At 42.9% G+C, this 55,698-nt stretch overlaps 6 protein-coding genes across 8 annotated transcripts; 3 read left to right on the plus strand and 3 right to left on the minus strand.

Moving 5' to 3' along the window:
• Nucleotides 1-207: 207 nt before the first annotated feature.
• tbx16 (T-box transcription factor 16) lies at nt 208-2,688 on the plus strand. Its single transcript, XM_055050771.1, has 9 exons — nt 208-223; nt 352-508; nt 587-689; nt 986-1,150; nt 1,238-1,384; nt 1,471-1,541; nt 1,622-1,710; nt 1,970-2,183; nt 2,265-2,688. Exons 1-9 carry the CDS (start codon nt 208-210, stop codon nt 2,686-2,688), a joined length of 1,386 nt encoding a protein of 461 aa, XP_054906746.1.
• A 3,218-nt stretch (nt 2,689-5,906) lies between these two features.
• klhl22 (kelch-like family member 22) lies at nt 5,907-10,856 on the minus strand. Of its 2 annotated transcripts, none has more exons than XM_055050872.1 (8): nt 10,590-10,856; nt 10,136-10,433; nt 9,538-9,703; nt 9,145-9,456; nt 8,615-9,024; nt 8,110-8,302; nt 7,228-7,461; nt 5,907-7,057 (listed from the first exon to the last, which is right to left on the minus strand). In XM_055050872.1, the coding sequence occupies exons 2-8, from the start codon at nt 10,375-10,377 to the stop codon at nt 6,716-6,718; spliced, it is 1,899 nt and encodes a 632-aa protein (XP_054906847.1). In that variant the 5' UTR covers nt 10,378-10,433; nt 10,590-10,856; the 3' UTR covers nt 5,907-6,715. The 2 variants fall into 2 exon arrangements, with proteins under 2 accessions (XP_054906847.1, XP_054906848.1); XM_055050873.1 differs by having other exon boundaries at nt 10,136-10,436.
• A 4,079-nt stretch (nt 10,857-14,935) lies between these two features.
• On the plus strand, nt 14,936-28,486 carry npy8br (neuropeptide Y receptor Y8b). 2 transcript variants are annotated; one of them, XM_055050939.1, is made up of 3 exons: nt 14,936-14,965; nt 23,421-23,591; nt 25,951-28,486. In XM_055050939.1, the coding sequence occupies exon 3, from the start codon at nt 26,096-26,098 to the stop codon at nt 27,194-27,196; it is 1,101 nt and encodes a 366-aa protein (XP_054906914.1). In that variant the 5' UTR covers nt 14,936-14,965; nt 23,421-23,591; nt 25,951-26,095; the 3' UTR covers nt 27,197-28,486. The 2 variants fall into 2 exon arrangements, with proteins under 2 accessions (XP_054906914.1, XP_054906913.1); XM_055050938.1 differs by lacking the exon at nt 14,936-14,965 and adding an exon at nt 23,037-23,224.
• A 4,650-nt stretch (nt 28,487-33,136) lies between these two features.
• LOC129373088 (progonadoliberin-1-like) lies at nt 33,137-34,472 on the minus strand. Its single transcript, XM_055050823.1, has 4 exons — nt 33,758-34,472; nt 33,548-33,686; nt 33,366-33,464; nt 33,137-33,279 (listed from the first exon to the last, which is right to left on the minus strand). The coding sequence occupies exons 2-4, from the start codon at nt 33,683-33,685 to the stop codon at nt 33,232-33,234; spliced, it is 285 nt and encodes a 94-aa protein (XP_054906798.1). The 5' UTR covers nt 33,686; nt 33,758-34,472; the 3' UTR covers nt 33,137-33,231.
• Nucleotides 34,473-34,582: 110 nt separating this feature from the next.
• On the minus strand, nt 34,583-40,327 carry kctd9a (potassium channel tetramerization domain containing 9a). The gene is made up of 12 exons (XM_055050822.1): nt 40,136-40,327; nt 39,806-39,927; nt 39,681-39,724; nt 39,509-39,605; nt 38,743-38,801; nt 38,538-38,666; nt 38,379-38,446; nt 38,203-38,298; nt 37,971-38,120; nt 37,783-37,888; nt 37,564-37,697; nt 34,583-36,009 (listed from the first exon to the last, which is right to left on the minus strand). Exons 1-12 carry the CDS (start codon nt 40,181-40,183, stop codon nt 35,893-35,895), a joined length of 1,170 nt encoding a protein of 389 aa, XP_054906797.1. The 5' UTR covers nt 40,184-40,327; the 3' UTR covers nt 34,583-35,892.
• Nucleotides 40,328-41,229: 902 nt separating this feature from the next.
• On the plus strand, nt 41,230-45,411 carry ankrd39 (ankyrin repeat domain 39). The gene is made up of 4 exons (XM_055050932.1): nt 41,230-41,602; nt 41,743-41,846; nt 42,704-42,907; nt 43,003-45,411. The coding sequence occupies exons 1-4, from the start codon at nt 41,518-41,520 to the stop codon at nt 43,150-43,152; spliced, it is 543 nt and encodes a 180-aa protein (XP_054906907.1). The 5' UTR covers nt 41,230-41,517; the 3' UTR covers nt 43,153-45,411.
• Nucleotides 45,412-55,698: the final 10,287 nt, after the last annotated feature.

Raw genomic sequence — 55,698 nt, forward strand, 5'->3', positions numbered from 1 at the left:
CTCTCTCTGGCAGCATCCATCTGATGCGACAGGACGGAGCTGTTTGGACTGATCTTAAGCTGCTGGATTTGTCTTCAACTCATGAGACCGGGGGGGGGTGGACGGCAGGGGGCTACGTTTTTGGATTTATCCAACTTTTGGATTCCTCAATATCCTTTCATGCATAGAAATCCCAAACTTCTCCTGTCTGGCCACTGAAACTGGAAAATGCAGTCCATCCGGGGTGAGTTCCCGACTCCTTTTTATTGAAATGTAAAGCAGAGTTGAACCTGTTCTCCTCAGTTCATCGCTGACCAAAAACTCAATCACTTTTGGTGTCAAATGTCATTAGTAAATCTTACTTTGCCGCAGAGCTGAAGTCTAACTTCAGCGGTCCACCTCCTGCCTCCATGGCCGCCGGCCCTGACGCCTACCTCCAGGGCAGCATCAGGATGACTCTGGAAGACCTTGAACTGTGGAAGACATTCCATGAAATTGGAACGGAGATGATAATCACCAAACCGGGCAGGTGAGACGGGAATTTCCACACAAAAATATTCAGAAAGATGTTACTTTTCCACATTTGTGTATTCTCTTGTGTTTTCAGGAGGATGTTCCCACACTGTAAAGTGAATTTATCTGGTCTTATTCAGTGTGCCAAGTACATCTTACTGGTTGACATGGTTCCAGAGGATGGCTTCAGGTATAAGGTAAAGCCTATAAATTATAACTGCGTTGTCTTGACTTGTAAAGCTCCCTCTGTGGTTAGCAGATACCCCCTGTTTATCACCCCCCGCCCCTGACGTTGCACATCAAAGACCCCTATCTCTTCCTGTTTTTCTATCTCCTGCTGGGAGCTCACTGTACTACCCCCTGCCTCCGTGGGTGGTATCCTGCAGCCATCACTCTCGGAGCAATCGTGGGAAGTTAGGGAAGATGAAGTTGCTTATGAAAATCACCTTTTCTTCGAGGCTGATTGACTTACGACCCGTCTCCTCCCCTGCAGTGGAATAAAGAGAAATGGGAGGTGGCCGGAAAAGCGGAGCCTCAGCCTCCCTGCAGGACTTACCTCCACCCAGACTCTCCGGCCTTAGGGAGCCACTGGATGAAGCAAAGCATCACGTTCCTCAAGCTCAAGCTCACCAACAACACACTCGACCAGCATGGGCATGTGAGCGTTAAATAATCAAGGGATTTTCCATTTGATGTTGAGTTTAAAAAGATCTTTGGGGGTAATCTTACCCTGACTTGTCTACAGATCATCTTGCACTCAATGCATCGTTACCACCCTCGTTTCCACGTTGTCCAAGCAGACGACCTGTTCAGCGTCCGCTGGAGTGTGTTCCAGACTTTCACCTTCCCAGAAACGTCCTTCACTGCAGTCACTGCCTACCAGAACACCAAGGTGAGTCCGATTGACTCCACAAAACCTTGATTGTCTTCCAGTGAGGCCAGCAGATGTTGGTTTTAATTTGATTCTGTTCGGGACAGATCACAAAGCTGAAGATCAATCACAACCCATTTGCAAAGGGTTTCAGAGATGAGGGCACTAATAAAAAAAGGTGGGTCTCAATTCTGCTGAACACAGCGTGAGAAATCGTGTTTGTGAAATTTATCTAAAAAAATGTATGCTTCTGTTTAGGCATGCAAACAAAAATCCGGCATGCCTAGAAAAAAGGGCCAAGTTACCAGGCGTGTTGAACGAGGACTCCAAGGACAGCAGTTCACCAGGTACAGCTTTAGGCTACATAAATTTACTTCTTGTAATTTTTTAAGGTTTTATTGGCTCCAGTGGCCTTTATTTGACAGTGAATTGACAAGAAAGTGGGCAATAAGAGAAGGGGGAAGACATGCGGCAAAGGTCGCGAGGCCAGGAATTGAGCCTGCGACAGGACTAAGGCCTCCATATGTGGGTTGTGCTTAACCCCTGCACCACCACAGCACTCCTTGCATTTTTTTTGAAGTCATCCATTGCTTTGTGCCTTTTCAGGGTTCTGCCAGTCATCGTATGATGGTTATGATGGAGAAGAGGGGCGCCTGGCCAAAAGGAAAGACGAGGATGCTGTAAAGGAAGAGCGGTACTCCCCCTGGGGCGCTGAGAGGCAGCAGGGTGTGAGGACCGACTCTCCCGCTGGGGCCGACACAAGAGATATCTACAACACGGAGCAGCTCGTTCCCGCTCCTGCGTCCTACCAGCCGTACAGGTGAAAACCGCCGACTGAACGCGTCAAATAGTAAAACTCTGTTCCGTTGAACCGGACATTCACTCCCATCACGCTCTCCAGGGCCCATGAGTACGGAAAGTCTCCGTCCCCCTCCTCCAGCGTCGGCAGCAGCGTCACCGGATCTGGACGGAGCAGCTTCGAGTCCAGAGTTACCGACATTGCCACCGTCCCCGATCACGACTCCTCGAAGCCTGGCCCTTCGCACTGCGGACCCCAGCCCCTGCCGGGCCCCCAGGACTACAGCGGAGTGCTGAACATGACCATGGCCCAGGCCGGCAAGCCGGGGGTCATCGGCCACCACATTTACAGCCCCTACAGCACGGAACAGCCGCTGGGCCAGTGGAGCGGGCCGGGACCTGCGCAGTATCCCCCTCCTCACCCACTGACCGCCGACTACACCACGCAAGCGGTGCACCATGGCTATCATCATGGCAACGTGGGCGAATGGAGCCAATATCCGCTGTTCTCCTACTCCTGCTGGTGAGCAGGCTCTTCGGCGTCAAATGATTGAGAGCTTATTCAACCTGACGGCTGATGTGAGGCACACAGACCTGACAATGCATGCCCCAAACAACGTTGAAGGCCTGACACTCGCGGCAAGAGGAAGGTTCTGAAAGGAGCAGACCTGTGGCCCATCGGGCCTCAACTTTCAGGAGACACTGAATCTCTTGGAGCCCTGCAGGATGACTGTTCCCGTTTATTTATTTCGTATTTTGTCTCATCTACAACGTAAATATTATTTTTGTACAGAAAAAGAAGAATTAAACCTAAGCATGCAAATTATGTGTGTGTCTATGTCTTGTAATGTGAAATCAAAATAAAAAATCTTATGCAATCTTACTTGTCTGTTGCCTTGCGTTCTGACTTTCATTCATTCCCAGCACAGACGGCACTGACCGGCGCTGCCTTGCAGGGATGGAACATTTACATTTCACATCAACTCAAGATTGAGCTTATTCTGACGTACTAAATTGTTCAACTTCACATCAAAGGTTTAGATACATTTGCAGTGATTTGACTTTTAAGGCAGACATGGCTGGAAGAGACAGTGGGAGCTCAGATTCTCTCATTTGTTCACCGACTTTCAGTGAATTATAGATCAAAGTTTTAGATATTCTGTCTGTGGATGTTCGGCTTTGATCCAGTAAAGTTCTGCACTGCAGAAAGTTTGCTGAAAAACACCCGCCGCCTCGCGCAAGTCAGAGTCGCTGGTGCCGCTTGTTTGTGTTTGCACTGGGGGGGGGTTGCTCTGTCTTTTCGGACGGGCCGGCATGCATTAAAGTGACTCCGGCTCACCTGCTGAGGTTTACCCAATGCCGCGTAAAGCACCGCACGACCCCCGTTCTCCATGTCAATGAGCCTTAAAAAGCATGAAAATGGCTCCTTTCCACTGTTAGGAAACACAAGCGAGGCCTCTCACCTTCAGCCTTAGTGGATATGAGTTGCTAATGACTGCTGTAAAATACAGCAGGGGGCGCTGGGGGTGGGGAGCAATTTAGTGTAATGTGGGTTTTACACATCTCTGTAGGTCCGAGCTTCCTCATCTACTCCCTTCAGGCAGGCGAAACCACCAAGACTTTTAACAATAAAGTTTGAATTTCAAATTTAGACTGAATTCCCAGGCGTCTGTGAAGACCCTTCTACGTTGAAAATGTGACATATTAGTAATAATCCCAGTATGTTCGTGCTATTATTTAATAACATACTTCCTTGATGCAAATGATCTCTATTTAAAGGGGCGGTATTATCTTTTTTTTTTCTTCTTAGCTCTGCATAATCAAAAACATTCCTGGAAAGTTGCCTTGATGCTTTCATGCATGTGAGAAATCCTTTCATCTCCGTGCTCCAGTTGACATTTAACGTTAAAACGTGTTGATGTGAAGCTTTAAGGAGCAGGAACTCCTTAAAGTGACAGAAGCCCAATTTCAAGACTTTTCGAATTGAAAAGTAACATTTCTTCTTAAGTCATGTTTGATACATATACAGCATTTTCATAACCGAAGGGAATAATTACTTGATTGTGATATAAGATGATACTACGTGATTAAAATACACATAATACTGCCCCTTTAAAAAGAAAAAGAAAAATGACCGAATATATGTCCAACTATTTCACATTCCAGAGTGAAGTCAGACAACAGGAAACAGTGGAGCTCAGTGTAAATGCTATTTGAAGCAGAACAACCACTAAACAGACATATAAACCGAGGTTTTTGCCTGTTTTATTTTGATACAGACTCTCAACTAGGACGGGTCTTTAACTTCGGTCATTCTAACAAATCTGATCTCAACTAAGCACCAAGGTTCTGGGATTAGAGTCGTCGCCCAACTGAACTGGGAACCATTGGCTCAGTCTGAAATGTGTGGCACAGTCCCTGCTGCAGAAATGCATTCCCTGAGCATGATGCTGCCACCACTGCACGGCTTGTATATATATATCCAACGTAAGTTTTAAGTGTATGACAAATAATCGGCACAAGGAGCTTGGAATCCGTGCAGAAAAATGCGGAAAAGTTACAGGGATGTTTGTAAGTTTGTTTTTAATACTGTAATTTTACTGAATTAAGGGACATGGGTTGACAATCTAGTAAAATTAATTTATAAAGCTGCAGACAGCCCTGAGTAGGATTGCAAATTATGAATGTAAAAGCAAAATGCAAAACCTTTCAGCATCAAATTATAGAAAAAGGACCTCGAATCAGCAGTTTAAAGCAAATCACTGCAACTGATGCCAGTGAAGTTTTTCAGTTTCAAAGAAAGGCGTTTTATGGCTTCTGTTCACGCTGGGAAGCTACCATGTCAATCGGCGGATTCCCTGGAGGAAAATGAACGTTGCTTTGTTCCCCCATCGATTTCCATCGGCCTTCTCCACTCTGCCGCAGCAAGGGGGGGGGGGAGGAAGAGTAAATTCCCCTGACTCGCAAACACCCTTCTCAACTCCAGTGGGTTCAATCTGCATAGCTCTACATCAATGCCTAATGTGGCCCTTTTAATTGCTCTGCAAAGAGCACCGGATCGACCCGCACTAAGATGTTTGTAAAGACCGCTGACGTGGCTAAGTGCTCAACATGTGTCTTAAGTATCCCCCAGGTGGTGCTACAACTTTGGACGACAACAAAAACAAAGCGGAAAAGCACATAAACACAGCGGACCGTTGATCCTGGATGTCCAGTGCTGCTGTCAGCAGATCCTAGCAGATAACTTGCTGGAGGCTGGCACAAAAGTGTGAAAGCAGAAGGAGGGACAGAGGTAAGAGGCAAGGGGTAGGGAGGAGTGTGTGTGTGTGTGTGTGTGTGTGTGTGTGTGTGTGTGTGTGTGTGTGTGTGTGTGTGTGTGTGTGTGTGGATGTGGGGGGGGCAACAGATGTAGATGAAACAGCCCCGAAAAGGAAAGCGGCAGTCAGTCGGCCTTCATAAAGCCAAATGGAAAGGAACTGGTGGAGACTGGGTGGTACCAAAAAGCTCGAGTTAACAGGAGGGGAAGTTCAGATGAGGACAGCCAGCTGTGGAGATCTGGCAGCAGAGAAAAACGAGGCGCAGACATCGTAACAGACATGCAACGCAAGCAAAAACCTGAGAAATGATCCATTTGCATGATTTATCGTCCTCTTTTGTTCCCCCCTTTTTTTTTTTACCATCAAAATCGTCTTCAGTCTGGTGCTTTGGTCTCAACTAGCCACTTCTTTGGAAGAACAATTTTGTGTACAGAGATTTCAAAATTCATTAATTTGATACTTTTGTTGTTGTGTTTTATTATTTATTTTCTAAATTTCCCCCAGGTCCAGAGTTAAATGTTCATTAGAACTGAAAGTTTATTCATCCTTGAGAATGTGTTTTTGCATTTTACCATTACTGTATTACTTAAAAATGGTCTCAAAACAACAATGTTATCGTTTATCGCAATAACTTGTGGGTCAAAACTTTGTATTATGACAGGCTTCGTCAAATTTATTGAACAAGTTAGGCTTGTTCACAGAAATATTTTGAAAAGTGATCAATTGCTTATGCTCAATCGGTGCTAACGTAAAAAGAAAGAAAATGCGTTCCAGTGAGACTTCATTATCTTTTGAAAACAGCCATTATGCAGATTAACCTTTTATTAAAACCTCTTTTCTGTGTTAAACATGTTTTTTTATAGGTCTGGTGTAACATTCCAGTCATAATTGTCATGTTTTTATAAGCTGCAATTAGAGAACCATCATAATTAACAGAAATTAAATGCTGAAAACACCAGTCTGTTTTTAATTAATCCTTAAGATACACAGAAAATTAAAAGAATACGGAGAAAATAAAGACAGGAGCCACGACCAGTTGGGATGAGTGTTTCAGGTGGTTATGATATCTAGGTGGAATGCGGTACCATGAGTTTCAAAAAGTAACAAAAAAGTGTGCAAAGGTGCTTATGAAGCTCAACCAGAGGCACGAAAAGTCATCAGTGCGCCGTCCGCTCAGTGCAGACATCCTGTTTCCTGTTCTGAGTCAGAAAAACGCGGGACGGCGGGTGAGTTTGGTTCAGTCCTCGCTGGATTCCTCCGAGTTGTCTATGTCCGCGTCATCCGACGAAGCCTTGGTGTACTGGTCCCAGCAGCGGGCCTGAGCGATCACAGCAGGGGGCATGAGCGCAACGCACGCGGCGAGGCCGGAGACGCGCTTGCTAAATTCAGTCTCGCTCTCCCACTCCCCTGTGTCAGTGCTGTAGACGTGAACGTACTTCATCCTGTTGCCTTTGTTGTGGGAGCGCCCGCCCAGGACGTAGATGCGGCCGTCCAGTACAGCGATCCCGGGTTCTCCGTGTCCGGATGGGAGAGGGGTCAATAACGACCAAGAGTTTGGTGTTGGGTCAAAGCAAGCCAACTAGAAAAAATTGTTAAAAAAAAAAGGAAGCAACTGATGAGTTTTCACTCATAGAAGAGCTTAAACTGTAATAATCAGTGATTTGAATCCGACGTTTCATCAGTTTAATGGTCAAATAGAAAAAGAAAAAAAAACACCAAGGAAACCATCTCTGATGACTCATGACGTACCTGCAGGACGTCACGCCGATATCCGCGCTGATCATTGCTTCCTCCGATGACGTACACGCGGCCGTTCGCGGCAGCCATGCCGTGCCATGCCCGCTCCACCGGCCCCTCAGCGCACGCCGTCCAGTCGTCGGTGGAAGGGTCGTAGCAGTAAGTCTCTGTGAGGTACGCCATTCCTCTACGGCCACACGCCACATAAATCCTGCCGTCCAGCACCGCTCCAGCATGAGCGTACACCTGGAGGGAGGGACAGATTTAAGGGGGAAAAAAGTCAGGAAAGGGGGAAGAGAGCATTTATAGCATGTAGCACCACCATGTGGGGAATAACAGTAGTGCATGCTTTCATCCAGGTACACTGGCATGAAAGAAAATTCTCTTATTGGGAGATTTGAACAATGTCTAATGCTCCAAAAATATTTCTTCTTGGGACCTTATGAAAGATGGATTATTAGGGCCAGACTAAGAAAAAAAAAGATGAGAAAAGCAACTCTTTTCCAACTTTCTTCTGGTATTTTAGTGTCTTTATTCTGCTAATATTATGACTTGTCATACTTTTTACTTTACTCTTGTAAATAAAAAAATGACTACACATAAACTTAGTCTGGCCCTAATTTTGTGTTGTACTTATGTGACAAAGTAGATATGCGCTACTTTGAAGTGAAAAAAACAAAACAAAACAAAAACACTGATGCTCACCAATGCACCCATGTTCATACACTGACCAGTAGGCAACTCGGGGTTAAGTGCCTTTCCCAGGGGCAGATTAAAAGTTATATATGACCTGTAGTTTGCATTGCTCTGTCACATAATCGCCTAATAAACACACTAATATCTCTGACCATAAATGAAAACAATGTCGTAAGGCGCTGTTCTGTAAACTCATACTTCTTTCTTCATTGGGCAGACGAACTCCCACTTGTTGGTGACCGGGTCATAGCGCTCCACCCAGTCCAGCTCGCTCTTGTAGTCCCGCCCGCCGATTGCGTAAATATGGCCGCCCACCACACAAACGCAGTGGTCGGCATGCTGCATCTGCAGAGGCTGGATGGAGCACCAGCTGTTGTAACGAGGGTCGTATCTGAAAGAAGAAATGTTTCACAGGAGGGAATAAAGCAGGTTTGACCTGCAGAAAAATAAAAGCCAATCTGGGATCAAATCACCTAAGCCAGGCTTTCTGCACATTTCACCAACTCAAATCTAAGACCTTTTAATACTTCATCTAAAATGTAATAATTTTAGATTAAAAAAGATTGCCAAGACCATGCATCGCCACAGAAATGTACCAACTTGGTCCTGCTCACTAGCAATAAGTTTGCATTTACCCATAGCAGATGCAAAGAAGCTAGCTAGCGAGCTATCAAGGGTATAATAGCAGCTAGTCCTCTCTCACCTCCAGCAACGACTGTCTGCACGAAAGCCACTGTTGTTCCTATCTCCTCCGATAAGATAAACAAAGTTGTTGAGCACAGCGATGCCTTGGTTGGACATTCGGGGAGCGTGAGCCGCTTTGAGAGTTCTCCACTCACTCCAGCTCGGGTGGAACACCTGAAACACGTGATCCATGTCCGCAGAGACGCTGGAGCTGAACATCCCGCCAAAGCCGAGGATGCAGTGGAAGGTGGAGCGCGGCTGAGTGAGGGGGCTCTGCAGGGTGGGCTGCAACAACTCTTGCTCGTGGTATCTTAACGCCGCCGCAACGGTGTCCTTTAGCGGACACGGGTTCAGTCTGCCGTGGAGTCTCTGCAACACTTGTTTCTCAATTAGGCTGAAACGGACAGCGTCAAGCATCCTGAGGTTGCCCTTTGAGTAAAAAAAAACACAAACAAAAGGGGGCAAAAGAAGTTAACTTTGACGCAGACGAACATGTGAAGGTGACAAAAAGTGTGCGTGGAATCGAAGCGCACACACTTTTCGACTGACCTGCAAGTACACCTGGTCAGTCTCCACTTCCTCAGGGCTGTAGTGATAGTGAAGCGCTGCCTCGTACACCTCGTTCTCGCTGGCCACCTGAAGCGCATCACTGCTCAGCACCCTGAAGACGTCCTCCTCGGGGAGCTGCCGGTACACATCCGTCCGAGACAAAGTCTGAATGTTCCTGAGGATGTAGGAGTGGACCTTTGCTTTGAGATGCTCCAGTCCGTAGACGTCGGCCAAGTGGAGAACCTCCAAAATGTTGCTGTCGTCCAGCCAGGAGAACAGGAAGTCACAGCAGAAGCTGATGACATTTTCAAGCTGTAAAAACAAACAACAGACAAATATTTTAGTGAAACAGAACAAAAGGAAACGATTACTGACCAACTCGACTCGACATACCTGAAAAAGCGACGCGGCCATCAGGATTTCCTGAACATTCTCAAGCTCTAACTCGATCTCAGAAGTGTAGATGTAGTCAATGATTTTTTTCATGGCCGTGTAGGATATCCCATGAATAGGAATCTCGTTCTGCTGCATTTCCCGGAGGCCCCCAGCAAACATGCACCTAGTGGAGAACGATTACACATAGTTCGATCCAGGAAGCACTTAGGTACAGTGGTATAGCGCTTCACTGATTTGTAAAATTTCTGGGTTTGTTTTTAGCTTCAGACGAGTTGATTATTAGTCACAGTGCCTGATAAGATGCAAAGGGCATCTTATCTTAAGGCAGATTTTCGTCTGGGACCCCCACTGGTCCCAGAAGTCATTGTGTCTAGACTGCAGACTTTTGCAACATCTGATAGGTTTGCAACATGCATTAAAAAAATTTAATAAAAACAACTATGTATACTCAACTGTGTAAAAGTTTGTCTTTTACAAGACAGCTTTACTAAAAGTACCTGAAAGAGTTTTTTTTATTTTTAGGAAAGTACCTAAGATGTAACAAAACTCAAAATGAAAACAAAAGTAAGGCTGCAGCTAAATCTGTGGGCTGTACCTGAAATAATCACAAGAGGCAGCCAGCAGAACCCGGTGGGCTTGGACGGGTCGACCCTCCACCAGAAGAACAACATCGAACAGGGTCTCGCTCTGCCTGAGGGTGTCCAGACCGCCCATCAAACTGTGGAAGTGGGTCCAACACCTGAACGTCTGCCGGTCCGAAAAGCGAGCCTGTTTCCCCGAACCGAGCAGGTCCCGTCCGTTCGCAGCCATGATGAGCCGGTGACTTTCGGGCTTCATCCCTTTCACCTGCCTGGCATCGCCATCATCCGGCGTTTCCGTCCGCGAGACGCTGCCTGCTGACAAACAGGAAGAAGAGGCGCAGCTCGCGACAAGACCATTTATGTATTTGTTTTTTTAAAACGTCATTTCACAGTTACAGCAAGTCGCACACGGTCGTCCCCCGTTTCAGACGCAGGGTTGTAAAAAACGAAAGTATAATACACACATACCTTCTTCCGGTGAATTGTTAGCTGTTTCCCCGCAGCTAGGCTAGTAGTGAAGTCTTATACAAGCTAAAAACAGGTTAGCCTGCGATAACGCACTGTTTTAAATAGAAGCCTTCAGAACCTTGTTAATACGCAGAAATGTTGCCGAGTCCTTAAACATAAAGCCGCTGGGAAATGACTCCTCGGACAAAAAATACCTGCTTACAACGCAAGACTCGGAGTTCCTCAATTTCGATTTAACAGGTCAAAACAAGTGTGTTTACTTTTAGTGTTAGGGCGAAAGCTCAAACGCTATTGGTCCGTAGTCTTTCTTCATCCCGCCCAGTTTCTATGGACGAGCCAATCACGTCGCAATGACTTTTGACTTCTTATCCCATAAGGAGCCAGCAAAGCAATGTTGACTACCAAATGTTGCTGCACTACTTTTAACCACCTAAGCAGTTTTTTTTTAACAGAAATGTTCTAAATTGAAGACATAGGGGCAAAATGATTTCACAGAAAGTAAAACGGAAGAGATGTTTATCAAGACGTTGCGCTACATTTTTCTATCACAATGATCTAAAGAGTTGCTTTTGGAAAGAAGAGTCTGGCCTTTGTTGAAAAATGAACAAGAAGCTGTCTTTGTTACTAAGATTTTGTAGATCTATTGTTTGTCTTCAACATTTACGCGACGAAACGCAGGCGCGTAATTGATCGATTCTAGCTGCTGAACACAAGAGGGAGCCGTGTCGCTGCAGCATCCACCCATCACACCCACTAACAGCAACAGCTGAGCATAACATTTCGTTGACCCCTCATAAATAAATAAATATATTTATATTTATATATAAATGTGCTGCAGGAACATTCAGTAAAAATAAATAAATAAATAAATAAATAATAATATTATTAATAATAATAATAATAATAATAATAATAATAATAATAATAATAATAATAATAATAATAATAATAAAAAGCAGATTATACACAATAAGTCACAGCTGCAAGATGAGTTGTACATATTCACAGTTCAGGTCAGAGAATCTGTTGGCAAGTTAACTTTCTACCATCCATACCCAAGTGACCATTGTGCAAAGAAAGCTAAATGAAATTTGGTATGAGATTGAAACTGGACTTTTCTTTAGACCAATATGCAGAACACTGCGGTGAGTTTAAAAACAAAAATGAAAACAAAAAGTAAGTGGTGGTAGCAGCATCATGCTATGAGAATGGCAGCTATTTCAGGGTCTACTGTAATTCTGGTGGAGACATTTTCTACAAAGTGTCCTCAGTTGTAATTGCAGTGAAGCATGATTTTACAAGTTACTGGCTCAGTGGGAAGAAAATAGATGCACACCGCACTTTTAATATTCATAAAACATGGGTATGGTGTGGTTCAGTGGGCGGACACAATATCCAGAGGCTGTAGTCCTCGATGCAGCTGGCCTGGGTTCGATTCCCGGCCTCGGGTCATTTCCTCCCTTCTCTCTCCTGCCACTAACGAACAAAATATTTATCCTTTTCCTTCTAATTTATAATTACACACTACTTGTGTTGGTCTATCACATAAAAACTCACAAAACTACATTGAAGTTAGTGGTTCTAAAGTGACAATGTGTGAAAGTTCAAAAAGTATGAATGCTTCTGCAAACTCACTATAATTTTTTCCTCCCATCTGTTGTTTTCCACATCAATAACAGCAGATTGGTAGATTTTCTAAGGCAGCTTTGGTCATTATGGCTTTTTTAACACGCACACACACACACACACACACACACACACACACACACACACACACACACACACACACACACACACACACACACACACACACACACACACACACACACATATAAATAACACTGGCTTCCGCCTTACTTAGGCTTTACAGCTCCATTCATCTTATGTTGTGACTTCGATTTGCGTACATCATTTCCTGACATGCAGAGATTTTTTCCTTCCTCTCTCTGGTTGCATAAACACAGTTGGAATGATCCATCACTTGATCCATTTTTCCGTCCGACGTAAACTGCAGCGTGGCGCGGCAGGAAAATCCAAAAGGGAGGCAAGGGGCGGATTTCTGTCTTGGACGCATAGATGTTTTGACAGGAGTCACCAAACATATTAGATGGCAAACCAAAACGTTTTTTCTTCTTCCTGCATTGCACCACCAACCAACCCAAAAATTGCCTGCTGCACTGCTGGTATAGGATGGAAAGCAGCAAATGTGACATTATGCAAAGGCATCGTGACATGCTACGAACATCCCAGTTCATTTTCACGCATTTGTGGCTGATCAGGGTTACCTGATCACAGGACGTCGTGTGAGGAGACCACAACAGTGGAGTTTCTGTTGGATCCTGATTTCACGAAAAAGCCCCACTGGTTGGGCAAATTACTGAGAGTGCAGCATTCCAGTGCATTAGCAGCGCATCACCTTTCATCAGCAGAGGGCCATGCAGAGAGGGCACCACAGTCCCCGGGACAGCAATGGCAAATGAAAACAAAGTAGGTAGCATTTACGGAATGAGCTGTCAGCTTCCACCAAGCAAGAGGCTGGAAAATGGAGGCTGGGAATAGAGGCTTACAGAGAAACAGAGCATTGTCTCCGCCACGATCTTCAACAAATACAAAACCTAATCAACTCTTTCAACTTATTTTTTTTTTTTAAAAAACCCCCAACAAAACAACAAACTTCAAAGCTATTATTCTGGGGGGATTATTCCAAGGTGCCATTTTTGAGCATCTTTTGAGCATCAGGTACAGTATATGCCGAGAGCACAATGAGCTCTAACAAGCCATGCAGCGGGCTTTTATGAGAAAGTGAATGTGCCAGCCATGTGCAACAAAATAGCCTCTGTTCGTTGCATCTGATAAGAAAAGAAGCTGGCAGCCCAAAGGACAATACAGCTGATTAGTTTGGGACAGCGCAGCTCCACTGGTGACGGTTAGTTGGCCTGCATCTCTCTATTTTCTAGCACTGAAACTTTTCATGCTGAAATGTACAAAGCAAAGCAAAATCAGCTATAATGTCTGGCATTGCTTGTTAGAAATTTTAACGGATGTGATATATGTAGTTCTTTCACAAGGGTTGAATGATCACAGAGACATAAAATGAATAAAAAGTCAGAGAAAAACTTTGAATCGGTATGCACAAGCGTATTCTCAACTAGAAACAAAAGGTCACCTTAGTAGTGATAATTCCTGTTTTTTGTTTTTTACAGGCACAGCTTGAACATCATATATCTATAACTATTTCAAATAAACAATCATATAGCTATTTTGGACCACACACAGCAGACGGTAAGAATTAGAAAGCAAAGATTTCATAAGAGCACTATTTTGTACAGAGGATACAAAATAGTGCTCTTATATATTATATAGAAATATATATTAGATTTCTATGTATTTAAACCTAAATATATAGATTTAATATATATGTCCAATATTAAATCTTCCCATATGTCCCATATTAAATCTTCCCATATGTCTTATACATGCTGCTAATTCCTCTCTCCTAAAGTCTCGGCTCGTTCCTCAAGCCGGAGCCTCTCATGAATGCGAAGGCTATTTAACAAGACGATGACGTCGGATAAACAGTTTTCCTGGAACAGTTATTTCTCTGCCATTACCACATGACGCAGTTTGTACACAAGTGTGATTGACAACACTAAGACCCTCCTCCCGGCTCTGATTGGTTGTTTTGGATCTGGAGTGATGCATTTATTTAGACTGCTCATTAAGGAGGAGGGGAGCTCTATTTTCTTTTTCACACATTCTCTGTCTTCATGTTATACTGTCACATAGAGACTGTTTTAAAATCATACTGGAAGTGCAGGAATTATAATTTTGATGGTGTGTGGGTTAGAGAAAACTCACCATGAATTCGCTTGGTTCATACTTGTGAACTCAGCTATTGTTTTAAAAACTCGTGGAAGCAGTTTGGTGTATGATCGCTCCACATCGAGCAGAAAACGGTCCAATCAATTATTAAAAGCCCAAAATTAATAAGCATGCATGGCCATAAAGAGTATGTATTAATTTTACACAGTCACTCCGCAGAGCAGCATGCTTTGTTTGAATAACCAAGAGAAAAGGTAAATGAACTGACAATGTGAATGTAAAGGTTACATGAACATGTCGACTCCTGAATGTATGGCTCATAAAAGAGCAGGAGTGAACCGTGGTCACTTCATCACACGTACTAGCGCTCTCTATGATTCACAAGCTGAAGGGATCATTTTAAGAGACTGAGGTGCAGCTGCAGCGCACAATATTTTCCCCGTGCAGCCTGGTGATTGTGAGGGAAGGCAATCAATACCCCTCCTCCAACACCAAAGTCTTATAAACACAATAACTTCCAGCACCGCCGACCGCTTTCAGGCAACAGCCGTCAGGTGAGTCAGAGCTTGAAACCGAAATGGGATCTTTGTATTTATTCAAATTGATTCCGTGAGAATGTCTTCTTGTACGGCCAGAAGTTGTGGAGAAATAAATAGCAAAATATGTTGTCTATATTCAGCAAGAAAAAGATGTTGCTTCGAATTATACAGGAACTGGCTGATGTCTATTGCTCGACCATAATGTCAGCTCCTAAGTCAGCCGAAAAAGCGGGGTCTTTATCTTCCTTTGGTTCTGTCCCTCGAGGTCAGAGTCTTCGTACAAAATAAGGCTGAGAAATTTCCCTCCCAACAGGGGGAGGCAGAAAAAGCAAACCAAATACTGCTAAAATATTTAATACCACCTACCGTGTTTGCTGCTCTACAGCGTCAGCGATTGTTGACCTGTTCATTTAAAGATTGCACCAATCTCAGTTAGAATAGTTTTTTTTTTTTTCATGTGTGTGAAGAAACAGAATGAGGAATGATCACTTTTTCACACATAGCCCACCACACACACACGCACGCACCAGGAAACTGGCCATCTCCCAGGGGAGCATATTATACAAGACAGCAAGCGAGGACATGATAGCGCCAGATTGCTGGGTTGGACTTGACAGCAGCTCTCCAAAGAGAGGACAGGTCTGTGTCACAAACCTTTTCCCTTCGCCGCAACTGCAAGACGAGGGACGTTGTGTTTGACACAGACAGAACATTGAGCATTGATTGGTGTGTATTTACTGAGAGAATTTGAAAATATCCCAACAGTGATTTAGACTCATTTTCATTGGAATTACCTGAAAGAGTAAAGGGATCTTATCTGCCATATGTGTCTGGGCGTGTGCTCCTCCGCCACTGTTCACCTCCAGATGCAGGCCCAAGAGCTGTTTTTGGGGGTGTGACATCCAACATCCCGGCTCGCGGTGACGACGTAGTTGTAAATTCTGAATCATACGAGGGGAAACCGCCGAGCCAGGAGTGAGGCGGGACAGAAGGGCCAAGTCTGCGGCGAACGCGGATGTGTTAAGAGCCCAGATGAATGCACATGTGGTCCAAGGAAACAGGAAGGGCATGGTGGGCATTTATATGTATTAAAAAAGAAGGGTCAGAGACACTAATCCAATTCTCTTTTATTAGAGCTCAGTCGTACCTTGTTTACCTATTTACTTTTTTCAATGCACATTGAGCATTAAAATACTCAATGTGCATTTTCCTCAGGTGTCTGAGATGTCTCTGTTCTGTTGTCAGAGGGATTTCCACTCTGTGGCCAACGGAAAGCAAGAAGAAACTGCTTTCAGTGATGAGTCTAAAAATCAGTCAGAAGAAATTCAGTCAGTTGGGCGTATTAAGCCTAATTGAATTTTTGTCTGGACTTTGACTGATCCCATTGAAACACGTGGATATGATCTAAAACTATTCGCTTGGTTTTCTTGGTATCATTTTTAGATTCACCCATCTTCCCATTAAACCTGGCCAGCTTCTGTGTCCGTTATGAAGAAATGCATCTTCACAGCATAATGCTGCCACCACCATGACTCATTGTGGTAAAAACAGAGGTTACGCTCAGGCCAAAAAGTTCAATTTTGACTGCATTTTACCAAAAATATATACCAGAATTGTGGCCTGACAGTTGTAAGGAAATACTCCTACCTGAAGTGTTGCAGTCTGCAGCTCATTACTTACCACGGGTCTCTTGGTTGCTTCTCTGGTTGACACTCTCCTTGCTCGTCCTGTCTGCTTAGGTCAGGGGTCAGCAACCTTTATGACCCTATGAGCCATTTTTGCCTTCGTCTCGCTGAGCAGTTACTTAGAGCTACAAAAGCTACAAAAGTTACATGACCCTTCAAAACAAAACAAAAAAAGGCATGAGTACATTTTCTTTTTCAGCTGAAACCTCAAAGTTTTATATAATAAATTTTCTTTACTATATTTTAGATAGTCAAAAAAAATAAATTAAATATATATATATATATATATATATATATATATATATATATATATATATATATATATATATATATATATATATATATATATATATATATATATATAATGTAAACATTCCAGAATTTCAAATCATAGAGTTAGAAACACTAATAGTGATTTATGTATTATTGGCATAATTTTAAACATTGCTTTATCATTTTTGGCCAAAGTTGCTAAGAAACACAGTCGAGGGTCTAAGCAGCCGCTTGTTGCTCTGGAGCTGTTTAGAGTTCGATGGATGGACAGGACAGTCCTCTGTGAGCTTTCAGAGCTTCAGACATTGTTCTGTGACCTAACCCTTCTTTAAACTTCACCACGAAGGAATCCATAAAGTTAATAAAGTTGAAGCAGCTCACTCCTGCCTCCAATTTTAAAGGCTATTAATAATTAGTGGTAAGCTCACCAGAGAGCTGCTTTTGAACTCCAATATGGGAACAGTCAATTTCCCAGCATGCAAAATCCACTGGAATGCACGCGAAGATGAATTTTTGACTTTCAAAGTCGCAGAAACCTCAAGAGTCCTGACCTTTAAATCCGACATGGTTGTCCCGTGAACACAAAGTGGTGAAACTTCGGTGAATAACTCAGAGCCACAGTACTTGAAGATAAGACTGCAGTCAGCTTGTCAGCGACTTTTTCCATCCATCTTTTCCTTTTAGAAAAGAAAAAGAGCAATGTACAGAATGAGTGATGTCCAAAACCAACCCACTCCAAAGCTCAGTCTTTCAACAAAAAAATAAAAAGAACACCCACCGATCTCCCAAGACTATTAGCAATGGGCTAGAAGAAAAAAAAGGGTTCTCAGCAACCAATGCCCACAATCTGATTTTAGACTCCTTTCCTCCTTTCTCAAGGAAAGTTAGAAACTCAGTCAAGTGGTGTCGGCACACAGCTGAGAGTTTCCTGGAGCGTTTTCACTTCGCTGTGATCGATTTCTTGTCGCCAAAAGGCTCACAAGGGTGAGATCCTGGTACGAAGTGATAGGCAGTTAAATCAGAGACAGAGTTCATACGGGAAAAAAAGCCAGATAAAAAGACACATAAATTTCTTTTTCTCACTGTCTCAGGTTGAATCAGATGAAACTTGTGTTACAGGTCGATTGGAAGCACCAAATACATTTTTATTTGCTGAATGCCACAATAATGAGAATATGTTAGATTTATTTATTTATGTCTTCTAAATGCAGAATAATTACTACATCTTTCAATAGCCGAGGAAAGCCCAGATGATGATGTCATGGTTTTGGAAACCTCTGATTGGTCACCCGACACATTTGAGTTAATTGGAGGCTGACAGTGAGAGTTTAATTGTTTTTAAGTAAGTGTGTAAACCTCTGGTTTCAAATGATTTTGCTAAATAACAAAAACACAGAGGCCTTCATAAAAACTGAGAATATGTGACAAAGACGTGAACTATTTTAGTTCAGGGTATTGGACTAAAGCTGGATGAATACTTATGGATGCTACACCTTTCATTAACATGAAAAAAAAATATTCAAATATGCATCATTTTCATTTTTGTTCACAGTAATCTCCTATTGTAAGTTAAAAATCCTATTTATATCTAAGGTGTTATCAATAAGATTTGGTCAACAAAAGTCTATTGTGGACAGTCTGTTCCTGTTGCTCTTTTGTAAATCAGTTATAAGAGATACTGCACTCCAGCAAGGCATCTTGTTTTTGACATTCGCTGACCCAGCTGTCAAAGAGTCACAGTTTGAGCAGCTCAGATCCTTCGTCTGAATATTATTTTTTTCCCCCCCACATCAACTTCTAGAACCGATTGTTGCCCTGCAGCTTAACAGATTCAACCCCTGACAAATTCTGCTGCAGTGCGATAACAAATGTCGTTCAGGTCAGTTAGTGCCCCTGATATTGTTCTGTTTTATTGTTACTAAAACTGCATTTTCTCATGTTCCTGGAATGGTTCCTAGTACTTATCGACTCAATCTGCAGACCTCTGAATAGGTTTATTGCAACAAATGAGACGGCTAGCACACAAGCAGACATTCGATCCATCGTTTCTATGAAGACATTGATTCTCTCTTGAGGGAACAGTACAGTCAACTGTGATTAACAGGGGTTTCCCTTGTGTAGCTAAGCAGGACACGCTGCAACCAAAAGCCACATTTTACGAGAAGAGCATCAGGGTGAGCTCTGTGTCACATTTGATCTGTGCCACCGAAGGTTGTTTGTCATCCCGCTCTACCTGAGGCAGTGTGGCATTTGTTCTTGGCTCGGGTTATTTAAAGCCCCAAGGGACATAAAGAACTGTGTTGCTGTGATGATGTCAAGGATCACTTCAACTTTGGTTCATGCAGGAAGATGTAATACTGCAGGGAAGACTGTGTCACAGTTTAAGGCATGACACCAAAAACAAGAAGATGAGCCATAGATTCTGAGATGTCGCTCGGATTTAAAGGGATTCAACACTGAGATGAGAACAGCGAACCAGCTTTCAGGCTTCTCTTTTTTCTAAACAACGCCTGAAAATCATGTCTTCCTTGTGGAGATTTGTCTACAGAAGATCAGAGCTGCAGTTTTTGAGGATCCGCCTCACAGAGCAGATGAATGAGCCCCACGATTCCCCCGCTCAGCTCATTCAGACTAGCCAGCAACGATTAGCAAACACCTCATTATTTACGCTACTTCTCAGTATAGCACTGGTAAAAACACTGTTAAAGGGTTAATAGAGGAGTGATGTTATGAATCTCAGGCTTTAAAGAGACAAAGGCCCAATCTCAAGGTGTTAAATGACAAGGTCACGTTTCCATTGAGTCATATTTGATATATGTAACATTTTCATAACAACTAAAGATCAGAGAATTACTTGACTGTTCTAAAAAATGGCCCTGCATGCACGAAAAATACATGATACCACACCTTTAAATCTAAAGTAAAATGTCTCTCTACGAAACCCTCATGTTTTTATTTGTTTATGTTTCATTCTGGTTGTGGATGGACCTATTTTTATCTTCAGCCCTTATTCAACCCTCCTTCCAGACCTAATTCCAATGTTTCCAGTGTTTCCTTTGCACTGTCCTGGTAAGCCATTTATTTCTTCTGATGAGCCCATTTTTTTTTTCCTTATATTGAGAAAACTATAATCATCTAATGCCTATGGGCAACATTTCCAACCTGAATGCGCCTCAAAAAGGCCCTCTGTCTGCAGCGTGCCTGTTTTAATATCTCACTAATTGACAATAACATGATAACATTTATTTTCTTTCCATCAGTTGGTCTTTTCTTCCTTCCTTTCTGGGAAATTATTGCGGGGCTCCGTCTGAACAACAGAAATAAATCACACGCATAAAACAGGCTGCGGAATTACAAAAACACAAATATGCGCCTTAGAGGGCTCCCCAGTCACTATAAAACACACATTCGAGGAGCTGGAGCGGAAGGAAAAACTCATTGTTAATGGGGCGAAGCACTTTATTGAGGCACACTGCCACTCCCGCAAAAAAGGTTGTTAGCAATTTTCCCACAAGAACTGCTCGTGCAAGTGCCTTACATAATAGGGGCCTCTCTCTGACTCCAAATATGGTCACTGCAGGTTCCGTACTGAACGTAAACTAAAGAGCTCAGAGTGTTTTTAGCAGTCAAATGCTCCACTTGACAAAATGTGCAAGAAGAAAAAATAAAAATGCTTTGGAAAGAAGTTGTCCAAAAACCTCTCTGGCCACGATTTCTTGCGTTGACCTGAGATGTCGCGTTTCAATTATGTGGAAGTGTTGGACACGCTGTCAAACGCGCAATTTCACCACCGAGGGATGTCAAGCTTTCAAAGGAATTGCTTCGCCCATTCTTTCCGTGGCCAAAACAACGGCCTTTCAAAGAAAAACCACAAAGTGAGTGACAGTAGCACTGATTGCACCAGAGACGACGCACAGCTGCGTCCCAGCATGTCCGACGGCTTTTCATTAAAATCCAGCCCATCCAATAATTTCCACCCGTCCTGTATTTGCATTCCTGCCTTAATCTAAAAACTTGCAAGAAGCGGCGTCTCGATGCCCAGGCCTCTGCTTCGAGCAAACACCCACGGACGGAGCTGTTGTTGTTGGTGGCAAGTCATTTCGCCGCTCTGCCTCTCAGACAAACGGCTATTACTGTTCTTCCCAACAGCCTCCACTTAAAACAGGAGTGTGTGGGGACAGTGTGAAGAAGCAGTTAACAATCTGTCGCGCATTCACAGGAGGTGCAAGAAATGGGCTTTAAAATAGTCCAAGGTGTTAGCGGCAGAGGGATGTGAACGCGGGACGTGCGTCGCGGAGATGTTTCATTTGGTCTTTATTATGGAGAAATGATGGGGAAGGGCTCCAGGGAAGATGCAGACGGTGCTGCATGTTTGTTTTATTTCCTCCAGGGCAGCGTGTTCGATGTAGCCTGCGTGGAAATAATCTTTACAGATATCACAATGTTGTGGACGATGAAACAAGGGACAAAAATCATGACATTTTTAGGCGTTGCAGAGAAACAGTGGAAGAAAGGAAAGCCTCTGAAATTCTTTGACATGCAATTCACGTCACCAATTTCGATAAACTATACTATATTTTGAAACGTACTGTATGCATCTAATTCGATGTAATTCATACGTAATCAGTGGTGCTCACTCTGCCTGTGATAGCTTGATCAGCAACTTCTTACAAAGTGCTTCTGCATGTGACCCAAAACACGAAGGAATATGAATATTTATTACATTTACTGTATTTCAAATGTCTTTTTAGGCGTTCTGGGAGTGAGGAAGTGTGCAGTGTAGTTCTGAGGATCACATATCTAAGTCTGTGATTCCTTTCACTAACAACTGTTCGGTAATTAGGAAAAGAAACCCACATCTGAGTAATGAAGCATGAAAAGATTACTCAAACATACCAGGCTAGTTCTCCTTTGTGCGTACTCATGCTGGGAGCTTAGAGTCAACATTAGACAGCAGGAATCAGAAGTAAGGAATGAGAAGTCGGCAGAACTGTTTTTGGCTCTTAAGACACTGGCATCTGTCCTGCATGTCTTAGACACATCTAAAATACACGTTACTGGATCCTGGTGTCCAAAGTTGTACAGAAAACCGAAGAAAGATCAGGGAGAACATGCAAACGCTACATAATTTAAAGCAACAATCTTCTCACTAAATCCACCAGGGATGAAAACTGATCTTCCATGCAGCCAAAGATAGAAAGAAATTTGTCAAATTGTGTCGACAAAAATTGTGCACACGCTCATTTAACACACTCATATCAAATACTACCCATTAGTACTGGGTTTATGACCAAAAGTGCAATTTTTTAACACTCATCTGTGCTAAACACAGACCAAAAACAAATCTAATGTCATGTGACTTCCAACCCTTTGATTGCATGACCCCGACAACCAAAGGGTCAGGGTCACGCAAGGCTCGTGTGCCAAAGGACCCCTTAATTTGTTTTGCTCGCAGATAAAATAACTCAAAAGTCAACGCAACCCTTCAGATGCATCAAAACTGCCTTTGTGTGTGCTTCAAACCAGCAGATTGTAGAATTTGGAGGGCTTAAAATAACAAACGTGATATTCGATAGCTGCTGCCGTCATGTTTATTGTTATGACTCCATTCTTTGTAGACATAAAAGTGGACTGAGACCACTATCCAGCTAGAGCCTTCATCAAACATCATGCACAGTGGATAGATTGGTAATACTTAGATTGAAATTTACAGCTAGAAAAGCTCCATGTGCTGCAGTGAGGGGTTGCTTAACGATTTTAAAGCGACATATACATATATAATTATTTATATATTGACTAGGACCAACAAGGTGTTTTAAAATGCATGTGGGTGGGCTTTTAAAACGTCTGGAATGGACAGGAGCTACATAAATATGACATTAGCTGTATTACAGCGAGCCTTCCCACTCGGGTTCATCGTGGACCTCGGTCCCTTTCCTAACGTCACCGCTGATGCCTCTCCGAGCTCCAGGTGGGTGAAACCCGCCACGCTCAGCCCGCAAATTTCACACAACTCAATTTCCTCGTCGGGGCCCCAGACCTTGTGTTGTGTTGTGTTAGTGTTGTTTTCCGCGCGCGCGGAGACTGCGACCCGGGCTGCGTTCGCGCGTTGGCGCGCGCGTGCGAGCCTCGCAGAAGTTATTATGTAAGATGTTCCCAGTCAGTCAGTCAGTCAGTCAGTCGGCTCCATCCCCGCCAGTCTGAGGCACGATGAGGGCGCTTTAAGAGGAACCTCAGCTCCTGTCCGGGGTCCTGGCAGGACGGATATACCTCCTGCTCCGCCGACGCAACTCACCTGGAGCACGAGAGGACTGCGGTAAGAATGACATCACGCGAACGCGACGGCAGAGCGTTTCAACGCTGGCTTTAGAAGCGGCTTTTAACCTGTTTTCTGATGCGCCGCCGCACAGCTTCAGGACTCCTTCACAGACTTACCTAGAAGTACATTTAATTACGGGACTTGCTCTTTTCTTTGCTTTCCCCCCCTTCTGGTCGCCCTGTTCTCCACAAAGCTCGCTCAAAGTGCCAGTGGCTCCCACTCAGGCGGCTCCCGAAGTGGGAACAGCGTTTTGCGTCTCCGCCCCGCGACTCAGGAGCGTCTCCCCCCCACCTGCAGCCCGGAGCTTTGAAAGCTCCGCAGACGCCACACTGTTGCAGACGGAGCGCGGGATCCAGGACAGCGGGTAGGTCACACATGCAACACTTTCCTCTCTCTTCATCTTTTCACGTATTTCTGAGGTGTTTTTATTTATCCCATTTCTTGATGTGTTCTTCGAAAGTCTTTTTAAAAACACATCAAACTGAATGTATCTATGAATTAATGCCCCCACTCCCTCCTCCACTCTCCATCAGGTTTCATTTCTTTGTTAAAATTGCCAATCACTTGTGTGGTTAAGGGTGCAATCCCTTCTAAAGCTTGACAGTGATTGCTTTTGGAAATTTCCTTTCTGGCGTCAGACACAACACACAGCACTGCATCACTTTAAATGAACAAATTCTGCTGTGAATAATCAGCATCAAGGCTGCACTGTCCAAGAACCCGGCAAGCAGAAACCTGGCCGGGTTGAGCTCCCTATTTGTAAAATTATTATTTATTTTTAAATTGTTTTTGGGCTTTTTGAGGAAAGGATTTTAAATGGCACTTGAACTTGTTTTGTGCGTCTTTGATGAGGAACACTCAGGCTAATCGCCACAAATGAAACAGCACATCCTGATAGGTCATTACAGCTCATAACAGAGACGGCCACAAGCCATTAATGTCCCACCTGTCAACATTTATCACTGTTAAGGAGTCATCTGTTAAATATGATAAATCCCGCAGATGTAATTCTGTTTGCATAGCCGTGTTGCAAAACTAATATTCTGGGGGAATGGAGCCATGGGCAGATCGTATCAGCTAATCAGTAATGATTTTAGGACTGTGCATCCACTCTTAGAAATGTGCACACAAATAAGGATATCTGTGCACAATAGTCAGATGCTCTTAGTCTCGGCTTAATGAAACTGGACTGTATTTCTGCGATGTGTTCCAGTACATTAATTTATACAGTGGGTGCCTGTAAAGACCATATCTGCTGTCACTGGGAACATTGTTCTTTATGGGGGAGATAGAAAATAGATCCTCGCCGTCAAAAGGAAAGAACACAGCAATAGGAAATGATTGTCAATGAAAGTGGAATGATTATCCCCTTTATTGTGATGGAAATCGAAATCAGCCAGCTATTATAGCAGTGCTGCAAAATCTTCTTTTATTTATTTTTTTCTTCCTTTCTTGATAATCTTCCACAAGTGCATCACTTATTCTCACATCCTGCACTCGAGAGGAAAGAGAAAATCAGTGTTTCCACTCACAGCCTCACATCTGCATACATACATGGTTAATGTCCGTCACCGATTTGCCATTATTCTAATAGTGAACCCACTGTCGATGTGCGCAAAGTGAAATTTGTCCCCGGAATGCATGGGAGCAGCCGAGTCTGAATGAGATAGTCACTCTTTGCTAAGCTTGAGTAAAAATATCTGGATGCCTTGGTATCTAGACAAAATGAATCACACCAGCTTATTGCTCAGAAAAATCCTCCTGCGGCCAAAATATTATATCACATTGATCACCACAGTTATTACAAAGTTATGTATTCATCGATTGTTACTACAACGTGCAGTAAATTTATGTGTATTTTGATTTGCTAGCAAAACTTCAGAAGAAATACTTGTTAAATCAGCAGTAGTTTTCAGATGTTTGTAGCACTGAATGCTGTCTATTTTACCCAAACTGCTCCATGTACAATAAAATAATTGCTGTACTTAGAGATGCACCAATGCATTGCCTAAAAGGACAAATTTTCCTGTGTTTTGCTGAATGGCGACTAGCAAGTCAATTGCTGAAAAATACGATTTTTTTTTTCTAAATCTATTCAATCAAAGCAACAAAATGAAGAACTCACAAGTTCCAGTCCATAAAAACACATGTCAACATGATGTTCTTTAATGCACCATTTTTTGGCACTTTGTAAACTTCAGATAAAGTTGAGGAATGTATGTTTTGATGCGTATTAAGAATGCAATATCTTGAACCTCAACTCAAAAATATTGGCAATATTGTTTCTACATAATAGATCAGGTTTTGATGTATTTGGCCAGTAGTGCTGACTTTTCTTGTTGCTGTGTCCACAACAACTTTAGTGACAAAAAGCTCAAGGATTGTGGTGAGAATTTAGGATGTAGGAGAAAAGACAGAGTAAGAAAGTTGTTAATCACAATTAAGACTTTCAATGCAATTTCAGGTCCTCCAATTACTGTGCAGGTCTAATAAGCTATTGCAGTGGACTCTGGGTATTTACAGAGTTAGGGAGCACACATAATAATTTGCATAGGGGGTGAATTTTATGCAGTTTGGTGAGTTTTGAGGGTATGTTTAGGGCCCCAAAAAGTCTATTGATTTTGTCGATTTGGCTGCTTAGACCAAAAGTAACAAACTCTAATAAAATGACTCCCTTTCAAACACAATTTGTTTCAAACCAACTTTTTTTCTTCTTTTTTTAGCCCACAGAAAGAAGACAAACATGAACCTGGGACTATGGATCACAAAACACTGAAATGTGAAAATAAAATTCATGACGTCATAACAGCAGGTCTGACCAAGTGAATTCATCTAGTCTTCTTTTTTCGACGGGAGCCAAGAAACATCATGGAGCTGCAGCACACCAATCACAACCAGGCCTTGTGGAGAGAGATACCCTGGGAGTCCACGGAGGACTGCTCGCTCTCAGTGAGCGGGACCACTTTCCTCATCATCGCTTACAGCGTAGTGATGGCCGTGGGCCTCATCGGGAACTCTTGCTTGGTTTTTGTCATCATGCGGCACAAGGAGATGCAAAACGTTACCAACATCTTCATTGTCAACCTGTCTTGTTCTGATATTCTTATGTGCATTATATGCCTGCCAGTCACCATCATTTACACACTGATGGACCAGTGGATCCTAGGCGATACACTGTGCAAGCTCACGCCCTTCATCCAGTGCATTTCAGTTACTGTCTCCATCTTCTCCCTCGTCCTCATTGCCTTGGAGCGCTACCAGCTCATCGTCCACCCGACTGGATGGAAACCACTGGTGGGACAGTCCCACGTGGCAGTGGCCGTCACCTGGATCGTGGCCTGCCTAATATCTGTGCCTTTCCTGAAGTACAGTGTACTTACCTTACCGTTCCAGAACCTGAGCCTCCCCATCCCTGTCAGCGATCACCTCATTTGCATGGAACTGTGGCCGTCCATTCCAAAGCGCCGCGCATACACCACATCCCTGCTTGTCTTCCAGTACCTGCTTCCTCTCACCCTCATCTTGGTCTGCTACCTGCACATCTACCTGCGTCTGAGAAGGAGGAAGGACATGGTGGAGCGCGGCAGGAATGCGACTCAGAAGCAGAACAAGGGCTCCACAAGGATCAACGCCATGTTGATCTCCATCGTGGTGGCCTTCGCCCTCTCTTGGCTTCCACTCAACATCTTCAACACGGTGTTTGACTGGAACCATGAGGCCATCCCGTCTTGCGGCCATGACGTCATCTTTTCTTTCTGCCACCTCACAGCGATGGTCTCCACTTGCGTGAACCCGATCATTTATGGGTTCCTCAATAGCAACTTCCAGAAGCAGCTGAAGTCCACTGTATTGCGCTGTCGCTGTTGGGGGCCGGTAGATCGGTACGAAATCGTCCCACTGTCTACTGTTAGCACTGAGGTCACCAAAGGGTCAGTCTTCAGCAATGGGTCAATCACTATCAACTCATAAAACATTCCCCAAGGAAATGGAAAAGATCTAGTGGAAGAAAACTACTTAGCCAACACTGTCCCATCGCTTGGGCTTTTTTGGGGTTTCTCTTTGTTGATTTTGACAAAAGTTCACCATTTGCAAAGTGGAAATCTATGAAGCAACAGTGAAAAGCAAATTGTTGACATGTCATTGGCCTGGCACAGTTGTCTTGATTTAAAGAGGGTTCCCACTGAAGAGGAAGTCCATAACAAACGGTTCAAAGGTTGGACCAGTTGAACTACTGCTGGACAACATATGCTGGAAGAACCTACGAGTCAATAGACGGCCTTTAAACTCTTCAATATGTCTTTTCTGCAACGTTCTAACACCTATTCTGAAGTCTGGAGTCTTCAGAGGACTTTTTCCTGTCTTTATCCTGCTGTAAATCTGCTCAACAGCCAGTGAGTGCGGGAGAAAACAAAGCAAATGTTCCCTTCAATTCAGTTGCTTTATGCTAATAGCGGCGATGAAAAGATGAAGGGGATTGTGAACTGTGACGTGTTAATGATTATCAACTGAGAAACTTATCACGCAGCTAGGGGAGACTATGTTAATGCTTTAGATGTGGCTTTAGGCGATTTACTGGCACCGTCTTAATGCTTTTGTCATTTTCTAAAACCACCACCAGTGCTGTAACAGTGGTTCTCAGATAACCTCGGCCGGAGCAACATACGTCTCGTGCTGTCAGCCGGGCTCTGGACTCCGGTTTGTATATATGTGTGGGATAGTGTATGCCATAAAGCACAGGTGTCAAACGCCAGTCCTCAAGGGCCTGTGTGTCCTGCAGTTTTTAGATGTGCAACAAGTACAAAACACTGGAACGAAATGGCTTAATGACCTCCTCCTCGTGTCGATCGGTTCTCCATGGTCTTGCTAACGACCTAATTATTCTATTCTGGTGGTGCAGCAGAGGCACATCTAAAAGTTGCAGGACACCGGCCCTCGAGGACTGGAGTCTGACACCCCTATCATACTGTGTGCCGTACAGCAATCATATATCAACTGCAATAAAACAAAATAAAAGTGACAGTAAAGGACTTTGTCAGAGCAGGTCTCTTCTGCTGTATATATATCACATGACAGAGTTATAGTTTATGGTGTGGTCTAAAGTAAAGAGCACTTTGTAGCCTAGCAAATATCTCTTGGTGGACCTGTTGTTAGACACTTTGTGCATTTAAATCGTATACGTTCTCTTTGCTGATTAAACCTGTGTTGTAATATTTGGGTTAAAGCTATGTTACGTTAAAACAATAAACTTCATTACATCACGTTTTAATCTGACATTTCCAGTTATTGCACCCATACTTGAGACCTAAAACCTAAATTGTGATTTTAAATGTACAAAAAGTATTCCCAACCCCCCCAAAACTTTGATGTATTTTATTTGGATTTTACATGTTAAGCCAAGACAAAATAATTGTGAAACGAGAAACAGCATACATGAAGTCAAGCTCTGTCAAATTGGATGACTGATACCTGCAAACAGGAATTTTAAGTTTTGCTGCAAATTCTCAGTCAAATGTAGGTTTGCTCTCTGACTGGACTGTTATGCTGTGTGTAAGGTTGTGGGAGGTAAACCTCTGTCCCAGTCTCGAATGTTTTTCAACCTGTTATATTCCCATCAACCCTGACCAATGTCCCTGTCCCTTCCTTTCCCAGCCACCGTTATGTTTTTCTGTGTAAATGATGCACAGTTTCAGTTTTCTCAGACATAGCATTTTGCATGCGAGTCAAAGAGATCCATTTCGATTCATGCGACCAGCACACATTCTGCCACGCTTGCAGTGTTTTCTACAACGCTTGTGTCATCATGCGACTCATTTTCAGCCGTTTTTTTTGTTAGGATTGCAGTTGCGTCATACTCTTTTCATTTTTGGATGATGGAGTAAAGCTCAGTCCAAAGTTTGACATATTGTTTTATGACCCAGCCTGACCATAAACGTCTTTGCAGCCTTATCCCTGACCTGTCTGCTGTGTTCCTCCGTCATCTCATGATGCTGTTTGTTCACGAATGTTCTCCAACTGATGTTCCAGGCCAGATTTATACTAGCAGTTGTGTTTGCTAAAGTGAAAAGGTCTCTTCTGAAAGCAATCGCGTTTTATAGGCTCCTATGAAATAAGAAATTAAAAAGTGCAGTCAACGTCTTATTTTAAGAAACTGATCGAGAATTTAAAAAGAGGAATCTGACCATTTGAATGCAGCATAAATATTATCATTTTATATCTTTTAAATGGTGTTAAGAGTTTTACCAACTAGACACACGACTCAAAGAAACCACTAAACTCTTGTCACCTGAACAAAGACGGTGCAGCTGTTTTTGATCAAATCAAAGTTTGATATCAGGAGCTGGTCTCACATAAACAAAGGAAAACACACACGCATGCGGCGAAAGGTTTGAATCGTCACTGATTAACCGAAAGAGAACATGAACCTGGTGTGTTTATCTGCTATCCTGTTAGCATCTGATTAATATTGGAGCTTTACGACCTATTGCAGACCGCAACAGATGCAAGTCATCTTTTCACAAAATGAATATTTCAAGACGTGTCTGAGGTCGAGCTAAGTGTGCTGTTTGAGTTTGCATTATTCAGGGGGACATCTGTGGCGACGAACCTTTCAGACACGCATGTGGAGTTGGAAACACCGGCCGTCCCTTTCGGCGCTGCAGATGTTTGGGATGTAAAGGAGATTCATTGGAAACAATGGGAAATGTCGGTAGGAGGAAGTCTCGTGTGAACCGTGTTTTTGGTTCACGTGAGGCTGGCGCCGCAGCAGAGAAAAGCAACTGAGACGGAACAAAAGGGGAAATGTTTTCAGCTTACCACACAGGGCTTCGTTTTTATGATTTGTGGAGTGCGCGTAATAAAAGGCACAACCGCAGGTTGTTTTCCAAAGGCAGTTCAGCCCGTAAGAGAGCTCTCATAGGTCCTTGTCGGCACAATTAACTGTACGCTTCTGCTGCCTTGACCTGGACTGACCTTCTGCAGTCAGACTCTGGCCTCCTCTGTTCAGGCCTCTCTCTCACCTGCTCTTGTTTAGTGACGACCAAAGCGCTCATGGCACCGGAGGTGCCGCCATGCTCCCGTGGCACTGGGCAATGAGTGGCGCTTGAGTTTCGACGTCTTGTGCTCTTTTTCTTCTTCTTTCATTTCTTTTAACCACTGTGACACTGTAACCAGGCCCGAAGCATTTTCACTGCGCTGCGAAATGAAACTCAGCTGGAGACGGGCCCCTAACGAGTCCACGGGGCCAGACTCTCCTCGTCGGTGGAGCAGTTCCAGAAAGATTAGCATCTTGGCTCCCTTTTAATTTAGTGAGAGATTCTCATAAGCAATCTCACCAGATCGCAGGGACAACGTGAACTAGTTGGCTGGAGATGTGCGCAAGCTGTTGTTTTAAGCATTTTAATTAGCCTGCTTTTCTAATGAAAAAAAAACAAAACAAGTATTTTTTATGTTCTATCTTATTATTAGCAAAGGGACATTAAATTTGAAAGATTTAATGTCCCAAATCATTTTTGGTTCTGGCAAGCAAAACATTCAGGATTTTAATTTTTGTCTGTTTGTTTATTTATCTCTGCTCACTTATGAGTCAGTTAAACGGGTTGATAAAATCTTTCTCTTGAACAGCAGCCCCGCCTCATGTCAGGTGCTTCCCCTTTCCTGAAGATCAGACACAGACGATTCACTTCGGTTTGCTGCTTTTATTGTTTTATTACTGTAAGCCTCATGTCTGAATGACAACCTACAGAACACCCAGGACTGGGGCAGCACGTACTTTTGTATATTTTGATTTTAAACAAAATCTACAAATCCGCAGAAAAATAAATTCTCATTCTTTGTTTTGTTTTTGCAACGTCAGACGATGCAGTTTCATAAAGTCTTTGGACATATTTTCTATATCCGTCATAAATTTTTTAATCATGCAAACATCACTTGCATGTATGGGTTGTATTAGGAATCTATAGAAACTTAAAAGAATCGACCTAAATTAGTAATTGACCAATGTTTTATTCCGTAATCAAAGTCTAAAGGCCTTTTGTTTTGTCTCTGTTTTGACTTAATACAAAGAAGATGCTTATAGCACTAATCACATTTTAAAACTGGTTGTAATTTGATCAAAACACTTTCTGTGTGAAGCCGTGTAAATTGCTCCACCGGTTTAATTTTTTTTGCTTATTTTATTATTGTAAAAGTCTGCCATGTTGAAAAGAAACAAGAAAACTCTGGTCAGTGTTTTCTCTGATTGGTTCAATGCATCTGACTGATCTGAGTGAGACAAATTAGAAGTAATTATTGGACTTCGCAGCTGTGGGAGCCTGTGCTCAGCAGTGTGTGTGTGTGTGTGTGTGTGTGTGTGTGTGTGTGTGTGTGTGTGTGTGTGTGTGTGTGTGTGTGTGTGTGTCCTCAGCCCTGATCGTTGCACATTACTTTCCTCTGAACGATTTAATATTCCAGATTAACCGCAGGGCGACGATCGCCGTATGCCTCTGATTAAAAACAGAAAAGTGGATTGGCACAGAACCATCGTCCATGATGGTATTGATCTTATGTAAATCATTTACACCCTGCTGCTGTTTCTCACACACTGAACGCTAATAAAGCATAACCACCGCATTGATTTGGTGTCTCCAGACTAAGCTGGAAAGTTGGTTCAGTCTCATCAGCTGAAACTTTTTTCTTTTTTGTGCCATGTGTGTTTGCTAAGTAATGCCTAAGTGACAGATGGATTGAACTAATTTGAAAAAGAAAAAAACACTTTGCGTTGAAGATAAGGCCGTGCTCAGGCCATTTGCTTGCCAGCAGGATATTACAGGCTGTTATTCCACAGTGAAAGCGCGACGATGTATAAACTTCGATCTCTGGCTCGGTTTGTTTAAATTTCATACCCTGTCGGCAAACACACATGTCGCCTGCCTCAGACAATTGCCGTGCTGATTGTCCAGTCTTAATAAAACAGCTTAATATTCTACAGGGGACACTGTGTGGATGAACAAAAGCAGGCAGCATGCTAATAAATGGGCATTCAGTCCATTATTTTTATCTTTAGCAATACACACAATAAATACATGACAAAAAAAAAAAACAAACAAAAAAAAAACACAACAAAAACAAAAACGCCACTGGCGTAATATGATGCAGTCTCAAATCTGGAGCAGAGGTAACAAAGAGGGATTCAACAAAATGCTGCTGCACACTGAATGAAACAATGAAGGATGACACGGTTCAATTAAAAGTTTGGTTTCTTTCTAGTGCCCTCTGGTGGTAGGAAATGCAGCATTACAGCCGGTCATTTCTCTGGATGACCAGCTGTTGTTGATCTGGCACCAATTCCAAGATAAAAGGATCATTTCACAATCTTGGTGACATCCTGTGCATTGTGCACTGCATCATGCACACTTTGGATATCTTTTTATTTATTTACTTATTTTGCAAATATTGCACTAAAAAAAACAACAAGCAAAAAAAAAAAAATGGGGGCAATTGTTCTAAATGATCCAGGAGGGTGATGGACCTGAACGAATCAAAAAGGTCTAATCACAGTATTTTGCAAAACTTTTCGCGTCCCTTGAATTTCCTGACATTTTCTCATGTGGTCAACTTAGAATATGTTCAACGCAAATTATTAATGCATCATTTGCAAACAAAATTCCAAAATCATTTTCTATTTGGACCTCTTTACTCTAATACCCTTAAATAAAAAAAATAATTCCAGATTTCTGAAGTTTTCTAATTGGTAACTGGAGTTTACCAATTTTCGCCCAGTGCAGATGTCCTGTGAAGATTCAAAAAACTGGAAATGTTGCAGATCAACAAGACGTGCAGCGTGCTTTTTGCTAATATCTTTGATTTTCTTCCTATTTTTTTGTTGTTGCACAAACCAAAATCCCCCAAGACAGAAACAGAGTGAAGCAAAAAGACTGAGCAACTTTTATTCATGAGCTGTGAACCTGATGCCATGCTCCGCAGCAATTAATGACGTTTGAATCAAACACATAGAAACACACCAGACATCATTTTTCGAATGGTTGGTGTCCGTGGTCCCTCTCAGACACGCTCCCCTGAAAGAAGAGAAAAACATGAGCAACAGAGCTCCGATTCGACCTAATTGTGGAAAGACACAAGAACACAGGAGTCCACAGCTCACGAGAAGTCCTTTCATTCTGTAGATTTTGGCGGGCAGTGACTCCTCTCCACGGCCCAGAACGCTGCAAGGAGCAGCCATGTGAGCGAAGCCTTCAAAAATCTGTCACAGGGGAGAAAACACAAGGAGAGCGTCGACCAAAATGACTAAAGGTCAAAGTTTAGGATAAGTGCTCAGGTGCTTACGCTGTCCAGCGTGTTTGGGAAGCCATCCAGTTCCCTCTTTCCGCCCGGGCTCAGTCCGAATGACCAGTGCTGACCCCTGCCCAGCGACAGCACCGTCCCCACCAGGAAGAGCCACAGAGTCAGCGTTCCGACAGCCATTCTGAAATATTAACACTTACAATTCACTTTTCCCTATCTGGTCACACCTCTCGCCGGCTGTAAGGACGTTACCTTTTGCTCAGAAATCGAGGAGCTCCTCCAACACGCCTCGTCGAGAGAAAGCTGCACACTGGGCCTTATATAAGGATCTTCTGCTTTGTTGCACTACAGGGAGGCTGCAAAGTGGGATTAAGCAACATCAGGCATCACTGGCAACCCGCAGAGCTGTTCAAATGATTACACAACATCTTTCATTTATTTATTCATGGTTTTTTGGTTTTGTTTTTGCAGTAAAAATAGCGGGTCACGAACAGGATGCTCTTTACTTGGTACAAGGATTCGCAAAAGTATTACGTTTTTCTTCAACCATTTTTCATTTTTGTTGTGCTGTAGCAGCAAAATCGATATTGTTATGGAATAAAATTTTTTAAAATCCCAACTCGATCAAACTGCCTACAGTAAATATCTGAGACATGTGTTGTGCATTCGAGCCCCTCTGGGCCAGCACTCCACGGTTAATTTTGACCTTCTTCCTCAACTTCCCCGTGTTCCCGCTTTTTTATTTTTAAGTGAAGAAGTTGGAAGGAAAAACAAAAATAAAAACGAGTGAAGTTTATAGTTCTAATGTGAAAAACAAAATTCAAAGGGTATGAATACTTCAGTCAAATTCAGAGGCTTATTCAGGGCCGCTGTAGTGCAGACTGCTACAGGAGATCCTTCCTGCTCACAGCTGTCAGAATTTACCCACAATTCTTGGATATTTCATTTCCCTTTGGGATTAGTAAAGTTTTTTTTTTTTTGTTTTTTTTTGAACTAAGGGTTCCTAGATCCTTCTTACAATTACTTTTGAATGCACGTCAATGGCTAAAACCACATGACCCAATAACAGAAAACAAGCACATTTTCCTCTTGATAGCAGTTTATTTATAACAGTCGTTCATGAATCTGGCCTACGATGCATTCGATGAGATGTAATAAAAATAAATAACCACAGTTCTTCCACTGACTTGACCTCTCAAGTACAAATACACAACATGATTGCCTTCATTATTCATTCTGAGAGGCCGGGGTACCTACGGTCTGGCCGTGTGAACGCTTGTAGTATTGCATCAGAGCAGCTCGGAGCTGCAGCCGGAGAAACTTCACCCGTCTTCCAACAAACAAAGGAGGCGAAGGTGGGGGGTGGGGGGCGTCTTCATACGTGCATAACGATGCATAACGGACACCGGACCACCTTGGAAGCGAGGCGGAGAAGTCTCACGAAACAAAGAGCACAACATCCCAGCAGCCCCCCCCGCGAAGCTTTGGAAGCACTGGATTTGTTTTACGTTTACGTCATTATTACATGAAGGTGGAGCACCGAGAAGTTTGGCGAGAAGGTTACACCGTGTAACATGGACATGTGCAAAATAGGTTCAATGCGTGATTAGGCGATTAAATGGGAGGATACGGAGCGCTACAACCCGAACAGACGTGGACGATTCCACAAGCCATGCAACACTCACAAGCATGCAAAACTGTGGGAGGCTTACACACAGAAAAAGTAGAGGAGGTAGATTCACAGAGCACTAAAACAAACACCAACAATGAGAAACGTTACAGCTCTGCACGGCACATTGCATATTCAAGCTGTAGCATAGTTTTGCGGCACACCGACAGCGGTTTCAGCCTCTTGGACTGAAGCCTGCTGCGCTGTATGGCTTTGGCTTGATAATCCAGCAACGTAAAGTTTAATATTTCAAGGAGACATCCTTTTGCGCACGGACACAGTGATTGGTGTAGCAACCCCTTCTGTTGTTGCTACAGCAGCATTCGGTGAAGCCCTGCTTTTTTTTTTTCTGCTCACATGTAATCTGACTCGAACTCCTGGTAGCACGTCAAGTGAAACGAGATAAATAAAACGACACACGCAACAGCAAGCAGGATCACTGGACTGCGTCCGGACACGCGCGAGGAAGACTACTTAAGTTTTGGCGATAAATGCAGCAGGATGTCGAGGAAACGCACGCCGTCAACCCCGGGAGCTTCTCGTAGTGCAATGTATTTAAAGCTAGTCTAATATTGTCGGAACGCCAGGGAGCCGCGCATGCCGTTTACCCGCAGCGGAGGACGGGTAAAGCCCGATTCGACGAGGAGGAATGTGCTGTATGACACACGGGGAATGGAGAGAGACAACGTGGAAAGAGAGAGAGAGAGAGGTTGGCGAATTATCTGACGCTCTGCGACATGTGCAGAGGAGTCAGCATCTCCTCAAAAATGGCCCCCTTCACGTTGGAGCCCCTCAGGTTGGCTTCCTGCAGATCGCAGCCAGACAAGTCGCAGTTCTGCGTCGAGAAAGAGCGAAACACAAAGGAGAGGCGTTAAAATACCGAGCAGATCAGGACACAATCTGACAGATGTTCACTTGACTGAAGAAGCGCATTCAAAACACAATTCAGACATTATTCAACTCTAAATCAAGACTAGAAAAATTGTTATTTACGATTGGGTAAATGTAAAACAAAACAAAAACACATACCCAATTTATAGAATAACAGAGCATCAGTAGATAATTAAAACGTCAAATATTATGCATCAATTGCCATAAACTAATTAAAATAATATTAACCTACACATAGCTACAGATGTAAATCACATCTCTATGGAAAGAGCAATCAATCTCCAATATTACCGTGTGAAGGTCTAGATCGGAGAGATTTTTAATGCTCCTAATAAAGTTATCGGTTGCATTAGTTATTTTTTATAGCTTTTTAATCTTCCTACTTTTCAGAAGTTTCTTCTTGTCTTGCATCAACCCAAAACAGATGAAATACCGTAGAAACCGATGCGCTTGTGTCGGCTGATAAACTCAGGAACTCATCAAGTTGTGATGACGATGCTTTAGAATTTCTTTTTCTAGACTGATCTCAAGCTTTTGACACAGTTGTTCACAGTATTTTTTACCTCATAAACTTGCTTGACTTTTCTGACAGAACTGACAAATTACTTAAGAATTATGTTAACCATTAACAAGAATTTCTTGGGCCACATTTGTTACTATAAGAGGTGACCTATTCGGGGGTCACTTTTATTTCTGGTGCTGTTTGCTGTGATTTGTGGCTCGTGACACTCATTTGTTTTCTTCTTATGAAAAAATGTCTGTGCCAACAGGTAAAACCAAGGATGATCTTAAAAACATTTCCAGGTACATTCTTCTAAGTACATTATCTCTTGACGCACATCTGGTTTGATGAAAGCAAAACTGAGCTGGAGAAAAGCTCAGATTTTTTTCTGATAACTTTAAATCAAAAATAAATATTTAACCTGTGTTTCTATTTCTAAAATCTATTGTGACACACACACACGGTCATAACACCAAACATAGATAAATCAACTGCATCCTTCACAATTTTATACATTTTGTCAGTTTTGCTGTATTTACACTTGGACCGGATGAATGGATTTTGTGAAATGTTGTTTGTGGGGGAAACTTTCATTATCGTTGTTGTGATTTGTATTCAATAGTGTGCAAACCTAAATGCACGTAAACTCACTTTTTCATTAATATTGTTTCACTGTATTGTTTGTAAAGTACTTTCCTGGATTTCAATATTTTAACTTGTATTTTGGATGCATTTTAAATTGGACAAATTGAGTCTTTCGGTCGTTCTGTCTCACAATTATGTTGTTTTTAAGTCTGGATTCTAGTTGTTTTTTCATTATTAATGATAAAGCCTCCTTTTCCCCCCACACTGTGCGTAGCGTGTTAAAGGTGGCCCGTAGATGAGTTATATTTTAATCTGACCCGATTGTTTAAAACAAAAACAAAAGGTCTTCTCAAAGCTTGCCCTCTGACTCAGCTTCTCTGGCTGCTTTTAACAGATAATCCTTCACTCTACCTCCAGATCCGTCCCCGCTAAAGTGGCTCCCCGCAGGTTGCAGTTCTTCAGCTTTGCGTTTTTCAGAGTGGCCACACGCAGGTTGACGCCGGTCATCTGGCTTCCTTCCATGTCAACTCCTTTCAGATTCGCACCTGGCCGTAAAATCGAAAAGAGCCGACATGAGATGACAGACGTGGACAAATTGAGTCTTTTGGTGAACATCTGCGGAGAACTTGCCTTCAAGATTGGCCTTCAATCCGGACGGGTCTTCAAAGTTGCACCCTTTTAGAGAAGCTCCCTCTGCGTTGCAGCAGAGCATCTTGACTCCTTGCAGATTAGCGCCCTTTAAAAAAAACAAAGTAAAAAGCGCATATTTTGTCAATCAACTGTAAAAAGTTACGAGAGAGAAAAAAAAGAACACTTACATCCATGTTGGCTCCAGAGAGGTCGGCCCGCTCCAGATTGGAGCAGCACAGATTAGCGTGCGTCAGATTGCAGCGGCTGAGGTTAGCCATCTTGAAGTTGATGTAGCGCAGATCAAGTCGAGACAGATCGGCACCACTGAAGTTAAGACCCTATAAAACAACGAGAGCGACGTTGGCTAAATATTCTTTTCGGACAGCGAGCGAGAGACGAAACCTCTTCAGTCAGCGACACCTGACAGCGGAGCTCCGACTTGGTGGAGGTCGCCAGGAGAAAACGAACAAACTCCTTTCGGGAAATGGGAGAGTGATCCTCGGGCGGCTGCGAGTTCTGTTTAAATGGTAAAAACTGGTCAAAAATAAAAATCAAAGAGGGGTGATTACGTTACTCAAATGTGCATTTCACAATACCTTGATTACAACTTCCAGCTGTTCAGCCAGTTGCTCAATTCCAAAGAACCGAGCCTCCTCCAAGACTCCTGGAGAACACGCATGACTCGTCATGGCACTGGACTGCGTGTTGTAGGCAACACAATGACTAAGTGGTGGAGGAAAATCGAAAAAGCTCACCTCGTATATTTATTCCTTCATTGACTATGAGTTGGCCGTGTCTCAAATAGTTCAGAATCGGTTCAAAGTATTCAGGGCTGCGGTCGATCAGGTACGCCCCATGGTTGTCCTGTTTGTTACCCCACACATCTGCAGAGAATAGCACCCCTCAGTGACAAAAGACTCACATTACAATTACATTTTCCAGTGGGGATGTGAAGGGTACCTTTTTCACGGAACATGTGAGCGAGCATGCTCTCCGGTTCCTTGCTGACCAAAGTACTCCTGAACACAAGTCAGAGAGAGTTGAAACAAAAGCAAAACTGGCATACTTGCTTCACAAAAATGATTCATATCCAATAATTTTTTGTTATTTTTGAAGCAAAATATTACAATTTCACCAGCCTTTCTACATATTTCCAATGCTGAAACAAACTGCAAACGTGACTTCTGATGGCCTTCTTTTAGGACTGCGACTAATGTTTATTTCAATAAACAACTATTCTTATGATTAATTGATTAGTCACAGTCTATAGGTTTTTCATTTAGCTTTTTTGCATACAATACATTAAATGATTGAATTAGTTTTTTGCCTAGTACAATGCAACACAAAATAGCATTTTAGTTAACTTATTGCCACATATTCACAGACATAAGCTTTTCATATTAAATAGAAAATGTATACATATTTGGTACAGTTTTGGCTTAATTACTGATCTGAATATGTTTGGGGTTTTTTTTCCAGTAAATGGCCTTTCTTGGAGTCTGTTTGTATACTCCAGCCAAGGATTAATTGATTACTAAATGACTAATTGAGTAATTGACTACGCAGTAGTCAATTACTCAATTAGTCATTTAGTATGGATTGAGATCAATCGTCTCAATCCATACTTTCTTCCAACAAATGTACTGTATAGATACTTTTAAGAGGCATTGCATATTGTGACATCCAGTAATGCATTCAACCAATTGATGATTTAAAGCACAGGCACCTTGTGGTGGTAAAGAGGCGACCGCCGATATTCAGGGTCAGCCAGTCGGTGTGTGCTCCGTGCTGGTCAGATGTAACCCTGGCTTCACTCTGTGGGTCTACCAATGACAAAACAGATGTTTCACACACGTCCACGCCGACTGGCAGCACATACAGGAAGAGTGTGTGCTCACCAATAAATGGGTCTCCCTCTGACACATACAGCACGTCATCATCCCTGATGGCAGACACACATATAAACACTTTTAGGACACAATCTGAGGGAAAATCCACCATGCTGCGGAATGAATGGGTTTACCGTATTAGGGCAATGTCGTCTATGAGACCACCCTTCCCATTGTATAAACAGGAAGCTTTGATTCCCAGCTTATTGCTCGCCACTGACAGTAGATCAGACAAGGTCCCGTAAACTGCTACAACCTGGAAAGAAAAATTGATGAAAATAAAAGTGAGCTTTATTGTAAAGCCAGGAAATAGGCCGCATCTAGCGTCCCCGCAGCCAACATCGAGTTTTACTCTGTATAACTGCGTAGTATCAGCGAATAGTGACAGTTTTCCCCATTATGATACACCTTCAGTAGCTCGGTGGGGGGGAAAGCAGTCATTCTGCGGCCCACTTTTCACCCACCTTGCCATTCTTAGACGTCCCGTTAACAAACAGGGTAACTCTTCTCATTCTCTGCGCGCTTTGGTCCTAAGTGACTTCATATAAGTCCGACTAATAAACAGGGCTTTGTTTTTCAGCCAGCTAACTACCAGATATCTAGATAAAGCTGGACAACTAGCTACATCAGACAATAACGCGAGAAAAAAAGATGCCTTCAAGAACTCCGGGAAAAATCTGCTTCGATGTATTCCCATCCCTTATCATTAGTAGTAAAGGCACCTTAGAGACTTGTAAAGAAATTACAAGATGCTCTTAGCTGGACTTTTGAGGAACACTGTCAAAAACGTTTTGTTAGTATAACAGCAGTATAGCAAAACTCTGCTGTTTATTTGAATCTAAATCGTTAAAACACCTCGTTAAAGTACCAGCACGATGGTTAATATATGCTGTTTTTTAAAGAATAGTGTTATGTTAGCATTTACTTTAAACCCTTTTGGTAACTTTTTTCCAAAGAGTTCATTTATTTTTCTCTGGGTATTATTTTTCTAGATCTATAGCTAGACAATACAAAGAGTAGACTGTACCTGAAGTATACTTTTCATATGACACTCTGCTATTGGCCAAGGGCCCTTTACGTAAGAACGTTATGTGCGTCAGACAGGGCGTATCCTTAACAGTCAGCCGGTGAGGAACCCGGGCAGAATTGATGACGAGTTGGCGTTGAAGGAGTTTTCCTCTTAAACAATAGAGCTAAGAGTTCAGATAGATGGATGGACACGAGTTGAAATATGCTTTTTGTTACATTTTGAAACACATTTATTCCAATCAAAATGTTTATACATTTAAGATGTCATTTTTACATTTCAGGATCATGCTCGAAATGTATTCCTGATATTTATGGATATCTTTCCGCATGGAGTCTGCATGCTGGCCCTTCTCGTGATGGACTCTTTCTGGGTATACGTCTCTCCAACACTCCAAAAAAAATGCATGTCAGACCGTCAAAATTGTCCTAACAAACCAACAATTTCCACACACCGTTTTGAATGGTGTGTGTAAAACACGCCTACCCAGTGCACCGGTTGCGTCTCCGGCTTACAAATGGAGCGCACCCTTCAGTTTAGCTTTAGCATCTAGCCATCCTGAACTCAAAACATTTCGTTTCTTTGAAAACAGCTGCAGGTTACGCTGCCAGTACAGTTTTCTGTACATACTATTGTTTTCGGAAATTACGTCTTAATATCACAAAACTTCTCCTGTCGGTGGTAAATGTGTTGTTATGCGCTAAGACATAAAGTTTTGGACTACAAGCATGTCTGTTTTTATAATCTTTGTGCCTTTCTGCGGTTCCAACATTGGGGTTTAAACTCAGCTGTTTGTCAGCTGTCCTTCCAGTTGCAGCCATGTCTGACCAGCACCACTGTTCATGCTGCTCCCATCCCGTCTCCAGTGCTCATCAGACTCTGGATGAAATGGATTTTGAAAGAGGTTTGCATTCATTTGTCAAACCAGTGGCGTCAGATTATTGGACAGTTCTAGCTCTCCCCAACAAAACCAGCTCTCGCGTGTTACTTTCTGGTTAGTGGTCGCCAGCCGGGTACAGTGTTGTGTGCCGCTTCTTTCTGCAGGTATCTGGTCAGCTGCTATGGATGGAGAGCTGCAGAGAGTCAGGCTCCTTGTTCAGAAGGGGACTGACCCGAACGTGAAAGATGCAGCCGGGTACACAGCTCTGGTGAGTCCATTTGGAAGCTGTTCATCTGTTGGGGTAGCAGCATCAAAGCCAGTGACTTGGGGAAGAAGAAAAAAAGATGTGAAAGAAGGTTGTTTATCTATGCGGAACAGAATATGGACTGATCACAGCGGAACAGTTCCTCACGAGGAATAGCATTTCATGTTAGCATCAATCTAACATTTTGTCTGAGCGTTAAACTCAGTGAACCCACCTCGCGACCACCTGGCAGTGAGATGTCTGCGTTCACTGTATTTATCTCTGCCAACCACCAGGGGGCGCTGTTTCACCCATTACACATGAACCCAAACTTGGAAGAAATGACAAGTGGAACTCTGTGCAACATTAACCATGTTGCGCTGACAATAACATGAAAATGGGATCTTTAATTATATTGCCTTATTCCTCAGGAAGATTAAGACACTAAATGTTGAAGTGAAATATTTGGAAACCTGAATTTCCTGGGTCAGGATGTCCAGTTTGAATCAGGTGTGAATAGGTGAAACCTGTGTTGTAACTGGTAACTTTATGTCTTTCTCTCAGGAAATTGACCGAGTGCTTCTAAAAGGAACCATTTTAGGCCCCATCCTTTGTTTAGGAATGTTCTTAGAAAGCTCCGAGTTGCATGACATATTATAAATCTGTTGTGAATTGTAACGTGTTTTAGTAATTCTCTTAAAACTTATTTGTCGTTTTGTGCTTTTCTTTTTTTACATAATGGCCCTAATCCCGTTTTTAAATGGATTTTCTTTAAGCCTTGACTTGTAAATGCCTGTCTAAGCTGCATCTTTTATCTTAACTGTGTGCTGTGCCTGATCAAACATGCACAATTACATCGTAATTTATGCGCTTTACCTCAGCACTACGGGAGCCGTGGCGGACATCTTGCCGTGTGCACGTTTCTCCTTGAGAGCGGCGCGTGTCCGTCCCCTCAGACTCCGGGCGGGGCCACCCCGCTCCATCGAGCAGCGTACTGCGGTCACCCGGACGTGGTTCAGCTCCTTCTGCAAAGCGGTGCAGATCCCACCCTCTGTGATGACGACGGTGCGAATCCTTTGCACAAGGTACGCAATGATCATCAGCGCTGCCATTCCACAGAAACATCTTTGTGATGTTTCATCAATATTTGTGATTATTTCTCTGCTTGATGCTTGAGCAGGCTGCAGAACAGGGCCACGGTAAAGTGTGCCAGCTGCTTCTCGACCGTTGCCCTGCGCTCTGCAGCCAGGGGAACAAGAAGCTCCAGCTGCCCTACCAGCTGACACAGCAGGGAGATCTGCAGGAGATCCTCAAACCACCCCGGTCATAAAGGACGGAGATGCCAACGTTGCACGCACGCACAGACACCCACACGTCACAAGATGAAAACCATACATGGTGAATGTACGGTTTTCATACATTCATTAATTTATTTTCTGGGAACGCTGGCAGAATCGGTGAACGTTGAATAACATTTTTAACCTCTGGCATCGTTCCAGTCTTTGATCTTCATTTCACCGCTTTTGTATCGTCTGTACTTCTCAAACTTCCACAAAACGTGAAAACATTTCAAAACCTCATTTTGAATTCAGGCAATGAGTTAATTTTCCAGATAAGCTTGGTTAAGATTCTGTGACGTTTGCTTGAACTAGAGGGTCAAAAACCCTCTGAAAGTTAAAGTTTAAGAATGTTAAAAGTGGATCAAATCTAATTGATTTAGATAGCAACCGCCTTGGTTCAAAGTGCTGCACACATAAACAACAATAATGACGGCAATTCCAACATGGAAGATAAGAAAAATAGAAACATTAAAGGCCCAAAATGTGAAACTCTATCAGCACTAATAAACCCAATTACAGTACAGACTGCTCCCTATTGGCTTGTCTGTGCAGGATGTGTGTGATTGGCTCTAATATCAGACAGTAGGGGGAGCTGTTGTCTAATGGAAGATCACAGTGTTTGGCCTTGGCATGTAAATTTCATGGGAGCTAACAAGAGCGAGCTTACTCAGTTTTTCCTTCACGCCACTGGAAAACGTAACAGCAAAAATAACATGAGAGGAACAGCTATAACAGTAAGACACACACCAGCACTCAGGCATACTACATACTAGTGATTGGTTCCTAAGTCATCAAACTATTTCATTTTAGTAGAGTTTTCAGAGTTATAAACAACATGAACAATCTATTTTTCCTTGGTCTGAATAAACCTCAGTTAAAAAAAATAGAATAAAATAAAATCCAGCTCAGCTAAAGCAGATGGAAATACTTTTAGCTGTTGTCTGGCATGTCTAACATGTCAAACCATGTTAAATATGTAACACATGGACATACAGGAGGCAGATTAACCCCCCTCCATCGCTCTACCGTCCCTCCTCCCTCTGCGAATGTGCAGAACTTTAAAAGCTCTCCTCCCGTTTCCCTGCAGCCCACGCGGATCGGGAACCCACGGCAGAAAAACTTCTCGATGCAGGCTGGCGCACTTTCATTGGGTCCGCCGGTGGGTGGTGTTTCCAAACTACGCTTCCAACCACATCCATGCCGTGACTGGAGGGGTGCCAGGCCACATCTGGAGCTCATTGCTGCTGACGCCACACAGCACACGGAGATGGGGTGTCAGGAGGGGGTAGGTTGGGGTTGGGGTGAGGGGGAGCTGCATTTCAGCTCGGTGGATCTTTGCCAGGAGAGCTGTTTATGCTCGGTGACAAGTTCCTTCCCCTGCCGCCCCCAACACAGCCGAGGAGCTGGAGCCGGTCGTGTCCCCACTGAATGTCAAGTGACAGTGAAGGCAAGCAGGTTTCTGGGGCCTTTATTCATCTCAGTGGCGCAAAAAAAGCAAGAAAAGGTACTTTCAGAGTTGAGAGGCTGCTTTACATGACACCCTGACTAATAGACCAGCCCCACAGCATCCTCTAAAAGTGTCCCACTGCCACATTCTGTGAAACATGATCAAAGTCGATGTTTTAGATTTGTGAGCAGTGAGGTAATGAAAACCCACTGCAGGAATGTCGAAGGCCTCAGTCGTTACTGATCATTTTTCCTGACCTGGTTTGAATTTGTTTCATGTCGAAACAGAAGATTTTTATTATTTTTTTTCGTCCCTTCTTTTGAAATAGGTCTACCTATATAGGCTGGGAGTTTTCACTTTAAGTGAAGACTTGGACAGGATTCCAGAAGTTTCAGGAATTTGGATCGCTGCTCTATTTAGCAAGCTTTATTTGGAAAGCAATGAAACTTCCTGGGCCTGGAACCCACTTCCACCATAATGAGTCCAACTTAAACCGGTACTGGATGTTATTTTCCCCTGAAATAGAAGGTGGTCTGTGTGCCATGCTTGCATGACGAGATTTTTAGTCTCATTTTATACAGTACGCTTGTCTGCGAGTAGATAATGAGAACGGCCTGTCCTCGGACCTCTGGAGCCTGACAAATATCTCTGTGCAGAAGAGGCGGCTTTGGAATGGAACAAACAAAGAACTACATATGAACCAACATGTAAATATATAATAATGTTTTTTTTTTGTTTTAAAAAAAATAAAAAAATATGGGAATCTGTCTGACTTCTCAAGATGCAAACACATTGTTCTCTATCATTTTTAGCACAATTTAATTAAAAATGAAACATTCTTTGTGAGTTTCTGTAAGATATTTAGTATTTAGGCTTTAAATCTAGGAACTAAAACAGCAGAATGAATGAAGGATTGATGAAAAGAACAAAAGGATGGACTGATTAATGATCTATGGATAGAAAATTTTATGGCGAGAGAGTTGGAAAGGGATGGATGGATGGATGGATGGATGGATGGATGGATGGATGGATGGATGGATGGATGGATGGATGGATGGATGGATGGATGGATGGATGGATGGATGGATGGATGGAAAAACTTGATGGATGGATGAATAGATGGAACTGTTATACAAAAGAATCAACAATAAATGCTCTATGGATGTCCAGTGGTGGAAATGGTTAAACTAAATCCAGCTCCATCCTGTCCCAGAACCAGGTATTTTGTTTGCATTTAAATGTTGGTTTTCACAGATGAAAGCATCACCTGGTTCTTATCTCCCCTGTCTCCACCTAGACAAAAGCTTCCTAGCAGCCCTGGCAGAGCCGGGGCCCATCAGAGCTGAAGTAATCAAGTAAATGGCTGGCAGATGGGCACGCACTGAGATGCAGAGCGCCATACTAGGGGGTTAGGGAACAGCTTCACATTCTGCATCCTGCTCTGGCGAGGCTCTGGGCGACGGGGGCGTGTGTAATCAAATATATGGGAGCTGATCTTCAGAGTTGCCTCATAATCCAATTTGGCCCCGCTCCCACTTCAAAAGAAGCGTGTGTTGTCTGCTGGTTGATGGGATGTTGCAGATCTTACACGCCCGCTTTCCAGGTCAGTGGGTGATGGGATCCATGAGTCCAGAGGCCGCAGATCAGCTCGTCCAGGCAGACAGCGCTGCGGTTATGGGAAATGTCAGTTATCAGGTGATCCAGCCAAACACAAACAGAATTAACTGGGGCGTGTGTGTGTGTTTCTGTCATATATTATTCTCCAAAGCAAAAATGTTTTAAAATGCATTCTCTGGAAGCCAAGTCTCAAACTACACTGAAATCCACACATCTGGTGGATATCAAAACATGGCAGACATCACGCATGATTGAGAAAAAGTTCCTGGGTGTAATTATGTACACTCAACACGCTGCACCTCTTGTGTGAGCGTGGGTACATCTTAGGAGGGGAAAGTTTATTTCCCCAGATGTGTGTTTTTTTTTTCTTCCTCTCTTTCTTTGTGCCCTGGAATGGATGGCTACGTTTCTGTTCTTTTTTTAAATATTGATTATGGAGATGTAATCTTCTCGAAAGCTTTGCCAGAGAAACAACATAAGCTGTTCCATATGACTGAAAGGGCAATTAATGGAGGATTTGGAGTCAGATATCTGGGGCCATTCATGGCAGACTGTTGTTAGAAATCACGCAGTAATTTATCACCCGCTGAATCTCCACAGGAGCTTTCCAAATCGACCGTGCTCCGCTTGTTGTGTTGCTCGAAAGTTTTCCAGTCTGTTATTTATTTTCGTCTGCTGTTTGCTGAAGACAATTTGAAACCTAATGTCTGCGTTTACCTTTCTGTCCTGTAAACAAAAAATATCTTTTCTGCATTCAAATACAATAAAATCAAGTACTTACCCACACTGTGAACAATTTCAGAAAGTCCTGATGATGATAACTTTGCTTTGTGAGCTTCTGATAAGTCAATTGACCACATCTGAGTTAAATGGAGGAAGTATTTTAATGCAGCTTCCTTTGTATGACATGAAGGGAGAATCGAAAGACAACAGGAAAGATAGAGTTCTGTCAAGTATCAAACGCTTCACGCTACACTCAATCACCCGTTCACACACTAACGGTGGAAAGCTACAGTTCAGTTAGCTTGCCACCATCAGATCACCACCAGCAGGCAAGTTGGGTGAAGTGTCTCGCTCAAGGACACAATGATACAGGCGGACGTGGCGGGGATTAAACCGGCAATCCTGAAGCGTAGCAAACTCCTACCAACTCATGTTCATCATTATAAATGAGTATTTGGGAGCATACAACAACCCCCTGAATGTCCAGTCTTCTTACCCTCCAGGAAGAAGATGTGTTCAGTATACCAGAGATGAATGTGCTTGAACAACAAGAGAATGCCGTCATTCAGAGTGAAATGAGTCTTGCACCAACATGGACTGACAAGCCACTCAGTGGAAGAAAGCCCAAGTAAAAATGTATTTGTTTTCTCAGGTATTGTGTGCACTAGGCCTAAGAGGAGTGGATTCCCCTGAGCAAATGCATGATGTAGCTCCATAATGACTACATCATGGATTGCTCTTTGATTGCTGCGGCCTCATTTACCTTTCTTGCTGTCCCGTCCTCAGTAAGTTCCCTCAGCGTTCTGCCTCCTCGCCCCCCAAGTCAGTTGGAGAATTCACCTCAAGATTCTCTGTAGGTCTCCTCACCGCTCCCCTGGCTGCTCCCCTGGCTGCTCCCCTGGCTGCTCCCCTGGCTGCTCCCCTGGCTGCTCCCCTGGTTTGCACTGTGTGGTCTTACCACTGTCAACCCACCGTACTTACCTGCATGTCCATCCTTCAACCATCCTTTGTCTGCTCCACCTTCATGAGGAAGAAGAAAACAAAAGGGGAAACGCCACCAACAAACACCACTCCCCACCATCAGTCAACTTTAGCCTCTGTGGGTAAACTCGCCTCCTCCTTGGAAACCCCAAACCTCATCCCGTCATTATATTTTTACCTTTCATCAACCCCTGCCTCTGCTCCTCAGTGCCTGTGCAGGAGACCTTCACAGAGTTCAAGAAGAGCCATCATGAGCCTATCGGAATAAGGCAGATACCTGAAAGACACTGGGTTATTTGTGTGTGGAAGCATTAACTTTACCTTTAATGCAACACTGAGGTCATCCATCACTGTAAACGTGCTTTTGTACACAGACTGAAATCACCACTTCATGTTGCTCCCTGACATCCTGAAACTTTTCCGGCATGATGCAAGCAGCACTGACCTTTGTATATTCTCATGTTTACATTATGCTGTGGGAGTCTTATCACTTCACACCACCATAAAAGACAACATAAGAGCAAAGAAAGGGAATTTTGGTGACTAATTTATTGTGTTTGTGCAGTGGTGCTCAAAAGTAAAACTCACTGAGCGTTTGAAATTCACCAATCTTCCACGCCGAAGCCTTGAGATACGTTTTCAGTTGCTCACAGACCCTAGTGAGGCAAGCTGAGGAGCAAAGGTGATAATCAGTCACACCTAAAGCAGAGGAGCTGGCACCTAATTCGTTAGGAAGTTCCCAACAATAGCAAACAGCGAAATGGTCACAATGGTGGTGACAATCCTTCCTTTCAGCCCGGCTCGCTGCAGGGAATGCAACACCGGGCTGCACGTGTAATTGAACAAGATGGGTACGCTGATGAACTAAGACTCATAGAGACATGCCGCGGCTCTGTCAGCAGGTGCCCAGCACACACTGGTCCATTCATATGCGCATTCCTGTCTCTCCGCTCGCCGCCCAGCAGGTTCCTCCCAGGCCACTCAGGACAGGGGCTGACACACACAAAGGGTCTTCAATCTGCCTCTGACAACAGCCAGCTTAAAGGCCCGGAAAGCCACAACAGCGATATGTCAAAGAGCGGGCTGGGGGTAGAGCGCGACGCTTGTGGATGGGAGGGGGGCACAGTGTAGGACGTGGGGTTGGGGAGCACTGCCGATGGATGGATGAGGCCTGGACACAGCCAGCACGGTGGAAGGCTGAGGGTTTTTTTTGTCCACAGAGGAGGACATTTGTACTCATTTGGTAACAATGTAATGCAAGCACACACACACACAAAAAGGGGCGAGGGCAATGAAGACCCCGCGAGGGAAATCATCATGCAAAGTGAGGATATTGTTCTCTCAGAGGATTGAGTGGCCGTGTTTGTTCCTATGTTGATGTGTGGCTTCGCCTGCCTTCGGTTTCCCCTTTTGCATAAAGTGTTTCTGGCTCTAACAGTGTCCGGCACATTTCCTTACACTGAAAAGGCGAGTAGGGGAGGTCAGAACATGTCCAACTCACTGCGGAGCTTTTGTAAACTGCTTCTAAGCCAAAAGATTTAACCGACTTAACAAACCTCTTTGTCCGGTCTTTTATCCGATAAGGACTAATTTACATCACCTCTTCCTTTGTCAATGTCCTGTGAATGTTTTAGCACTTCCTCACAGAGGTGGTGGAAAAAACGGTGTTGTGTAATTATTAATAAAAAATAAACTTTTTGCCGTCACTTTACAGCCTGTTTGTCTGGTCCTGTAGGGAGGCTCTATAAATGCTGCGGGTTTCTTGAGATACCACGGCATGTGCACATCACAGACATGATTAATGATTAAGCTGGCTTTTTTCAAATTACCTCCATTCATTGAAGCGCTGCTTTCATTTTGTAATGTGGCTTGATGAGTCACCATAGAAATAAAGCCTTGCAAAAAAAAAAAAAGATGCCTCCAGAACCACAAGCCTCAGTGTATTTGTATTCCTCCTCCCCTCCCGGCCCATTTGACGAGACGCCTTGGAATGTAATTCAGTGTAACCGAGTGCGTCTTATGCTGTCTGTGTTCAAAATGGGCCATTTTTGTGTTGTTAGAGCTCACCGGTGAACAAACAGCATCTGGAAGACTAAGGAACACACAAGAGAGGTCAGGGTGAAAGGTCAAAACAGCTTTAAATAGGCCTGTCGCGATAAACAGTAAATCAATTCATCGCATAATGGAGGAAAATCATCGACCTCATTTTAATTTATCGGCTTTATCTTTTCTTCCTGCCTTTTTCTCTTTCTGTTGATGACACCGGATGAAAAAAGGCTGAACTCTGGTGCTCTCCACTGACCCCCCCTTCCTCAGCGTAAGGTCTCCGATATGCCCATCTTCTCTTTTTTTTGTTAACGGAGACTGAGAGTCAGTTTTATTTTTGGTTGTTTTGTTTATTTTGTTCACAAGTTCCAGTGTTAAGTGCTCTTTTGAAAATAAAGTGTATTTACTTTTGGCAGGATATCGCTTGCGTTATTATGTCATTACCATTACATCATTTAAAAACTCTTCAAACAATATTTTCGTTTATCGCAATGATTTTTGAGCCAACTAATCGCTCAGCAAAATTTGTTGTCGTCACAGGCCTATAGCTTTAAACCCGTTTAGCTCGTGGTACTGATAAAAAACTGGATGGAGTTTTTTTGCTCTTGCTTTTTTTTTTTTTTACTTTTGGAGTTGTGATGGGTAACCAGGACGACAAGGAGTTATTTTTAAGCTGATAAGCGTGTCAAGAGCTCAAATATTACCTAAACTACAGCCACAAATCCAAGAGGAGCTGAAAAGGAGGAGGAATCAGAGCACAACCAAACAGCAGAGGAGGACGTTCAGATCATCTTGTCCACTGATCGTAATGGGTAAGGATCAGAGGTTCCACCCAGTCCTGCTGGGTGGAACCTCAGGCGTGGGGAAGTAGAGAGACGTCAAAAAGTTGTAAGACGTGATCCCGTACCGACTGGGGGTTTGAGGCTGGAAGCTCCACCTTCCAGCAGGACAAAGCCTCTAAACCTAAATCCAGAATCACAATGGAATAGTTTAAATCAGCGTACAAAAGCAACCCCTCTTCTAAGCTGGTGAATAATTACTCCATTTGGCTGCTTTGCAGTTGCCTATTTTAACGTCTTGCTCATCTGTTCTGGACCGATTTTTGCCCTGACCTGTTTTTGATACTTTGCTCGTCTCCTGCCATCAGTGGAAAAGAATAAGCAACCGAATGCATAAACAATCACCATATGCCGAAAGCTCTGCCAGAGCTTTGATGTGCTGCCTAAACCTCCTTTCATTGTTAACAGATTGGAGCACATCTCAGAGGAATTTATTTTTTTTAATCTGTGACACAAACACACACGCAGACACACACACGCACTCAGACGTACTAAAAGCAGTCGTCAATAAAACATCGAAGGCCCAAACTGCCGCTGCATCAAAGATCCCCTCAGTCTCGTTTTGTTGCTGAAGCTGTAAGATGTGGCCGATGGCGGCACATGTATGTGGAACTCTCACTGTTGGTTGCTCTAATAAACACGCTTGGTGTTCTTCTGGTATGTATGCGGTTGTCAGATTCTCGCTCCATCTGCTTATATAGTTAGCAGCTCGCTTTGAAGCTTAAAGCGCTGGATGCAACATAAAGGCACAGTGACTTTTGGAACCAGTCATTCACTATCACTGGAATCATAAACTAAAAATATGTTTGGTTGAAAGTGAAGATGAAAGACTCTCTTTTATGTACCGTATAACTATTTGGCCTCTTGCAGATTAAGTTCTTCAATCTCTTTTTTTTGCTGTTGTTTTTTGTTACACTTGCAAGTTTCAGATCATAAAAAAAATTTTACTTTCAGACCAAAATAGCTGGAGTAGATACGTAAAAGGCAGTATTAAAATATTTAAATGATTGGCAAGAGCTGGCTACAATTCAGCAGCTGTTTTTGACACAAAGAGATTCCAAGAAACGGCTCCTTTCTGGACCTGGAAGCTGTTAGGGTGATGTTCTCCCTCCCTTAGCATCCTGCTATGTGGTACCAAAATAACTTTTGGTCTTTTTAAGTCCTTACAGATCTTCTTGTAAACTTTTAATTATTGTTCTGACTCTAGACATGGAGAGGTAAATGATCCGGTCTAACTCACGAGGATGATCACATCGACTGGCTTAGAGAAATGGGCTTCTGTGTCACTAGAGAAGCAACTCATATGTTGCAAGTTTCCAAGAAAACGGCAATGATTTTTTTTTTTTTTGTAGGAATTTAGTGAGTGAAATTTTCCAACTACAAAAAAAAAAAATTATTTGGAAGAGCTTGAAATACATTCTCTTCAGGAGTGTCATGAACCCTTAATTGTGTTTTAATTGTTCGTTTTTTTGGCTTATTTCACAGTTTAGAGAGCGGGAGTGAATAAAGATATACCAGAAACCCAGAGTGTGGAAAGACCTCCATTTTCTGACCTTTTATTTATTTATTTTCTCCCACTGGTTCTGATTACTCGCCTTTTGTGCCGCCTTTTACTTCATACAGGCCCGTCTGGAGCCACCAAAGGACTAAAACAACTGTTTCGCATATGGACTGGTACTCCCCAACTCCCATAAACAGACTTTGATGAGAGAAATTACTGGAGTCTCCCCTTCAGAAAAGTTGCTGAACACTTTAAACTAACCGTAATGCGAAAATATATAACAGCTCCCAGGAGCCAGACTTTCTTGTAATCATTTAGAGTGTTCTCGATTATCAGTTCTCAAGACTTTCTGAAAGCATTTCAGAGGTTTGCTTTGGACATTACATGTTTATTCACTCCACTTTTTGATCAAGTTCAGTGCTTTTAACTACCGTCAGAACACTGGAGTATTTGTTTCTTTACTCTGGCGTGTGAATCATTCAGACATAAAACACCACAAGGAGCTGATGTTGTTCCTACGTTGCAGTAAAGCCCAAAATCACTCGACACCCTGGCAGATTTGGTTTTGGAACCATGTTATTTCTCCCAATAAGTTTGTTTTCAGCTTGGAAACGTTATTGGGAAAAGAAGATTTGTTCTTCACTTTAATTCACATTGGCTTTTACAGCAATACTGGCAACTTCTCACATTTGTGGACCAGCTTTTTGCATGTCTCCAATGCAACCTTTGATCATTAATCTACTCAGGTGAACTTTGAGTGTTTGCGATCAGAAAACCTCTTTGCCAATACCAAGCAAAAAAATCTAAAACATTAGTTCAAAATCAAAAAATTGTCACTAAAAAAAATAAAAATACAAATTTATGGTAGGCTATTTGGAAACTGCAATAAATACGAAAGCAACACAGTCAAAATAATTATTGACAGTGTTGATTTAGAACGAGTTCATGGGAGTCCAGTATGACTGGGTGTCGCGTTGGATGATAAGTTTTGCTGGAAACCACAGATCTGGGAACTAAAAGCAAAATTACCCAAAAGTGTTGCTGTTTTGAGGAGAATACAATCTGTTCTGGAGCAGAAATTTTTGCTTATATCAAATAATACTGCCACTGAGCAACATTGGAGTCACTGTGTGAAAGTTTGGAGTAATACACACAGAACAAACTTACAGGCACTGTACACAATACAACAAAAAAGGAGAAAATGTTCTGACAGACAGGGTGGTTATAATTTAAGAAGGAGACGGAAATGTCAAACAAACAATATATTAGAACAACCAAAAAGAGTTTTTGTGTATCAGTGCTACTGTGGAATGAAATAAATGATACAAATATAAACCATCTTAAAAGAAACTTCACAAAAAGGAGCTTATTCAAAATGATGTTGTGTAGGAAAGCTATCTCAAAGACCAAAAATGCTGTTGATATTATGAAAGTGTCTATTTTTTCACCGTATTAGCTGTGTAGTTTGAGTTACTGTCATGCTGAAATGCCCAGTTTTGCCCTAAACTCCCGGACGTTGTTGGTGAGGATCTGGACATAATCGCCTGTTTTCGTGATACTGTTGAAAAACACTCCCACAGCATAATGCTTCCAGCACCCTGCTTTACCACGTCAATTGTGCTCTTCGGGTTTGTATGTGTCTGACATTTGAATGCCACAGCTGTGTTTTTGTCTCATCCAAACATATTTTCATGTGCCCAGATGAAAACTGGCAAAGACTGAGTGGGCTTTCATGTGTTTGACAAATGGCTTCCTCCTTGGTCTGCATCCATGGAGTCCATCAGCATTTGTGCAGCGTTATCTTCAGGCCTGCCTCTTATTTGTATTGCCCTCCACTTCTCCCGGTTTGCTTCTAAGACTCGCTGCATCTTACAGTGAAATTTGCCAAATGAAAGAAGACAAGACTCAACTGAAAATAAGGAGAGAACACAACTAATAAGTCGTAAAATAAAGGCAGGCTTTAAAAAAAAAAAAAAAAAAAACAGTGACCCACTGCTGCTCATAACCACTTTATGAAATTACTGGGCAGTCTGGCTTCAAGGAAGCAAAATATAAAGAAATGAGCGTTTTGCAATGTAGTGTTCACTGATGCTCAATAAACTGTCGTTCGGACATTTACACACACTGGCCCTCGACATTAACATCATTCTGATTTGGATTTTAAGAGCAAGAATTTGCCTTGGATTATTAAATTTAGTTCACAGGTTCAAAAGTGTATATGCAGGCCCAAAAATGATAATATTTGGATAAATGTCACTGAGAAGGCTGCAGAAAAATTTCCTGCTTCTTGAAACTGCCACTGAGCAATATCTGACCGCAGTGTTGATAACGGTCTATTGCAGAAGTACTGCACTGTCAACAACCAATCAGAGCCAAGAGGAGAGCCTCAGCACTGTTAATCATGCTTGTGCACGCTCTTCTGCTCACACCCTTCGTTTGGATCTCTGCTATGCTATGACTTGTTTCGCATGACAAAGAATGCTACTCAGACTAGAAACAGCTGCTGATGATGGCAGATAAAAAAGGTTTTCTGTAACTGTTAAGTCATTTGTTAGCCATTAGCATATTCATCAGAGCATGCAAGAGCTTGACTGACAGCACTAAGAACTTCCTCTGGGCTCTGATTGGTTGTTTCTGAAAAAACAACCAATCAAGTGATGATGGCAATGGGAGAAAAAGCAGAAGAGTTGGATTTTTTTCACAGATTATCTATGTCATACTACTGCCACAACAGTATAGTACGTATACATTTAAAAAATTAAAATTGCATACTGCATCTTTAACAAACTTATCTGAGTTATAGAAAATCCGCAATAAATTCAAACCTGTGGTTCTGAAGCCTAAAATGAATGAGATATTGATTGTTTATTGTAACTTTCAACTGGCCCTGCAGTTATTGTTGAAGATTTTAAAAAAAAAAAGTTTAAAAAAAAAAAGTGCTGCTCCTGCTATCTCTCGCCGGAATTTCCAGTCATTACCCAACATTTATTTTGCAGGCATGATGGGGTACTAAAAGGTAGTTCCATAACGTCATTCTCCTGACTGATAGGAGCCCAAGGCGAGGCTTTAATTCAAACCAATATACCGGCCATAAAACAATGTTTGCTTTCAACAGAAGTCGGAAGGTGGAATCGAGTGGCTTCTTGAAACTCTGCAGACGAGCAACTAATACAGTACGTTCAACTTTACCGGCCTCCACTTTGAACAAGATAACCGCCGCATGGAGGATGAGGGGTTAACACATGTTGAGGCACAAAGCAGTGTGTTATGCCATTCTTTAATCACACTACAAAGCCGGGCCTCAGCTGTCAGTCATTTGTCAAACCCTGACAGCAAATCAAAGCCCACATGAGGTCCTCAGAAACGAACGGCATGTTTGATC

The sequence above is a fragment of the Poeciliopsis prolifica genome, unplaced genomic scaffold (assembly GCF_027474105.1).
Source record: "Poeciliopsis prolifica strain line A6 unplaced genomic scaffold, Auburn_PproV2 SCAFFOLD031, whole genome shotgun sequence".
NCBI lineage: Eukaryota > Metazoa > Chordata > Actinopteri > Cyprinodontiformes > Poeciliidae > Poeciliopsis > Poeciliopsis prolifica.

Bases quoted from the DNA above. Each gene is read 5' to 3' on its own strand.
- tbx16 (XM_055050771.1), top strand. The intron at 1,542-1,621 runs GTGGGTCTCAAT...GCTTCTGTTTAG, and splicing joins GAGGGCACTAATAAAAAAAG to GCATGCAAACAAAAATCCGG. The intron at 1,711-1,969 runs GTACAGCTTTAG...GTGCCTTTTCAG, and splicing joins CAAGGACAGCAGTTCACCAG to GGTTCTGCCAGTCATCGTAT.
- klhl22 (XM_055050872.1), bottom strand. From the start codon at position 10,377: ATGAAGCCCGAAAGTCACCGGCTCATCATGGCTGCGAACGGACGGGAC. The intron at 9,025-9,144 runs GTCAGTCGAAAA...TTTTACTCAAAG, and splicing joins CTGACCAGGTGTACTTGCAG to GGCAACCTCAGGATGCTTGA. The intron at 8,303-8,614 runs GTGAGAGAGGAC...TTCTTCTTTCAG, and splicing joins GCAGACAGTCGTTGCTGGAG to ATACGACCCTCGTTACAACA.
- npy8br (XM_055050939.1), top strand. From the start codon at position 26,096: ATGGAGCTGCAGCACACCAATCACAACCAGGCCTTGTGGAGAGAGATA.
- LOC129373088 (XM_055050823.1), bottom strand. From the start codon at position 33,685: ATGGCTGTCGGAACGCTGACTCTGTGGCTCTTCCTGGTGGGGACGGTG. The intron at 33,465-33,547 runs GTAAGCACCTGA...CCCCTGTGACAG, and splicing joins TCCCAAACACGCTGGACAGC to ATTTTTGAAGGCTTCGCTCA. The intron at 33,280-33,365 runs GTGAGCTGTGGA...CTCTTCTTTCAG, and splicing joins ACAGAATGAAAGGACTTCTC to GGGAGCGTGTCTGAGAGGGA.
- kctd9a (XM_055050822.1), bottom strand. From the start codon at position 40,183: ATGAGAAGAGTTACCCTGTTTGTTAACGGGACGTCTAAGAATGGCAAG. The intron at 39,725-39,805 runs GTAAACCCATTC...GTCTGCCATCAG, and splicing joins GACGACATTGCCCTAATACG to GGATGATGACGTGCTGTATG. The intron at 38,121-38,202 runs GTGTCGCTGACT...GTTGTTTTATAG, and splicing joins AGTCGGAGCTCCGCTGTCAG to GGTCTTAACTTCAGTGGTGC.
- ankrd39 (XM_055050932.1), top strand. From the start codon at position 41,518: ATGTCTGACCAGCACCACTGTTCATGCTGCTCCCATCCCGTCTCCAGT. The intron at 41,603-41,742 runs GTTTGCATTCAT...TTCTTTCTGCAG, and splicing joins TGAAATGGATTTTGAAAGAG to GTATCTGGTCAGCTGCTATG. The intron at 42,908-43,002 runs GTACGCAATGAT...ATGCTTGAGCAG, and splicing joins GTGCGAATCCTTTGCACAAG to GCTGCAGAACAGGGCCACGG.